This window comes from Loxodonta africana, chromosome 7 (genome assembly GCF_030014295.1).
Source record: "Loxodonta africana isolate mLoxAfr1 chromosome 7, mLoxAfr1.hap2, whole genome shotgun sequence".
NCBI lineage: Eukaryota > Metazoa > Chordata > Mammalia > Proboscidea > Elephantidae > Loxodonta > Loxodonta africana.
The window spans coordinates 80,630,617-80,702,705 of record NC_087348.1 but is presented as its reverse complement, the minus strand read 5'-3'; the positions used below and the strand labels follow the sequence as shown (position 1 = coordinate 80,702,705).

Sequence of the window (72,089 nt, the reverse complement as noted above, 5' to 3'; positions counted from 1 at the left end):
TACAAATTTCGTGATAATACTTTACTTTGTCTTCTCCAGCCACCCTTTGAAATCTTCTCTTCAGCTCTTTTACTTCATCATAATAGGTGAGTTAATTCAATTTTGAATCTGTTGAGTATGTAGTATAGATGACAAATGAAAAGATAGACTCGTGTTTCAGCAACATCTTTTATTTATAAACAAGATCTGGAAGAAATGAAAGTATACAAATAGTTAAAATCATGAAAAAGAATGAACTAAATCATAGACCATGTACAGAATTGGGAAGAGAGAAGAGGATGGAGCTCTGGAATAGAGAACAAGCAGATGGAGAAGCCCTAAGGGACTGAGATTGGGCACTGGGAATGTAGAAAGAATAATTGTAGAGTACTGTGTCATAGAAAGTGAAGAGACTAATTTAAAAAGTAACACATTTATTTATTGTGGTCGGTAATACTAAGATGTCAATAAAGAGAATTTTTTAGTGTTGACATTTCCAAGATATAAGTAATTGAATGGTAGAGTTTAAAAGGAACATCTGTTTACTCTTAACTCTGGATAAAACTAGAGATATCTTAATTTAGATATATGATGTCTCCCCTTTAAAAATATTATCTTAATAACAGGAGATTCCTTTTCTTTTTTCCATCTTTATTCTCCGTGTTGCAGTTTAAGCATTTTTATTCTTCTCAAGATGGTATCCAGCTCTGGACAATGTGAGAACTCATCAGGAGTGGAGAAATCACGATTTTTGTTTCTTTTCTCTCTTCTCTAAGTCATTGATGATGGCCCTTAGCAATTCCAGCTGGAGGCCACCTCAACTTCCTTTTTTCCTGGTAGGTATAACAGGTTTGGAGGAAAGCCAACACTGGATAGCCTTGCCCCTAGGTGTCCTTTATATCCTTGCTCTGGTGGGAAATGTTACCATTCTTTTCATCATCTGGACTAATCCACCCTGCACCAGCCCATGTACATTTTCTTGGCCATGCTTGCTACCATTGACATGATCCTGGCCTCTGCCACTGCACCGAAAACCCTTGCAGTACTCCTGGTTCAGGCCCATGATATTGGGTATACTGTATCCTTGATCCAGATGTTCTTCATTCATGCATTCTCTTCCATGGAGTCAGGTGTGCTTGTGGCCATGGCTCTAGATTGTTATGTAGCCATCTGTCACCCTCTGCACCATTGCACCATTCTGCATCCAGAGGTCATACGGTGCATTGGAGTGGCAGTATTGGTGCAGGGATTACTCCTTCTCACCCCTTTCCCCAACCTGTTGCAGTGCTTCATCTTCTGTGAGGACATTATCATAGGCCATGCCTACTGTGAACATATGGCTGTGGTAAAACTTGCCTGCTCTGACACCACAGTGAACCGAGCCTACAGGCTGGCAGTGGCACTGCTTGTGGTTGGACTAGACGTTCTGGTCATTGCTATTTCCTATGCTCTCATTCTCCAGGCAGTTCTGAAGGTACCAGGAGGCGAGGCCCGACTTAAGGCCTTTAGCACATGTGGGTCCCATGTTTGAATTATTCTGGTCTTTTATGTCCCTGGAATGTTCTCCTTCCTCACTCACTGCTTTGGCCACCATGTGCCTCATCACATCCATGTTCTTTTGGCTGCACTTTACCTCCTTGTGCCACCTGCCCTCAATCCTCTTGTCTATGGGGTGAAGACTAGACAGATTAGTCAGCGGGTACTCAGGATATTCTACATAAAAGCATAGATCTAAACACACCCTAAGTATCTTCTTGTGAGGCTCCTTTCAAGAACACTACCAGAAGCCCACAGCTGGTCTAGGCCATATAGATAGAGGCCATTTCACAGTGAGTGGTCCTTCCAGTTCTAGTAGTCCCATGTTAAAGAACATCCATGGGCTCCTGGCTCCATAGGCTACTGGGATGTACCTGGCTAGCTGAATATGTGAATACTTTCCCCATACTTTTTTTTTTGCTCCTGACCCCAATATTTCCTCACTTACAGTGTCAGAGGGTCTTGGATATGGGAAAAATATATGGGAAAAATAGATGACAGCTTTGGATGTGTTATCTTTCCTGCCCTTACCCAGAACTGACAATGCAGAACCACCTGGAATGGAAATGAAAACTTCAAATTTTGCCTGGCTTCAAAAAAAAAAAAAAAAAATTTTTTTTTTTTTTTTTTTTCAGTCTTAGAGTATCTTTAAACTCTCTATTTCTGTGAGCTCTACATCAGTGGGCTCCTGGGTAGAAGTCAGGTCTCTCTCAAAGTACCTGAGAGAGTTACAAAGTGAGAGATCAATTTTCATTGCAATATGGGTGTTTCTCATTTATTAAAAAAAAAAGGTAAGTCGTATAAGATCTTTAATAGATTCTAAAAAACACACGCTTGCAGGGGATTTCTTTAAAAGAATGTATGTGTGGATTTACAAAAATTATATTTTTGCTTAGGGTAAAGAGGGAGTAAGACCAAGTATTGAACCTGTGTATGTTTTATGAGTATGAATTTAATACAACAAATTAAGCGTGCATTTATCGTATTTAATAAACTCTATAATGTGCTAGATTCTAGTGTTACTAACCATTGCTTTATTAAGTCTTGCTAATTGGAAAATTAGTTTCTGTTTCTGAAATGTTGAATATGAAGATATGTCAGTCAGATTCCCAATTCTGATAACAGGAACTGGATTCAACTTTGCAAGGGGCCTGTATCTATCGGCGGATTATTTCTGGTTTGTTGAATGTTCCCTTAAGACCTGGTGTAACTCTTTCGTGTTCCTGAAAAGTAACACTTTTTTTCAGTCTCAGATGTCAAGTCTTTGCTACCTTGAGGTAGAATGCTGAGGTGATGAGAGTAACATATTGAGATTCCATATTTATAGAAGGGTTAAGTACTTGGCTGATGTTTCTACTCTTTCCTTTTTTTTTTTTTTTTTTGGAAATTTTACCCCTAATAAATAGTTTTCTGTTACAGAACCTGGGTGTTAGATCTTTAATATGCCTGGCACATGGAGTGGGTTACAGAGGATGGATATAAGCTGTTTCCATTGCTGAATGAGTTACAAATTCCCGTGACCTTATGCACTTGTAAGTTTTCCTCAGAGATATTTGAAAACAACTTTCTAGACCCTAGAGGTACTCAGTTTTGGTAGGGTATATATTTTTATTTTTAGTAATTGTTCCATTTTACCTAAATTTTCAAATAATTTTTAATACACTTATTCCATTTTAGTATCTATAGCATTTATTAATATCCCCTCTTTATCATTTCTAAATTTTTTATTTGTTCTCTCCTATCTCTTTTTATTTGGTAAATCTTGCCAGAGTTTATCATTTTGTTAGTTTTTTTCTCAAAGAACTATATTTTGAGTTTATTGATCTATAATATGCTTCTGGATTTTGATGCATTAATTTCTACCTGTTGTTATTTCATTCTTTCTGTCTTTATATTTCTCTTTTTCTAAATTTACAGTTGGATATTTTCTTACAGTCTAAGCTTTCAAGTGCATGGTTTTTATTTTAAATACAAACAACATTGATTCATTAAATAGGTGTTGATATTTAGTGTTTTATTATCACTTGTTTTATTTTAAAATTTTATTTTAATTCTTTAACTCAAGAATTATTTAGAAAATGTATGAGATTTTTCTATGTATAATTTCATTACGGATTTTTAACTTAATAGCATTACAAATAAAGAACACTGCCTAAAAGATACAAAATGTTTTGATTAAACTTGGTTTATAGTCCAGACAGTTATAATCAGACAGTTCAGGTCTGTCTGATTCTGGATCCGTTCCGTGATGTAGCACTTCTTCTGCTGAGTAAACTTCAAACTTCTTCAAATTAAAGGCATTTGAAATTTAGAGGGTACTAATCCCTGCTTATGTCAAATGGATTCTGACTGAAAGCAGAGAAATCGGAAAGACTTTTTACCTGTTTCATCGACTATGCAAAGGCCTTCGACTGTGTGGATCATAACAAATGATGGATAACATTGTGAAGAATGGGAATTCCAGAAAACTTAATTGTGCTCATCAGAGCATGTACAGAGGTCGAGGCAGATGTTCGGATGGAACAAGGGAATACTGCTTGGTTTAAAGTGAGGAAAGTTATGCATCAGGGCTGTATCCTTTCATCATACCTTATCAATATGTGTGCTGAGCAAATAGTCCCAGAAGCTGGACTATATGAAGAAAAAAGGGGCATCAGGATTGGAGGAAGGCTCATTAACAACCTGTGTTATCAGATGACACAATCTAGCTTGCTGAAAATGAAGAGGACTTGAAGCACTTACTGATGAAGATCAAAGACCACAGCCTTCAGTAGGGATTGCATCTCAACATAAAGAAAACAAAAATCCTCTCAAATGGACCAATAAGCAACATCACAACAATTGAAGAAAAGATTGAAGTTGTCAAATATTTCATTTTACTTCAATCCACAATCAATACACATGGAAGCAGCAGTCGAGAACTTAAACGATGCATTGCACTGGCAAATCTCCTGCAAAAGACCTCTTTAAAGTGTTGAAAAGCAAAGATGTCACCTTGAAGACTGAGGTGCACCTGACCCAATCCATGTTTTTTTCAATAACCTCATAATCTTGGGAAATGTTGATGATGAATAAGGAAAATCGAAGAAGAATTGATGACTTTGAATTGTAGTATTGGTGAAGAATATCGAATATACAGTGGACTGCCAAAAGAACGAACAAATCTGGGAAGAAATACAACCAGAATGCTCCTTAGAAGCAAGGGTGGCAAGACTACGTCTCACACTCTTTAGACATGTTATCGGGAAGGATCAGTCCCCGAAGGAGGATATTGTGCTTGGTAAAATAGGAAAAAATAAATAAAGTAGAGGATCAGTGAAAAAGAGGAAGTCCCTCAATGAGATGGATTGACACAGTGGTTGCAACAATGGGCTTAAGAATAACGATTATCAGGATGGCCCAGGACCTGGCAATTTCTTGTTCTGTTGTACATAAGATCACCATGAGGAGGAACTGATTCGAAGACACCTAACAGCAACACAAGAAGTCCCTGGGTGGTGGAGCACAGGCGGTGCTGTGGTTAAGTGTTTGGCTTCTAACCAAAGGTCTATAGTTTGAATCCACCAGCCACTCCTTGGAAACCCTATGGGACAGTTTTATTTAGTCCTTTAGGGTGCTCTAAGTCTGAATCAACTCAACAGCAATGGGTTTTAGTCCGTGGTGGTGTAGTGGTTAAGAGTTCAGCTGCTAGCCAAAAGCTTGGCAGTTGGAATCCACCAGCTGCTCCTTGGAAATCCTATGGACCAGTTCAACCATGTTCTATAGGGTCATTATGAGTTGCAATTGACTCGACAGCAACAAGTTTGGATAGTTTCTTATTTTCATCAAATACAATCTAATTCTATGAAATGTTTCATAAATTGCAAATATTAGAAAATAGGTATATATTATACAGAGTTGAAGTATTACAAGAACTTAGTAAAAGGTGGGGAGATTGTAATTTGCTTGATTCCTTTACCTCCAAAGGGTATAAAAAGTGGTTAGAAAAGAATTTTTTAAAGGAAATTCTTTGAAAAAAAGAGCAGAATTTGATTGCCAGTAGAATGCACACAGTAGGGGAGTGTGAGGAGTCAAAGATGACTACATTTTCGAGCTTGTATGATGAGAAGTCTGTGTAATAGGACTTTGGTTGTTAAGGATTTTGGTTCTTAAGGAATATTCAGCTTCTACTCTTGCAGATGAGACCAGAGATTTGGCCTCCTAGAGTCAAACACAATTAGCCTGGAGGGCTGGTCATACTGCTCTCCTTGCTTACCTGTGTGAGAAAAGGCTCACATTCATAAGTTCTTCCCTGAAACACTCATATTAACTCTGAGTACATATCCAATTGTCTTCATACAGAAGGTAGAAAGTTTTGGTGGTTTTAAAAACAAATCTAAATGCTATTCTTAATTTGGAAGGTTCTGAATTAGTCACATTCCACTTGATTTCCCATTTCTGTCCACTACTCTCCTTTTCCTAATTCTAAAATCTATTTTTTTCCCAAATATTTTAGGCATCTTTTGGCTTCCCCAAATAACTGTGACCTTGGGTTTCCTCAGAGATGCATTCCCCTTCATTATGATGAATAGTTTGCCTATAAATCTAAGGCTTTAGTTGTGAAACAGAGATCTCCTGACTGTGGGGAGAAGATGAGGCTTTATGCAGCCATAAGTCAAGCCCTTTGCACAGAGAAGAGTCAAGAGTTGGATAGTGCTTTCAGCTGCTTGTTCAGCATGGTTTTATTTAATCAAGAGAGACTTTAGCTTTCTAAGATGAAGTAACACTGACAGGGATCACAATACAGGGTCCAGGACAAAGCTGGAGAAAACTGTAGAACAAAATCCTAACTCATACACACACACACACAAGACCAGACTTACTGGTTTGAAAGAGACTGGAGAAACCCTGAGAGTATGGCCCCTATGACACTCTTTTAGCTCAGTAATGAAGTCCCTCCTGAGGTTCACCGTTCATCCAAAAATTACACCAGCCCATAAAAAAAAAAAAAAAAAAACAGGACTAAATGGGCATACCAGTCCAGGGGCAAGATGAGAAGGCAGGAGGGGACAGGAAAACTGCTAAAGGGGAATCCAAGGTGGAGAAGGCGAGAGTGTTGGCATGTTGTGGGGTTGGCAATTAGTGTCACAAAACGATATGTGTATTAATTTTTAATGAGAAATTAGTTTGTTCTGTATACCTTTATCTAAAGCGTAATAAAAAATGGACAAAGATGGAGTAACAGGGACTGGATTTACCCTCTCATTTTAAATAACAAAAACAAAAAAACCTGGACATAATATAGAGACAATGGCTCTCAAGGCATTGGACATCAGGCAATAAAGGACAGTGATCCCTTAGAGATGGGAAAGAAATGAGGTAGTCCTATTTACCAGAGAGAGATCCCACTGCCTACGGGAGAGAGATTCCAGGCCATATCAGAGGCAGCATGAGCTCTCATGGATCCTGATGATCTTTCAGTATTGAAAAAAAGAAGTTGAAAGTCAGGAAAGGCCAAAACAGCTAGAACTGGCAGAGCAGTGTATTGGAGAAGAGAGAGCTACACAGGGAGAGAACTTGAAAGACCTGCAGAGGGTCCTCTCAGTATTCAGCAGAGTACTGGTTCACACATCCATATGAGGAAACTACCCAAGACTAGGGAAAAACTCATCCCAAAATATTTGAGGAAATGAAACAAAAACAAGAACTCACACAACCTAGATGGTCTTAAAGTTTTGTAAATTGAAACATGTATGCTAGCCTTTTTCTTCTCTCATCAACTAGTCATTGGATGGGAGTCACCTCAGGAAAGACGCGTAATCATGGAGGAGGCAGCTTCCTTTTGCCAAGGCCTATGTCTTGATAGGAACAGGGCTGAGACTGTCAGCAGCCAGCTGTGTGGTACCTGGGGGAAAGAGTGACAAGACCTGAAAGGGGATTCCAAATGTCACACAGTCTCCACTACAGAATTGGATTTATCATGTTTTGGGTTGAGAGGAAACTTTTTCTATAAGCTCATGAGAGGATACATACTTGAAATTAATCAGATTTTTTTTTTCCATCGAGAAAGAAATTGAGGGGGATAATAGAGAGATGGGAATAAATGTTGAATAGGCAGCTATCACGTTCTGCCAAAAAAGAAGATAATAAAATTTATATAATGACCTAAATAATTTTTATGGTAATAGATTTGAAAATGTGGAAGAAAGGGAAATTTGGTTTCTGTAAACATATAAAAATATCAGTAACTGAAAGTAATAGAATACCTAAGTATAGTAATAACAATTAAAAAGGTAAAATATTAATCAGACCTCTTCCAAAGCAAAGCTCCAGGAGACTATAGGTTTATAAGTGAGTTCTACTAAAATTTCAAGTAATAGATTATGTTTACCTTGTACATATTCTTTAAGACAATAGAAAAAGAGGGAAACTTGCACCAACTCATTTTATGAGGCTAGTATAATCTTGTCTCCAAAATCATATGACAGCTGAAAAATACTTTTATTTATGAATATGAAAATCCTAACAAAATATTCATAGATGGAACTCAACAGTAGAGTGAAAAAAATGATATATTTTTATCTATTAACTTTGATCTTTTGTCCTAGGAAGGCAATAATAATTTTAACAGTAGATAATTTATCAATATAATTTACCACATTAATGCACTAATGCATCAAATTGTACGATTAACTCTAAAGATGGAGAAAAACTGATAAAATTCAATACCTGTTTATTGCATGATAGAATTTTGAAAGGCCAATGACTTATTCATTGCAAGTATCTTTTTTCAACAACACAAAGAGTGATTATACACATGGACTTCAGTGGGTGGAATACAGAGAAATCCAATCGACTACATCTGTGGAAAGAGATGATGCAGAAGCTCCATTTCACTAGTCAGAACAAGGGCAGGGCCCGAATATGGAACAGACCCCCAGTTACTCCTATGCAAGTTCAAGGTGAAGCTGAAGAAAATTAAAACAAGTCCTCGAGAAGCAAAGTATGACCTTGAGTATATCCCACCTGAATTTAGACACCATTCGAAGAATGGATTCAACACATTAAACACGAATGACTGAAGACCAGACAAGTTGTGGAATGACATCAAGGACACTATACAAGAGGAAAGTAAAAAGTCATTAAAAAGATCTTTTGGAGAGAAAGAAAAGACCAAAACGGATATCAGAAGAGACTCTGAAACTTGCTCTTGAATGTAGAGTAGCTAAAGTGAATGGAAGAAATGATAAAGTAAAAGAGCTGAACAGAAGATTGCAAAGGGCAGCTGGAGAACACAAAGTAAAGTGTTAGAATGAAATGTGCAAAGACCTGCAGTTAGAATAACAAAAGGCAAGAAATGCTCGACATTTCTCAAGCTGAAAGACCTGAAGAAAAAATTCAAGCCTTGAGTTGCAATTTTGAAGGATTTTGTGGGCAAAATGTTGAAAGAAGCAGGAATATGGAAGGAATACACAGAATCACTGTGCCAAAAAGAATTGACTGATGTTCAGCCATTTCAGGAGGCAGCATATGATCAAGAACCAATGGTACAGAAGGAAGAAGTCCAACCTGCACCGAAGGCATTGGTGAAAAACACAGCTCTAGGAATTGACAGAATACCAATTGTGATATTCCAACAAATGGTGCAATGCTTGAAGCACTCACTCATCTATTCCAAGAAATTTGGAAGACAGTTACCTGGCAACTGACTGGAAGAGACCCATATTTGTTGCATTCTTAATAAAGGTGATCCAAAAGAATGTGGAAATTATCAAACGACATCATTAATATCACACACAAGTAAAAAATTCATACAAAAGCAATTGCAGCAGTACTTTGACAGGGTACTGCCAGAAATTCAAGCCAGATTCAGAAGTGGGTATGGAATGAAGGATATCATTGCAGATGTCAGATGGATCTTGGCTGGAAGCAGAGACTACCAGAAAGATGTTTACCTGTGCTTTATTGACTATGCAAAGGGACTCAACTGTGTGGATCATAATAAATTATGGATAACATTGTGAAGAATGGGAATTCCAGAACACTTAATCGTGCTCATGAGGAGCCTGAACATAGACCAAGAGGCAGTCATTCAAACAGAACAAGGGAATACTGCATGGCTTAAAATCAGAAAAGGTGTGTGTCAGAGGTCTGTATCTTCCACTACACTTATTCAATCTGTGTGCTAAGCAAATAATCTGAGAAACTGGGTTATATGATGAGGAATGGGACATCAGAATTGGAGGAAGGTTCATTAACAACCTACACTATGCAGATGACTCAACCACTCTTGCTGAAAGTGAAGAGGACTTGAAGTACTTACTGATGAAGGTGGATTACACCTCAACAAAAGAAAATAAAAACTCTTACAACTGGACCAATAAGCAACATCATGATAAATGGACAAAAGATTCAAGTTGTCAAGGATTTTGTTTCACTTGAATCCACAACCAACACCCATGGAAGCACCAGTCAAGAAATCAAAAGACGCATTCCTTTGGGAAAATCTGCTCTAAAGGACCTCTTTAAGGTGTTGAAAAGCAAAGATGTCACCTTGAAGACTAAGGTGGGCCTGACCTAAACCATGGTATTTTCAGTGCCTCATGTGTGTGTGAAAGCTGGCCAATGAATAAAGAGGACTGAAGAAGAATTGATGCCTTTGAATTATGGTGTTGGTGAGGAATATTATTAGATATACCAAGGACTTCCAAAAGGATGAATGTCTGTCACTGAAGATGTATAGCCAGAATGCTTCCTAGAAGTGAGGATGTCAAAACTTCTTCTCACATACTTTGGACATGTTATCAGGAGGGACCAGTCCCTGGGGAAGGACATCATGCTTGGGAGATAGTTAGAGTAAAAGAGGTAGACCCTCAATGAGATAGATTGACACAGTGGCTGCAACAATGGGCTCAAACATAACAATATTTGTAATAATAGGGCTGGGCTGGGCAGTGCTTATTTCTGTTGTCCATAGGGTCACTAAGAGTCTGAACAGACTCAATGGCACCTAATAACAACAGATAGGCTTGCCTATATCAAAACAAAGATTTCTTTTTAACAGAATTCATTGTATTAAAAAATAGACAAATGTGTGGTAATTGGAAGAAGATATCAGCAATATCTAAAATTAAAATAAAAATGGTCAAAAGCTTCAATTCTAGGACAGACAAGGAGCTTCTGTGAGCCATCAGTGTACAAGAAGACCAGGAATGGGAAAGAGCGGAAATGAATAATTCACAGAAATGAAAACTACAATGATTAAAGAGTTTATTTTTTAAAAACATTATTGGGCAATCAAAAAAAATAATAAATTAAAGTAATGAGAAATATTTTCAATCACTATATCCATAAAAATGTTTCCATAAAATCTTTCGCAGCTGAAGATATAAGAAATCAAGAAAATTCCTGCAATTCTGGTTAAATGCATAGATGTTTTAGAGATATCCTAGTCAAAAATGTTTGCATCTTATGTTTCAACAACTCCACTCCTATGTCTATACCATAAAAAAAAAATTGACAGATTCATAAAAAATTGTAAATGAGAATGTTCCTCACAATATCATTTGTTAACAACATGGTCTCAAGTGTTGCCTACATAAGTAAAAAATTGTACATACCATGCAATACACTCAGAGTTCAAGAAATGAACTAGATTTGTATATATGTAGTACCTTGGGCAGATTTTTTTTTAAGAGTGTGTTGAGTAAAATATTAAAAGTAAAATGATATTTATAATAGATATCATCTCTAAAAATGAAACACCCACATTGAGAAAAACGCTTTATTATAAATACAGCTATAGATGAATAATTAAAGGCAAATTAGGAAAGATCAGTATTAAATAAAATAAAGTGTGTGCTTACGGAAGAGGAGGAGATAGGGATTGAGAATGAGAGATAGAAATAAAAGAATAATAATATTTAATTATTAACATTAATAAATAAAACTATTAGCAAAAAGCTTAAGAGAGGTCATGATTTTAGTGTACCATGATGCTAGGAGTGTGAGTACCTCAACTCTCAGCAAAAGGAAAATGAATAAATAAAGGAACAAACCATTTCCCATAACAACAATCAAGTTCAAATCAAATCACATTTTTTATTGTTTCACTGGATCAAAAGTACCTTTATACGAATATCCTCTGTGGAAAAACACTTTATATCTCAATAAGTACTTATTTTTGTTTTATTTTGTTTCATTTCATTTTTATCACAATAATGTCATGGTTAAAATCATGATAAGTTATCATCTATCCATTCAACAGCACGGATGGAGTATACCTATCCTCCACTGAGTATGTGCCTGAAGCCCACAAGAACTTGTGGATAAACTTACTGTATCCTTGGAGGGGGCTGAGAGTATACCTGCACATATGGATGAGAATGTCGGGGGGGGGGTGTATATGTAAGTGCTTGATATTCAGGGAAAATACTCACTGCCTGCAGTTCACACAGACCATGTAGCATCTCCTAGGGCTGGGCACTAAAGGCTCTTTTCTAAGGCTAAGAGATAACCATTCTCTTCCCAAACCACATGCCTTTCTATCCCAGGAGGCCCTTGTGGGCTGGCTGTTCCTAATTTCCACCTCCTTCCCAAGGGAACAGGAATGGATAGGTTCCCCCATGGGAGGGTTCCGGACGCCACTGAGGTTGAAACAGTCTCAGCTATAGCGGTATCTGGTCAGAGCTCCAACATCAGTGGAGCCAGACCCCATGCTTCTATATCTTTCCAAAGTGAGTCTGGGAACGGAAACCTGGACAGGAACCTGAGAAGCACGGGCATCAAGATTAGCCAGAATGCAGATGGGCTCCATCTCTTCCGCCCAGATGTGTATCCCTGTCCTTTTATGATCAGGGCTGCTTGAGTAGTCTGAACAGAGGCAGCAGAGACTGTGTCCTATGTGACAAGAGGACTTTTCTTAATCGCTTGGCTTCCTCTGGGAGCTCGATGTACGAGGAAAGTAGATAAACAGAAGTTTGTCCTTGGTAATTTAACTATTGTGTGGAAAAAAAAAATGGAACCCAGTTGAAGGACTTGAGTGTAGAAACCTAGAAGCCCTCGAAGAGAAAATCTGTGTATAAATATTGATTTGTTGGGAATTTGAGTGAGGAGAGGAGGAATAACATATCTAAGCTGGACCTAAAGAAGTTCTAAAAGCTGAAATGCTAATACTAGAAAGCTCTGCCAGAAAAAGTATTCCAGAATAAGTCAATAAAGATTTGAAGGATAAACTGATGAAATATTTTTCAAGTTCTTATGAATAGGATCAGACTAAAAGGAAAAAAAAAAAAACCTAAACCCACTGTCGTCAAGTCTATTCTGACTCAGAGCCACCTTGTGTTGTTGTTATTGTTAGGTGCCGTTGGGTCGGTTCCAACTCATAGCGACCTTGTGCACAATAGAACGAAACTCTGCCCGGTCCTGTGCCATCCTTAAAATCATTCTTATGCTTGAGCCCATTGTTGCAGCCACTGTGTCAAATCCACGTCATTGAGGGTCTTCCTCTTTTCGGCTGACCCTGCCCTCTGCCAAGCATGATGTCGTTCTCCAGGGACTGATCCCTCCTGACAAAATGTCCAAAGTATGTAAGACGCAGCCTCACCATCTTTGCCTCTAAGGAGCATTCTGGCCGCACTTCTTCCAAGACAGATTTGTTTGTTCTTTTGGCAGTCCATGGTATATTCAGTATTCTTCGCCAACACCACAATTCAAAGGCGTCAATTTTTCTTTGGCCTTCCTTATTCACTGTCCAGCTTTCACGTGCATATGATGAAATTAAGAATACCACAGCTTGGGTCAGGCACACCTTAGTCTTCAAGGTGACATCTTTGCTCTTCAACACTTTAAAGAGGTCCTTTGCAGCAGATTTACCCAATGCAATGTGTTTTTTGATTTCTTGACTGCTGCTTCCATGGCTGTTGATTGTGGATCCAAGTAAAATGAAATCCTTGACAACTTCAATCTTTTCTCTGTTTCTCATGATGTTGCTCATTGGTCCAGTTGTGAGGATTTTTGTTTTCTTTATGTTGAGGTGCAATCCATAAAGAAGGCTATGGTCTTTGATCTTCATCAGTAAGTGCTTCAAGTCCTCTTCACTTTCAGTAAGCAAGATTGTGTCATCTGCATAACGCAGGTTATTAATGAGCCTTCCTCCAATCCTGATGCCCCGTTCTTCTTCATATAGTCCAGCTTCTCATATTATTTGCTCAGCATACAGATTGAATAGGTATGGTGAAAGAATACAACCCTGAAGCACACCTTTCCTGACTTTAAACCAATCAGTATCCCCTTGTTCTGTCTGAACAACTGCCTTTTGATCTATGTAAAGGTTCTTCATGAGCACAATTAAGTGTTCTGGAATTCCCATTCTTCCCAATGTTATCCATAATTTGTTACGATCCACACAGGTGAATGTCTTTGCATAGTCGATAAAACACTGGTAAACATCCTTCTGGTATTCTCTGCTTTCAGCCAGGATCCATCTGACATCAGCAATGATATCCCTGGTTCCAAGTCTTCTTCTGAAACCGGCCTGAATTTCTGACAGTTCCCTGTCGATATACTGCTGCAGCCGTTTCTGAATGACCTTCATCAAAATTTTGCTTGCTTGTGAATTTATTGTTATTATTCTATAATTTCCATTTGGTTGGATCACCTTTCTTGGGAATAGCCATAAAATTGGACCTTTTCCAGTCAGTTGACCAGAAAGCTGTCTTCCATATTTCTTGGCTTAGACGAGTGAGCACCTCCAACACTGCATCTGTTTGTTGAAATATCTCAATTATATTCCATCAATTTCTGGAGCCATGTTTTTCTCCAATTCCTTCAGAGTAGCTTGGACTTCTTCCTTCAGTACCATCGGGTCCTGATCATATGCTACCTCTTGAAATGGTTGAATGCCGACTAATTCTTTTTGGTATAATGACTCTGTGTATTCCTTCCACCTTCTTTTGATGCTTACTGCATTGTTTAATATTTTCCCCATAGAATCCTTCACTATTGCAACTCGAGGCTTGAATTTTTTCTTCAGTTCTTTCAGCTTGAGAAACGCCGAGCTTGTTCTTCCCTTTTGGTTTTCCAACTCCAGCTCTTTGCACATGTCATTATAATACTTTACTTTGTCTTCTCGAGCTGCCCTTTGAAATCTTCTGTTCAGTTCTTTTACTTCATCAATTCTTCCTTTTGCTTTAGCTGCTGGATGTTCAAGAACAAGTTTCAGAGTCTCCTCTGACATCCATCTTGGTCTTTTCTTTCTTTCTTGTCTTTTCAATGACCTCTTGCTTTCTTCATATATGATGTCCTTGACGTCATTCCACAACTTGACTGGTCTTTGGTCATTAGTTTTCAATGCATCAAATCTATTCTTCATATGGTTTCTAAATTCAGGGGGGTATACTCAAAGTCGTATTTTGGCTCTTGTGGACTTGCTCTGATTTTCTTCAGTTTCAGCTTGAACTTGCATATGAGCAATTGATGGTCTGTTCCATAGTCGGCCCCTGGTCTTGTTCTGACTGATGATATTTAGCTTTTCCATTGTCTCTTTCCACAGATATAGTCTATTTGATTTCTTTTTGTTCCATCTGGCAATGTCCATGTGTATAGTCACTGTTTATGTTGGTGGAAGAAGGTATTTGCAATGAAGAAGCCGTTGGTCTCACAAAATTCTATCATATTTATCTCTGTCATTGTTTCTATCACCAAGGCCATATTTTCCAACTACTGATCCTTCTTCTTTGTTTCCAACTTTTGCATTCTAATCACCAGTAATTATCAATGCATCTCGATTGCATGTTCAGTCAGTTTCAGACTGCAGCAGCTGATAAAAATATTCTATTTCTTCATCTTTGGCCCTAGTGGTTGGTGCGTAAATTTGAATAATGGCCATATTAACTGGTCTTCCTTGTAGGGGGTATGGATATTATCCTATTACTGACAGCGTTGTACTTCAGGATAGATGTTGTAATAGTGTGGGAAAAATGGCTACAAGCCATTTGTTTAGGGCTGTGTTAATTTGCTCTAGCAAAGATACCACATCAGCACTACAGGTAAAATTTGGGCTTCTACTTGAGTTTTGGAGTGGTGCATTTTATAGGCCATGTTCCATCCAATTTTGGGGGACGTCAGGCATCATTAAAATGGGAATATGATAGAGACAACCATGCCTGAATTCTTTGTTGATGAGAGGGCCACTAAATTTTTTTAAATTATTTCCAGGATGCAGTGTTTTGTTTCTTTCTTTCTTTTTTTTTTAATTTACTGTCTTATCTAGGAGGGAGGGAGGATTTCAGAGGCTTAAACCTGACCTTTTCCTCTACAATATTTTTTTCCTTTACCTGTCAATGGACTAAATGAGTGTTTTGACACTGACCAAGAATTTATAATCTAATTATATATCCGTGGACTACAAAAATGACAAGCAAGTGGGTCAATAGAATTGTCCAATGGATCTTAGCTAATGCTCTCTTTATTTTTTTTTATAACTTTTATTAAGCTTCAAGTGAACGTTTACAAATCCAATCAGTCTGTCACATATAAGTTTACATACATCTCACTCCCTACTCCCACTTGCTCTCCCCCTCTTGAGTCAGCCCTTCCAGTCTCTCCTTTCTTGACAATTTTGCCAGCTTCCCTCTCTCTCTATCCTCCCATCCCCCCTCCAGACAAGAGTTGCCAACACGATCTCAAGTGTCCACCTGATATAATTAGCTCACTCTTCATCAGCATCCCTCTCCCACCCGCTGACCAGTCCCTTTCATGTCTGATGAGTTGTCTTCAGGGATGGTTCCTGTCCTGTGCCAACAGAAGGTCTGGGGAGCATGGCCGCCGGGATTCCTCTAGTCTCAGTCAGACCATTAAGTTTGGTCTTTTCATGAGAATTTGGGGTCTTTATCCCACTGATCTCCTGCTCCCTCAGGGGTCCTCTGCTGTGCTCCCTGTCAGGGCAGTCATCAATTGTGGCCGGGCACCAACTAGTTCTTCTGGTCTCAGGATGATGTAGATCTCTGGTTCATGTGGCCCTTTCTGTCTCTTGGGCTCTTAGTTGTCGTGTGGCCTTGGAGTTCTTCATTTTCCTTTGCTCCAGTTGGGTTGAGACCAATTGATGCATCTTAGATGGCCGCTTGTTAGGATTTAAGACCCCAGACGCCACATTTCCAAGTGGGATGCAGAATGATTTCATAATAGAATTATTTTGCCAATTGACTTAGAAGTCCCCGCAAACCATGTTCCCCAGACCCCCGCCCTTGCTCCGCTGACCTTTGAAGCATTCATTTTATCCCGGAAACTTCTTTGTTTTTGGTCCAGTCCAATTGAGCTGACCTTCCATGTATTGAGTGTTGTCTTTCCCTTCACCTAAAGCAGTTCTTATCTACTGATTAATCAATAAAAAACCCTCTCCCATCCTCCATCCCTCCCCACCTCGTAACCAAAAAAGTATGTGTTCTTCTCAGGTTTACTATTTCTCAAGATTTTATAATAGTGGTCTTATACAATATTTGTCCTTTTGCCTCTGACTAATTTCGCTCAGCGTAATGCCTTCCAGGTTCCTCCATGTTATGAAATGTTTCAGAGATTCGTCACTGTTCTTTATCGATGGGTAGTATTCCATTGTGTAAATATACCACAATTTATTTACCCATTCATCCGTTGATGGACACGTTGGTTGCTTCCAACTTTTTGCTATCGTAAACAGAGCTGCAATAAACATGGGTGTGCATATATCTGTTTGTATGAAGGCTCTTGTATCTCTAGGGCATATTCCGAGGAGTGGGATTTCTGGGTTGTATGGTAGTTCTATTTCGAACTGTTTAAGATAACACCAGATAGATTTCCAAAGTGGTTGTACCATTTTACATTCCCACCAGCAGTGTATGAGAGTTCCAATCTCTCCGCAGCCTCTCCAACATTTATTATTTTGTGTTTTTTGGAGTAATGCCAGCCTTGTTGGTGTGAGATGGAATCTCATCGTAGTTTTAATTTGCATTTCTCTAATGGCTAATGATCGAGAGCATTTTCTCATGTATCTGTTGGCTGCCTGAATATCTTCTTTAGTGAAATGTGTGTTTATATCCTTTGCCCACTTCTTCATTGTGTTGTTTGTCTTTTTGTGGTTGAGTTTTGACAGAATCATGTAGATTTTAGAGATCAGGTGCTGGTTGGAGATGTCATAGCTGAAAATTCTTTCCCAATCTGTAGGTGGTCTTTTTACTCTTTTGGAGAAGTCTTTAGATGAGCATAGGTGTTTGATTTTTAGGAGCTCCCAGTTATCGGGTTTCTCTTCCTCATTTTTGGTAATGTTTTGTATTCTGTTTATGCCTTGTATTAGGGCTCCTAGGGTTGTCCCAATTTTTTCTTCCATGATCTTTATCGTTTTAGTCTTTATGTTTAGGTCTTTGATCCACTTGGAGTTAGTTTTTGTGCATGGTGTGAGGTATGGGTCCTGTTTCATTCTTTTGCAAATGGATATCCAGTTATGCCAGCACCATTTGTTAAAAAGGCTATCTTTTCCCCAATTAATTGACACTGGTCTTTTGTCAAATATCAGCTGCTCATACGTGGATGGATCTATGTCTGGGTTCTCAATTCTGTTCCATTGGTCTATGTGCCTGTTGTTGTACCAATACCAGGCTGTTTTGACTACTGTGGCTGTATAATAGGTTCTGAAGTCAGGTAAAGTGCGGCCTCCCACTTTCTTCTTCTTTTTCAGTAGTGCTTTGCTTATCCGGGGGTTCTTTCCCTTCCATATGAAATTGGTGATTTGTTTCTCTATCCCCTTCAAATATGACATTGGAATTTGGATCGGAAGTGCGTTAAATGTATAGATGGCTTTTGGTAGAATAGACATTTTTACTATGTTAAGTCTTCCTATCCATGAGCAGGGTATGTTTTTTCCACTTAAGTATGTCCTTTTAAATTTCTTGTAGTAGAGCTTTGTAGTTTTCTTTGTATAGGTCTTTTACATCCTTGGTAAGATTTATTCCTAAGTATCTTATCTTCTTGGGGGCTACTGTGAATGGTATTGATTTGGTGATTTCCTCTTCTGTGTTCTTTTTGTTGATGTAGAGGAATCCAAGTGATTTTTGTATGTTTATTTTATAACCTGAGACTCTGCCAAACTCTTCTATTAGTTTCAGTAGTTTTCTGCAGGATTCCTTAGGGTTTTCTGTGTATATACTCATGTCATCTGCAAATAGTGATAACTTTACTTCTTCCTTGCCAATCCGGATACCTTTTATTTCTTTGTCTAGCCTAATTGCCCTGGCTAGGACTTCCAACACGATGTTGAATAAGAGTGGTGATAAGGGGCATCCTTGTCTGGTTCTTGTTCTCAAGGGAAATGCTTTCAGGTTCTCTCCATTTAGAGTGATATTGGCTGTTGGCTTTGCATAGATGCCCTTTATTATGTTGAGGAATTTTCCTTCAATTCCTATATTGGTAAGAGTTTTTATCATAAATGGGTGTTGGACTTTGTCAAATGCCTTTTCTGCATCAATTGATAAGATCATGTGGTTTTTGCCTTTTGTTTTATTTATGTGATGGATTACATTAATGGTTTTTCTGATATTAAACCAGCCTTGCATACCTGGTATAAATCCCACTTGATCAGGGTGAATTATTTTTTTGATGTGTTATTGGATTCTATTGGCTAGAATTTTGTTGAGGATTTTTGCATCTATGTTCATGAGGGATATAGGTCTACAATTTTCTTTTTTTGTAATGTCTTTACCTGGTTTTGGTATCAGGGAGATGGTGGCTTCATAGAAGGAGTTGGGTAGTATTCCGTCATTTTCTATGCTTTGGAATACCTTCAGAAGTAGTGGTGTTAACTCTTCTCTGAAAGTTTGGTAGAACTCTGCAGTGAAGCCATCCAGGCCAGGGCCTTTTTTTGTTGGGAGTTTTTTGATGACCGTTTCAATCTCTTTTTTTGTTATAGGTCTATTTAGTTGTTCTACTTCTGAATGTGTTAGTTTAGGTAGGTAGTGTTTTTCCAGGAATTCATCCATTTCTTCTAGGTTTTCAAATTTGTTAGAGTACAATTTTTCATAATAATCTGAAATGATTCTTTTAATTTCATTTGGTTCTGTTGTGATGTGGTCCTTCTCGTTTCTTATTCGGGTTATTTGTTTTCTTTCCTGTTTTTCTTTAGTCAGTCTAGCCAATGGTTTATCAATTTTGTTAATTTTTTCAAAGAACCAGCTTTTGGCTTTGTTAATTCTTTCAATTGTTTTTCTGTTCTCTAATTCATTTAGTTCAGCTCTAATTTTTATTATTTGTTTTCTTCTGGAGCCTGATGGATTCTTTTGTTGTTCAGTTTCTATTTGTTCAAGTTGTCGGGACAGTTCTCTGATTTTGGCTCTTTCTTCTTTTTGTATGTGTGCATTTATCGATATAAATTGGCCTCTGAGCACTGCTTTTGCTGTGTCCCAGAGGTTTTGATAGGAAGTATTTTCATTCTCGTTGCTTTCTAAGAATTTCCTTATTCCCTCCTTGATGTCTTCTCTAACCCAGTCTTTTTTCAGGAGGGTATTGTTCATTTTCCAAGTATTTGATTTCTTTTCCCTAGTTTTTCTGTTATTGATCTCTAGTTTTATTGCCTTATGATCTGGGAAGATGCTTTGTAGTATTTCGATGTTTTGGACTCTGCAAAGGTTTGTTTTATGACCTAATATGTGGTCTATTCTAGAGAATGTTCCATGTGCACTAGAAAAAAAAGTATATTTTGCAGCAGTTGGGTGGAGAGTTCTGTATAAGTCAATGAGGTCAAGTTGGTTGATTGTTGTAATTAGATCTTCCGTGTCTCTGTTGAGCTTCTTACTGGATGTCCTGTCCTTCTCCAAAAGTGGTGTGTTGAATTCTCCTACTATAATTGTGGAGGTATCTATCTCACTTTTCAATTCTGTTAAAATTTGATTTATGTATCTTGCAGCCCTGTCATTGGGTGCATATATATTTAATATGGTTATGTCTTCCTGATCAATTGTCCTTTTATCATTATATAGTGTCCTTCTTTATCCTTTGTGGTGGATTTAAGTCTAAAGACTATTTTGTCAGAAATTAATATTGCTACTCCTCTTCTTTTTTGGTTATTATTTGCTTGATATACTTTTTTCCATCCTTTGAGTTTTAGTTTGTTTGTGTCTCTAAGTCTAAGGTGTGGCTCTTGTAGGCAGCATATAGATGGATCGTGTTTCTTTATCCAGTCTGTGACTCTCTGTCTCTTTATTGGTGCATTTAGTCCATTTACATTCAGGGTAATTATAGATAAATAAGTTTTTAGTGCTGTCATTTTGATGCCTTTTTATGTGTGTTGTTGACAATTTCATTTTTCCACATATCTTTTTGTGCTGAGGCGTTTTTCTTAGTAAATTGTGAGATCCTCATTTTCATAGTGTTTGACTTTATGTTAGTTGAGTCGTTACGTTTTTCTTGGCTTTTATCTTGAGTTATAGAGTTGTTATACCTTTTTGTGGTTACCTTATTGTTTACCCCTATTTTTCTAAGTAAAAACCTAACTTGTATTGTTCTATATCGCCTTGTATCACTCTCCATATAGCAGTTCAATTCCGCCTGTATTTAGTCCCTCTTTTTGATTATTGTGATCTTTTACCTATTGACTTCCATGATTCCCTGTTATGTGTATTTTTTTTTTAATTAATCTTAATTTCTTTGTTTTTGTGATTTCCCTATTTGAGTTGATATCTGGACGTTCTGTTTTGTGACCTTGTATTGTGCTGATATCTGATATTATTGGTTCTCTGACCAAACAATATCCTTTAGTATTTCTTGTAGCTTTGGTTTGGTTTTTGCAAATTCTCTAAACTTGTGTTTATCTGTAAATATCTTAATTTCGCCTTCATATTTCAGAGAGAGTTTTGCTGGATATATGATCCTTGGTTGGCAGTTTTTCTCCTTCAGTGTTCTGTATATGTCGTCCCATTCCCTTCTTGCCTGCATGGTTTCTGCTGAGTAGTCTGAACTTATTCTTATTGATTCTCCCTTGAAAGAAACCTTTCTTTTCTCCCTGGCTGCTTTTAAAATTTTCTGTTTATCTTTGGTTTTGGTGAGTTTGGTGACAATATGTCTCGGTGTTTTTCTTTTTGGATCGATCTTAAATGGGGTTCGATGAGCATCTTGGATAGATATCCTTTTGTCTTTCATGATGTCAGGGAAGTTTTCTGTCAGGAGTTCTTCAACTATTTTCTCTGTGTTTTCTGTCTCCCCTCCGTGTTCTGGGACTCCAAACACCCGCAGGTTATCCTTCTTGATAGAGTCCCACATGATTCTTAGGGTTTCATTTTTTTAAATTCTTTTTTCTGATTTGTTTTCAGCTATGTTGGTGTTGATTCCCTGGTCCTCCAGAAGTCCCAGTCTGCATTCTAATTGCTTGAGGCTGCTCCTCTGACTTCCTAGTGCATTGTCTAATTCTGTAATTTTATTGTTAATCTTTTGGATTTCTACATGTTGTCTATGGATTCTTGCAACTTATTAATTTTTCCACAATGTTCTTGAATAATCTTTTGAGTTCTTCAACAGTTTTATTGGTGTGTTCCTTGGCTTTTTCTGCAGTTAGCCTAATTTCATTTGTGATATCTTTAAGCATTCTGTAAATTAGTTTTTTATATTCTGTATCTGATAATTCCAGGATTGTATCTTCATTTGGGAAAGATTTTGATTCTTTTGTTTGGGGGGTTGGAGAAGCTGTCATGATCTGCTTCTTTAAGTGGTTTGATATGGATTGTTGTCTCCGAGCCATCACTGGGAAACTAGTTTTTCCAGAAAATCCGCTAAAAAAAAACTGCAGTCAGATCCCTATCAGAGTTCTCCCTCTGGCTCAGGCTATTCGGATGTTAATGAAGCCGACTGGGGAGGGTGGGGGAGGGAACAGAGAGATAGGAGAGTAGCACCTCAGAATATAGCCAGAGTTGATTGTCTTGCTTGGAATGACTATTATATCTGAGATTCCCGTGGGCATGTCGCCTATGTGTGCTGGCTGTGTGGAGATTGCCCCCCGGGGGTCTGGCCTGCTGGAGTCACGGTCAGATCCTCCGCTTCCAGCCCCACGCCCAGCGTCAAGGCTCCCCTACTGGGACGGTGCACTCTCGACTCCAAAATCAGTCGCTGCCTCCTGGGGACTTCTCGTCCCTCCAGCCGCGTGGCCGTGGCGCCCCCGAGAACCAGTTGGGCCTCCTCCCGGGGTTAGTTCAGATGGGTGGAGCAGGTCCCAGTGCTTGTGCCGTGACCGAGTGTCCCGGCTGGGACGCTGTTCTCCCTGCTCCAATACCAGTCGCTGCCTCCCGGGGACTTCTCCTATCAGCTGCATCCCACGCCACCCGCGACCCGGCTGGGCCCCTTCCCGGGGTTAGTTCAGGGGGGTGGAGCAGTTCTCCACGTTTATGCCATACCTGCATGCAGTCCAAATCGCGGTGGGATGGTTCCCTGGCTGGGACGCTGCTCTTCCTGCTCCAAGACCAGTCACTGCCTCCCAGGGACTTCTCCTACTGGCTGCGTCCCAAACCGCCCGCAGAACCGGCTGGTCCTCCTCCTGGGGTTAGTTCAAGGGGGTGGAGCCGCTCTCTGTGCTTGTGCTGTACCTGACTGGTACGCTGGCTCCAGGCTCTGAAAACAATCGCTGCTTCCCCGTATTAGTTCGTTCTCCATCTCTAAATCTGTGTTTGTTGTTCAAGGTTCGTAGATTGTTATGTATGTGATCGATTCACTTGTTTTTCCGTGTCTTTTTTGTAAGAGGGATCCGAGGTAGCGTCTGCCTAGTCCGCCATCTTGGCTCCGCCTTAATGCTCTCTTTATTATAGGGATCTCATATGTTCCTACTTTAATAGGAGGCCCATAATGTCAATTTGTCCCTCAGATAGTAATGTAAAGTAAAAACCTGTGTCCAAAAATCTTTCGAAAATCTGAATGTTCTCCTTTACCCAATATATATTTACCAACAAAAATAGTCATAAATTCTTTTTGATGAGGAGTGAAAGAATAACCAGTGAATATAGTTTGCACGGTATTGCAGGGTCTGAAACCTGAGTAAGTCCACATACTGGGAAAGGTGTCTTGACATTTTATTGAAATCATTGATTAGTTTTGATTGTAAAAATTGAGAAATACTCATGTTGGCTGTGCCACTACCTTCTCTCTATAACCTCAGTCCTACATTCTGTCAGCTTCTCTATAGCTCTCTTTAGATTGGGCCCTCATGGATGCCATCTGGTCTTGCTGCTCATTACAATAACTGTTTTCAACTTGCTTCTGACCATGATAAGATTTGTCTTAATATCAAGCCTTGTAATTTAGAATCTCTGTATATAGGGCATTTTGTAAAAATCCTTTAAGATCAAATGCTAAGGATTATGTGAACAAGGGCCGATGCCATTCAGAGAGGGTTGGCTGATATTTATGTGAAAACTTTTCTTTTTGTTCCTATTCAGGCCCCTCAAAACTTCAATAAAGTTCTCTCGGATATAACCAAAATAGTTTCACTAGGAAATGATAGAAATGGAGGACTATGTTCACACTTAAGAACAAGATAAATAAAAAAAAAGACTAGAACGGGGTGAATATGTAATAATTAGGTAGAAAGATAAAAAGTAGAGAAACTATCTTATCTCACAGTTTTGGGCAAGAATTAACAGTAATATGTTAAGGGAATGTTTTCATTTTCTTATAATTATGTGACATTAGAATATGAACTATTTTATTTTCATATGAATGAGTATTAATTTAGAAAGCTGGATGATTTAGTGACTTAATTTAAAATGAAATACAAGGAGGCGGGGCCAAGATGGCGGAGTATGTGGACGCTACCGCGGATCCCTCTTGCAACAAAGACTCGGAAAAACAAGTGAATCCATCACATATATAACAATCTACGAACTCTGAACAACAAACACAGACTTAGAGACGGAGAACGAACAAATACGGGCAGACAGCGATCGTTTTCAGAACTACGAGCCAGCGTACCAGGCAGGTGACCTTCAGAGCACAGGCTGGGGCAGAGCCCAGGGGGGCAGACGGCACAGAGAAGGGTCCCAGCCCTACTCCCCCTGAACCGATCCAGGGAAGAAGTTTAGCTGGTTGGCGCGGGCGGCATAGCAGCACAGCTGGTGGGAGAAACACCCGGGAGGCAGTGACTGATCTTGGAGCAGGGAGAGCAGCGTCCCAGCCAGGGAGTCGTCCCACTGGGAGTTTGGCAGGAGGCGGGGGAGGCGCAAGCGTGGGGATCACATATATTTCCCTAAAGCGACCCCGGGGGGGGTGCCCAGATGTTCATGAGGGCCACGTCCACCCAGTTCGCACGAGTGGTGCGGTGCACCGGACGGAGAAATCCCTGGGAGGAAGTGACAGGTCTCGGAGCGGGGAGAGCAGCGTCCCACCTGGGGAGCCATCCCCCTGGGATCTTGGCAAGAGCGGGTGGGGTGTGAGCGCATTCCCCTGAATAGACCCCGGGGGCGGGCCCAGCTGTTCGTGAGGGCCACGCCCACTCAGTTCGCGCTAGCGGTGCAGCGCACAGAAGGGAGAAATACCCGGGAGGAAGTGACTGATCTTGGAATGGGGAGAGTAGCATCCCAGCCGGGGAGCCGTCCTGCCGGGATTCTGGCGGACAGGAGCGGAGCGTGAACGCGGGGATCAGCTCTATATTCTGTGGTGCTACACGCCTAGCTCTCTGATGCCTTCCCCACCCACCCCAGGCAGCTCCATTAACATCTGAATACCTTGAGCCAGAAGGAGAATTCAGATAGGGATCTGACTGCATTTTTTTTTAGCTGATTACCTGGAAAATCTAGTTTCCCAGTGATGGCTAGGAGACAGCAGTCCATATCAAACCACATAAAGAAGCAGACCATGACAGCTTCTCCAACCCCCCAAACAAAAGAATCAAAATCTTTCCCAAATGAAGATACAATCCTGGAATTATCAGATACAGAATATAAAAAACTAATTTACAGAATGCTTAAAGATATCACAAATGAAATTAGGCTAACTGCAGAAAAAGCCAAGGAACACACTGATAAAATTGTTGAAGAACTCAAAAAGGTTATTCAAGAACATAGTGGAAAAATTAATAAGTTGCAAGAATCCATAGAGAGACAGCATGTAGAAATCCAAAAGATTAACAATAAAATTACAGAGTTAGACAACGCAATAGAAAGTCAGAGGAGCAGACTCGAGCAATTAGAATGTAGAGTGGGACTTCTGGAGGACCGGGGAATCAACTCCAACATAGCTTAAAAAAAATCAGATAAAAGAATTTAAAAAAATGAAGAAACCCTAAGAATCATGTGGGACTCTATCAAGAAAGATAACTTGCAAGTGATTGGAGTCCCAGAACAGGGAGGGGGGACAGAAAACACAGAGAAAATAGTTGAAGAACTCCTGACAGAAAACTTCCCTGACATCATGAAAGACAAAAGGATATCTATCCAAGATGCTCATCGAACCCCATTTAAGATTGATCCAAAAAGAAAAACACCGAGACATATTATCATCAAACTCACCAAAACCAAAGATAAAAAGAAAATTTTAAAAGCAGCCAGGGAGAAAAGAAAGGTTTCCTTCAAGGGAGAATCAATAAGAATAAGTTCAGACTACTCAGCAGAAACCATGCAGGCAAGAAGGGAATGGGACGACATATACAGAACACTGAAGGAGAAAAACTGCCAACCAAGGATCATATATCCAGCAAAACTTTCTCTGAAATAAGAAGGAGAAATTAAGATATTTACAGATAAACACTAGTTTAGGGAATTTGCAAAAACTAAACCAAGACTGCAAGAAATGCTTAAGGAGATTGTTTGGGCTGATGACCAATAATATCAGGTACCAGCACAATACAAGGTCACAAAACAGAACATCCTGATATCAACTCAACTCAAATAGGGAAAGCACAAAAACAAAGTAAGATTAATTCTAATAAATAAATAAATAAACAAAATAATACACATAATAGGAAATCATGGAAATCAATAGATAAATGGTCACAATAATCAAAAAGAGGGACTAAATATAGGAGGAATTGAACTGCCAGACGGAGAGTGATACAAGGCGATATAGAACAAGACAAGTTAGGTTTTTACTTAGAAAAATAGGGGTAAATAATAAGGTAACCACAAAAAGGAATATCAATTCCATAACTCAAGAAAAACGTAACGACTCAACTAACATAAAGTTAAACATTATGAAAATGAGGATCTCACAATCTACTAAGAAAAACGTCTCAGCAAAAAAAGTATGTGGAAAAATGAAAAGGCCAACAACACACATGAAAAGGCATCAAAATGACAGCACTAAAAACTTATTTATCTACAATTACGCTGAATGTGCATGGACTAAATGCACCAATAAAGAGGCAGAGAGTCACGGACTGGATAAAGAAACACAATCCATCTATATGCTGCCTACAAGAGACACACCTTAGACTTAGAGACACAAACAAACTAAAACTCAAAGGATGGAAAAAAATATATCAAGCAAATAATAAGCAAAAAAGAAGAGGAGTAGCAATATTAATTTCTGACAAAATAGACTTTAGACTTAAATCCACCACAAAGGATAAAGAAGGACACTATATAATGATAAAAGGGACAATTGATCAGGAAGACATAACCACATTAAATATTTACGCACCCAATGACAGGGCTGCAAGATACATACATCAAATTTTAACAGAATTGAAAAGTGAGATAGACACCTCCACATTTATAGTAGGGGACTTCAACACACCACTTTCGGAGAAGGTCAGGGCATCCAGTAAGAAGCTCAATAGAGGCACGGAAGACCTAGTTACAACAATCAACCAACTTGACCTCATAGACTTATACAGAACTCTCCACCCAACTGCTGCAAAGTATACTTTTTTTTCTAGTGCACATGGAACATTCTCTAGAATAGACCACATATTAGGTCACAAAACAAATCTTGGTAGAATCCAAAACATCGAAATATTACAAAGCATCTTCTCAGACCACAAGGCAATGAAGCTAGATATCAATAACAGAAAAACTAGGGAAAAGAAATCAAATACTTGGAAAATGAACAATACCCTCCTGAAAAAAGACTGGGTTAGAGAAGACATCAAGGAGGGAATAAGGAAATTCTTAGAAAGTAATGAGAATGAAAATACTTCTTATCAAAACCTCTGGGACACAGCAAAAGCAGTGCTCAGAGGCCAATTTATATCGATAAATGCACACATACAAAAGGAAGAAAGAGCCAAAATCAGAGAACTGTCCCGACAACTTGAACAAATAGAAAGTGAGCAACAAAAGAACCCATCAGGCACCAGAAGAAAACAAATAATAAAAATTAGAGCTGAACTAAATGAATTAGAGAACAGAAAAACAATTGAAAGAATTAACAAAGCCAAAAGCTGGTTCTTTGAAAAAATTAACAAAATTGATAAACCATTGGCTAGACTGACTAAAGAAAAACAGGAAAGGAAACCACTAACCCGAATAAGAAACGAGAAGGACCACATCACAACAGAGCCAAATGAAATTAAAAGAATCATTTCAGATTACTACGTAAAATTGTACTCTAACAAATTTGAAAACCTAGAAGAAATGGATAAATTCTTAGAAAAATACTACCTACCTAAACTAACACATTCAGAAGTAGAACAACTAAATAGACCCATAACAAAAAAAGAGATTGAAACGGTAATCAAAAAACTTCCTACAAAAAATTCCTAGCCCAGACGGCTTCACTGCAGAGTTCTACCAAACCTTCAGAGAAGACTTAGCACCACCACTACTAAAGGTATTTCAAAGCATAGAACAAGATGGAATACTACCCAACTCATTCTTTGAAGCTACCATCTCCCTGATACCAAGACCAGGAAAAGATACTACAAAAAAAGAAAATTTTAGACCTATATCCCTCATGAACATAGATGCAAAAATCCTCAACAAAATTCCAGCCAATAGAATCCAACAACACATCAAAAAAATAATTCACCCTGATCAAGTGGGATTTATACCAGGTATGCAAGGCTGGTTTAATATCAGAAAAACCATTAATGTAATCCATCACATAAATAAAACAAAAGATAAAAACCACATGATTTTATCAATTGATGCAGAAAAGGCATTTGACAAAGTTCAACACCCATTTATGATAAAAACTCTTACCAAAATAGGAATTGAAGGAAAATTCCTCAACATAATAAAGGGCATCTATGCAAAGCCAACAGCCAATATCACTCTAAATGGAGAGAACCTGAAAGCACTTCCCCTGAGAACGGGAACCAGACAAGGATGCCCTTTATCACCACTCTTATTCAACATCGTACTTGAAGTCCTAGCCAGGGCAATTAGGCTAGACAAAGAAATAAAGGGTATCCAGATTGTCAAGGAGGAAGTAAAGATATCACTATTTGCAGATGACATGATCGTATACATGGAAAACCCTAAGGAATCCTGCAGAAAACTACTGAAACTAATAGAAGAGTTTGGCAGAGTCTCAGGTTATAAAATAAACATACCAAAATCACTTGGATTCCTCTACATCAACAAAAAGAACACCGAAGAGGAAATAACCAAATCAATACCATTCACAGTAGCCCCCAAGAAGATAAAATACTTAGGAATAAATCTTACCAAGGATGTAAAAGACCTATACAAAGAAAACTACAAAGCTCTGCTACAAGAAATTCAAAACGACATACTTAAGTGGAAGAACATACCCTGCTCATGGATAGGAAGACTTAACATAGTAAAAATGTCTATTCTACCAAAAGCCATCTATACATATAACGCACTTCCAATCCAAATTCCAATGTCATATTTGAAGGGGATAGAGAAACAAATCACCAATTTCATATGGAAGGGAAAGAACCCCCGGATAAGCAAAGCATTACTGAAAAAGAGGAAGAAAGTGGGAGGCCTCACTCTACCTGATTTCAGAACCTATTATACAGCCACAGTAGTCAAAACAGCCTGGTACTGGTACAACAACAGGCACATAGACCAATGGAACAGAATTGAGAACCCAGATATAAATCCATCCATGTATGAGCAGCTGATATTTGACAAAGGACCAGTGTCAGTCAATTGGGGCAATGATAGTCTTTTTAACAAATGGTGCTGGCATAACTGGATATCCATTTGCAAAAGAATGAAACAGGACCCATACCTCACACCATGCACAAAAACTAACTCCAAGTGGATCAAAGACCTAAACATAAAGACTAAAACGATAAAGATCATGGAAGAAAAAATAGGGACAACCCTAGGAGCCCTAATGCAGGGCATAAACAGAATACAAAACATTACCAAAAATGAGGAAGAGAAACCAGATAACTGGGAGCTCCTAAAAATCAAACACCTATGCTCATCTAAAGACTTCACCAAAATAGTAAAAAGACCACCTACAGACTGGGAAAGAATATTCAGCTATGACATCTCAGACCAGCACCTGATCTCTGAAATCTACATGATTCTGTCAAAACTCAACCACAAAAAGACAAGCAACCCCATCAAGAAGTGGGCAAAGGATATTAACACACATTTCACTAAAGAAGATATTCAGGCAGCCAACAGATACATGAGAAAATGCTCCCGATCATTAGCCATTAGAGAAATGCAAATTAAAACTATGATGAGATTCCATCTCACTCCAACTAGACTGGCATTAATCCAAAAAACACAAAATAATAAATGTTGGAGAGGCTGCGGAGAGATTGGAACTCTCATACACTGCTGGTGGGAATGTAAAATGGTACAACCACTTTGGAGATCTATCTGGTGTTATCTTAAACAGTTCGAAATAGAACTACCATACAACCCAGAAATCCCACTCCTCGGAATATACCCTAGAGATACAAGAGCCTTCATACAAACAGATATATGCACACCCATGTTTATTGCAGCTCTGTTTACAATAGCAAAAAGTTGGAAGCAACCAAGGTGTCCATCAACGGATGAATGGTTAAATAAATTGTGGTATATTCACACAATGGAATACTACGGATCGATAAAGAACAGTGACGAATCTCTGAAACATTTCATAACATGGAGGAATCTGGAAGGCATTATGCTGAGCGAAATGAGTCAGAGGCAAAAGGACAAATATTGTATAAGACCACTATTATAAGATCTTGAGAAATAGAAAAAACGGAGAAGAACACATACTTTTGTGGTTACGAAGCGGGGAGGGAGGGAAGGAGGGAGAGGGTTTTTTATTGATCAATCAGTAGATAAGAACTGCTTTGGGTGAAGGGAAAGACAACACTCAATACAAGGAAGGTCAGCCTAATTGGACTGGATTAAAAGCAAAGAAGTTTCCGAGATAAAATGAAAGCTTCAAAGGTCAGCGGAGCAGGGGCTGGGGTCTGGGGAACAGGGTTTGAGGAGACTTCTAAGTCAATGGGCAAAATAATTCTATTATGAAATCATTCTGCATCCCACTTTGAATTGTGGCGCCTGGGGTCCTAAATGCCAACAAGCGGCCATCTAAGATACATCAATTGGTCTCAACCCACCTGGAGCAAAGGCAAAGGAAGAACACCAAGGTCACACGACAACTAAGAACCCAAGAGACAGAAAGGGCCACATGAACCAGAGACCTACATTATCCTGAGACCAGAAGAACTAGTTGGTGCCCGGCCACAATCCATGTCTGCCCTGCTAGGGAGCACAACAGACAACTCCTGAGGTAGCAGGAGGCCAATGGGATACAGACCCCAAATTCTCATAAAAAGACCACACCTAATGATATGAATGTGACTAGAGGAATCCCAGAGACAATGCTCCCCAGAACTTCTGATGGCACAGGACAGGAACCATCCCCGAAGACAATTCATCAGGCATGAAAAGGACTGGTCAGTGGGGGGGAGAGAGATGCTGATGAAGAGTGAGCCAATTAAATTAGGTGGACACTGGAGTGTGTGTTGGCAGCTCTTGACTGGAGGGGGGATGGGAAGATAGAGAGAGAGGGAAGATGGCAAAATTGGCACGAAACGAGAGACTGAAAGGGCTGACTCAATAGGGGGAGCGCAAGTGGGAGAAGGGAGTAAGATGTATGTAAACCTACATGTGACAGACTGATTGGAATGGTAAATATTCACTTGAAGCTTAATAAAAATTAATTTAAAAAAATGAAATACAAGACGAATAGTCAGATAAGTTGCTTCTTATTTTACTTCCTTGTTATTGCTAATGGAGCCCTGGTGGCACAGGGGTTAAGCTTTTGGCTGCTGACCAAAAGATCTGCAGTTTAAATCTGCCAGCCACTCCTTGGAAACATTATGGGGAAGTTCTGTGCTGTTCTATAGGGTCTCTATGAGTCAGAATTACTCGATGGCAATGCATGAGTGGGTTACTGCTAGAGGAAACGCTTCTAATATTCAGGTAAAAATATTTTGATCAATTATCATGTTCATCATTTCACCTGGTTTTTGCCTGATTGGGGGGAAGGGGCAAGATTTTTCTACGGTATATTAGTGAGAAATTAGAAGAAGCTGTGCAACAAATAATTAACTATATTTTGTTTCTTATCATATGTCTAGTACACCACTAAATTTCAGCCCATTTCCATAAAGAGTTCTTCCAAACCCAACATACTATGTAAATGCACATAAATGTATTTATCACATCATGGCAGCTGTGAAAGGACAGGGTTGACTTGCAGCCAGTCTGTGACAGCTCCAGGCTTATCTGCAGCATAGTCTGGTTGTCTGATACTGTCCCTTGGTCAAGATAAACATGAAATGTCTTAACTATTGATTTATAACGCGCAGTCTGAAGTCTGAAACTCCCCTGCAGGCATCCTATACTAGCTAGCCCACATTGTTAACTGAAAATATATACATTATACATGTTTTAAAAGGTTATATAGCCCAATTTTAGCTATGCAACCAGGAGAGTCTAAAAGACCTTGCAGTAAACTTGTACCTTGGTTTCCCTGGGGCCAAGTTACCTTTGCATATAGTTTGGTAATTTACAACCCAAAGATAAAGTGCATCCTCTGGTACTGAGCAAAAGTTCTGGGAGTTGCACTTGGGTTTTCAGAATTCTCTGTTTGCCTGCACTTTCCTTTTCCAGCCACACCTTATCTTGACTTTTATTAAAGCCTTAAATGAGTAGACCGTGAGGAGTCTGAAGAGTCCTTTGAAATACCTGACCCTGTGTAATTGATGCAGCTGCTATTTCAAAATTTATAAAATACAGCATGAGATGCAGCGATGACTATTTTGTTATATTGTCTATTTCCTGCCCTGTGGTAGTCGGATAAGTCTGGGAACCCACTACGCCACAAATTGTCGATCTCACTTAGAGAGCTAATGCTGAAAATTAGTAACATAGTTATTTTGGGTCAAGGCAGAGTGAAAGCTGTGGTTGATACCTTTTATCAAGACTCTGGAAACCTATACCCCTGCAGCATTGCCTTGTCAGTCCTACTGCAGCAATAGTTACAGTTCTTTGGCAAAGAACTCTGATAGCAAGAGAGTGCTAGCAGAGCTTTAGAAAAAGAAAATCTTCCCAGACTTGGATGTCTAAGTTAGTTTGAGAATCTAAAGAGCTCTTGCTCCAGCTATGGCCGAGGCTTCATGCTCTCTCTCTTCTTTCTGTCTCTCTCTCTCGCACACACACATACTTCCAATTTGGGAAAGGGCAACTTTTGAGTCATACAAGTTTCATAGTTATTGATAAAGCACTGGAAATGGTTTTGCAAATCTTAACCTCACACGAAAAAACACAATATCATTTTCTCTAGGATTTTCTTGGAAAGGAGTTATTAAAGTTCTCAACACCATAACACTCCTTGATCTTAAACAGTGAATTCTGTTTAATGAGGCTGTATTTTAGTACTTGAGTTGCATTAACGTGTTATTCACAAATCCTGATTAAATACCCTTTACAGCAACACGAAGATACCAATTTATTTACATAAGAAAATGTACATTTAGTCTAGGAACAAATATTTTCTAAAGAAATAAAACATGTTTAACTTTATATTCCATAAAGCACTTGATCCACTAAAGGTTGATGACACTTAAATTTCCATTTTTTAAGAACACAAAGGAAAGATATTTGAAACTATTTCCAAATCAAGTGTTCAGATCAAACTTCCTTAAAAAGGAAGATCATCACCACCCGATCTCGGATCTGCTTGGTTCGGACTCCGTAAATAATGGGGTTAAGGGCAGGGGGAATGATTACATACAAGTTGGCCAGGAGGATGTGGATATAACGTGGAATATTGTGGCCAAATCTATGAGTCATGAAGGAGAAAAAGGCTGGAATGAAGAAAGCTAAGATGACACACACATGGGAACCACAGGTATTGAGAGCTTTGAGCCTGGCCTCCCAAGATGGGAGCTTGAAGACAGCATGCAGAATCTGCATACAGGAAAGAGCAATCCAAATAACATCCAAAAGAATCATAGAAATAAAGATTAATCCAAACAATATATTGACTTTTATACTGACACAGGCCAGACGGGCAATGCCCATGTGCTCATAGTAGGTGTGGGAGATAATATAATGTCCACTGAATGACAGCCTCAGAAGGAGAAATATCAGTGGGAAAACCAAAACAAAATTTTTCACCATTCCTACTCCAGCAATAATACAAATTGTTTTGTTGGTGAGGATTGTGTTGTACCGGAGAGGGTGGCAGATGGCAACGTAGCGGTCAAAGGCCATGGCTACAAGCATGAATGTTTCAATGCCTGTAAACAGGTGTATGAAGAACATTTGAGCTAAGCAGCCACCAAAAGCAATCTTGCTGAAGCCAAACCAGAAGATGCCCAGCATTTTGGGGATGGTGGCAGTGGACAGGCCCAGGTCAGTCATAGCCAACATGGCCAATAAGTAGAACATGGGCTGGTGAAGGCTGCGCTCAGTCGGGATCACAAAGAGTGTGATGATATTCCCCAGAAGGGCACTCAGATACACTGTACCAAATTGGAAGCCAAGCCAGAGCTGCATAGTTTCTATTCCTGGGATTCCCAGCAGGATGAAGGATGAGGGGTGAATCCATGAGCTATTGACTGAGGACATACTGCGAAGGACCTCTGATGATCATACTCATTTGGAGGAATCTTTAGTTTCATATAACGCTTTCTAATGCCTCATCAATACTGCTAATGCAGAATAAGAAAAAAGATGTAATTAGTGCATTTCTCTTAGAGTCCAGAAAAGATATGTTTCCCCCTATACTATGTTTCCTTACTTTTACTTTTCATTGATACAAAAGGCAAATGAAAAATATTCCCTAAGGAGTGAGTGGATATTTGCACATTGGATCAGATTATCTATGTTAATATAAGGTAGAACATAGACCAAGCTGCTTGATACAGCCTTCTAAGTTAGGTCTTAACTTTTTGAAAAATTTAATTATAAATTAGGAAGAGATGTACACATTGGTATTCCACTGATAAATGATTGTAAGCTGGAAGCATAGACAATATTATAGATTTCAGAAGCATCCTTTAAGGGTGCTTTATTTGACTAGAATTATGAGCTCAATATATGCCTCTGGACATTTCCGCTTATGATTAATGGGCCTTTATTTCTGCTACTTAATATGGCCTATCTTTCTACCTCGACCTGCTTATAAATAACTTTCATCAAATCTAATCATTTTTTCTGTTTCTTCTAATTTCTGTTGTTACTTTATACTTATGTCATCAGTGGGTAGAGACATTTTCTTTGCCCTTTGAAACAAAGGCTTTGTCCTTTGAGGCCACTGGTTTCACAAAATTTAAGACAATGTAATTGATATCACATATAAAACAATCATTTTTTTTAGAGAAATTGACCAGGGTTAAAGCAGTGACTAAATCCTTCAGGTTCTCCATTTCCCATATTCTTTGCAGCACACAGCTTGGGCTCATCAATTTTCAGTGATCTGTTTTATCTCCAACTTCATTCCTAAATGGAAATCATGGCTATTCTTATTATTATCATTGCTATTACAAGCAAGAGAATAACTATAAAAATAATACTGCCATATAATTGTTTAATACTAGTTTTACAAGGATGTATCAGCTATATTATATCACTTGCTATTCACATCAGCCATGTGAGAAAAGCTGAAAGTTTCTGATTTCTGAATAAATGGATTTCTTCTTTTTTAAACGTCTGGATCACAGGTGCATATATCCATATTCAAAACAAAGGTACTCTGTCTTAGTCAGATCTCTCACCACCTAGTGTTCCTAAGACTCTGTCCAAATGTATCTCTATTCATAGGACTTGTTTAGTCTCAAGCATTTAACCCTTCATTTAGCACTTTGAACTACATTACCCACCCTGATCAGCACACCCTTGTGTCTTTCCAATTTACTCTTCTGTTCCCTCTTGCATATTTTACTACCTTAGTCAGTCTACGCTGGTGGTGTAGTGGTTAAGAGCTAAGGCTGCTAACCGAAAGGTCAGCAGTTTGAATCTACCAGGTGCTTCTTGGAAACCTTATGGGGCAATTCTACTCTGTTCTTTAAGGCCTCTATGAGAGAATCAACTCGACTGCAATGAGTTTGGTTTTTTAGTCACTCTAAAGACACGTTTCTATAGAAGAAAGATAAAGGTTGAGTACGTTCCTAATTACAAGAAATAACCCTCTGAAAATGATGAAATAGTCTTTAAAGTGGGAGACATGGCCTCTTCCTAAGAGCCAAGGAAGTCAGGATCTTGCACAACACACAGTGAACTCAAGAGTTTAGGAAATCAAAGTAGAAGATTTGAGCAGTAATGGACGCCTGACTCTGTGATCAGGAAATCTGTGAGAGAAAAGAGGAAAAGAAAGGAGGATAAAATCTTTAAATATGGAAAATAACTGATGAAGAGATCCCTCTAGCTAAGTGAGAGCAGAAGAAAAGAAGAACCTGCATCGTTCTTCTATTGAGCCTCCAGGACTGCACATTAATGAGATATTCTCAGAAAGGCATGTCAGTGCGATTGCTTGTAATATTCTCTCTCAGGGACCCAGCTGACATAGCTCTAATCAAAATGATGGGTATACCTTTATATGTGTGCTTAATTAATCAGTATCTGAGAGTTCCCATTAATTTGCAAACTTCATGTGGGCAGGTGGTTTTGTTCTTTGTTATTTACCTACTATAGCATCTGGCAGATAGCCACTACTCAAAACATATTTAATAATAACAAACAAGCAGATGGCTATTAAGTTGAAGTTCTGGTCAGAAGGTCCCATGTTAAGACGGATGGGAATAGAAATCACAAACCATTCCCGAGTATAAAAGTTGGCTAAATGAGAAGGAAAGCTGTAATTTCATAAGAGGACACTTTGGGTATATAAGAAAGATAGCTCTTAGATGCTTTCCTGACAAAGGAGCCATTGAAGGTCTTGTGATATAATAAAGAGAGAATAAAGGGTAGACATCCTGAGAAGGGTTTAATAAAAGTAAATGATAGGTCAACAAGAAATGGGAACTAAAATAATTGATGTATTTATTTATGTATTACATTCTTTTCATTAAAAACCCTGCCTATTGTGCTACTCTATAGCATTATGGAACCTCAATAAAATAGCTTCATGGTAGTACATTTTCCAAAATCTGAGTTATTTAATGTTTTGCAATGTCAACATATTTTCAGCCTATAAAATAATTATTCACTATATATGAGAATGCCTAAGCAAGGGCAAAAGGATGGCGACAGAGACTTGTGAAATCTGTAATCAAAGCCTTAGCCTTTTGAGAGAATTAGAGGAATAGACTATGAGAGGAGTTGCTGCAAAATAGCCTCATTCTGCATATATGCACCTAAAAAAAAAGAAAGAAACTTGTTGCCATCAAGTTGACTCTGACTCATAATAGCTCTTAAAACTCAGCCTCTGACCCTATAAGACAGAGTAGAACTGCCTCTTAAGGTTTCCAAGGAGCAGATGGTGGATTCAAACTGCTGACCCTTTGGTTACCAGCTGTAGGTCTTAACCACTGCACCACCAGGGTTTTAATACCTACCTAAGAGATCCTTATTACACCTATCTAGGAGATTTTTATCCTTATATAGAATGAGCAACAAAAACTCAAAAACTGAGTGACAACCAGAAATGTGTTCTGTCAGCAATACCACAGTGATGGATAAAAGGGAGCTTCTCTCTGAGACCAGAATTGTTCCTCTGTGTGACACTAAGCAGGCCTAGTTCAGGAAGATCTGCTTGTCTCTCAGGAGTCTGTCTTTATGTGAGGGAGGGTAATGTTTAAAATAACCAGGTCATACGTTACCCAAGGAAATGTTCACTGTGAGAGCTATATGCCAGAGCATATCAACTCAAATAAGACCCACTCTCCCAATCCATACCAGAGAAATAGATAGATGAAGAGATAGATAAATGTTGTTGTTAGTTGCCATCAAGCTCCTGGGTGGTGCAAATAGTTAGTCAACTACTAGCAAAAAGGCTGGCAGTTGGAACTCGCCTCAGAAGACAAAGCTAATGATCTGCTTCCCAAAATTCACAACCTTGAAAACTCTGTGGAATGGTTCTATTCTGCACACATGGAGTCATCATCAGTCATGAGGTAGACAGACAGACAGATAGATAGGTAGATGGATGGATGGATAGGTGGATGGATGGACAGATAGATAGGTAGATAGATGATAGATAGATAGGTACCATCAAGTCCACTCTGACTCATGGTGACCTTAATAAAACAAAAAGAAATGTTGCCTAGTCCAAGGTCATCCTCATGATCACTGGCACTTTCGAGTCCATTGTTGAGGCTATTATGCCAATCCAGCTAACCAAAGGTTTCCCTCACATTTGCTGGCTCTCTACTTAACCAAACACAATGTCCTTCAGGGATTGATCTCTCCTGATGATGTGTTCAAAGCAAGTGAGTCAGACAATGTCCTGGTGTGATCCATAGATTTTCACTGGCCATTTTTTGGAAGTATATCACCAGGTCTTTCTTCCTAGTCTGTCTTAGTCTGGATGCTCCATTGAAACCTGTCCACCGTTGGTGACCCTGCTGGTATTTGAAATGCTAGTGGCATATCTACCAGCATCACAGCAACATGCAAGCCACCACAGCATTACAAACTGACAGACAGGTGATGGAGACAGATGAATAAATAAATAAATAAACTCTCATGATAGAAAAGGGAGAGAGAACTGTCTTGCATTTTCCAAATGAAGCCAAAATATATACATAAAAGGATAAATTGGGAGTGTGAATGAGTAAGTGAATGAGTGAGTTCGGCTAATAACAGGAATTTTTATAATGAAAAGAAAGGGATGTCATAAAATATTATTTTTCAATTTCTGAGTATTTTTCTCTGAAATTTATATATTTGGTGCTAAAATGACTTGGTAATATGGAAGGCTGTAAAGCAATAGTAAGCGCGTATGTAAACATGAAGCTATATATGCACACTTCAGAATGGAAAAAAATCATATGTGCAACTATTTGGAATCTGGAAGCATTCAACTACTGCTGTTCTTCATCATTAGTGACTACGAAATAAAAACAAAAATTTTTGATTTGGAAAAATTTTGAGGATGTCATTTTTGGAAATGACAAAATAACCAGAAACACCATACAGTTCCATAAATTAAGCTAAATGAGAAAGTTAGGAGAGAGGGAAAGAGCTGACTGTTTAATTTTTTCTTTTCCTTATCATAAAATGTAGGCATACTTATTAAAAAAAAAATTAAACACTAAAGTATGCAGAATCACCTAAAATTCTACCAACTAGAAATAAGCTTGTAAAATATTTTGGTTTATTCTTCCAAATTAATATTTTTATCATAACTAAAGTGAATGAAGGTATTAAATCTACAGATTGAAGTTCAAACCTTCCCAATATTTATGATCAAATAGAGATAACAGGCCAGGCTGTACCCAACTCACCAACCTCAGGGACAGCCACTACTGTGGGAATCTGCATCCTGACTAATGTCTGCTCAAAGTGTCTCAGCGTCATAACTGTGATCCAAGGAGGGCAATTTGTACTTAGATTGAAAATGCTCTTCCTGAACAGGAGTAGTTGTTCTTCTGGGACTCCATGGGATGACAGCATGAGAAACAAAGCATTAACAGGTTGTGCTCACAGGTTAATGGGCATAAAAAAGCACATATGCAAAGGAATCCCTTGAGACCATCAAGTTTCTGCATTTGAATCCCCAACTTGCTAGAAATTCTTATTCTCTAATTGTCTCATTATTTCTAATTACTCTCTTGCCATCATACTCACAGGAATAATATCTGAGGCACCCTGTAATTTCCACATCTAGTTACCCAGGACTATTATCTTCTCCAAAGACTTTTTGTTCAAAAAGTATCATTTACTTGACCTAGAAATCAGTTAAGCCATTGAGTCATTTTTGAAGATTAAATGCGTCCTCAGAAATGTCTTGCATCCATAATTCTTTCCCCCAAGAAGGTTATATTCCAGTTATATAGATAATATTAACCACTTATAATCCCCACCTGTCTGTCAGTTTGTTGTACTGTGAGGGCTTGTGTGTTGCTGTGATGCTGGAAGCTTTGCCAGTGATATTCAGATACCAGCAGGGTCACCTATGGTGGACAGGTTTCAGCTAAGCTTTCAGACTAAGACAGACTAGGAAGAAGGACCCAGAAGTCTACTTCTGAAAATAATTAGTCAGTGAAAACCTTATGAATAGCAGTGGAACATTGTCTGATATAGTGCCAGAATAGGAGCTCCCAAGGTTAGAAGGCACTCAAAAGATTGCTGGGAAAGAGCTGCCTCCTCAAAGAAGAGTTGACCTTAATGACATAGATGGAGTCAAGCTTTCGAGATCTTCATTTGCCTGTGTAGCACAACTCAAAATGAGAAGAAACAGCTGCAAACATCCATTAATGATTGGAACTTGGAATGAGCAAAGTACAAATCTAGGAAAATTGTAAATCGTCATACATGAAATAGAACACACAAACATTGATATCCTAGGAATTAGTGAGCTGAAATGGACTGGTATTGGCCATTTTGAGTTGGACAATCATGTGGTCTACTATGCCAGGAATGACAACTTGAAGAGGAATGGCGTTGTCAAAAAGAACATTTCAAGATCTATCCTGAAGTACAACGCTGTTGGTGATAGGATAATATCCACACACCTACAAGGAAGACCAGTTAATATGACCATTATTCAAATTTACACACCAACAACTAAGGCCAAAGATGAAGAAACCAAAGGCTTTTATCAGCTGCTGCAGTCTGAAATTGATCAAACATGCAATCAGGATACATTGGTAATTACTGATGATTGGATTGAGAAAGTTGAAAACAAAGAGAAGGATCAGTAGTTGGAAAATATGGCTTTGGTGACATAAAAAAAGCCAGAGGTCACATAACAGAATTTTGCAAGACCAAAGATTTCTTCATTGCAAATACCTTTTTTCATCAACATAAATAGCTACTATACACTTTTTTTTTTATACACTGGGACCTCACCAGACAGAATGAACAGGAATCAAATAGACTATATCTGTGGAAAGAGACAATGGAAAAGCTCAATATCATCGGTCAGAACAAGGCCAGGGGCCGACTGTGGAACAGACCATCAGTTGCTCATATGCAAGTTCAAGTTGAAACTCAAGAAAATTAGAACAAGCCCGTGAGAGCCTAAGTATGACCTTGAGTACATCCCACCTGAATTTAGAGACCACCTCGAGAATAGATTTGATGTGTTGAACACTAATACAGAAGACCAGACAAGTTGTGGAATGACATCAAGGCCATCACATATGGACAGAGCAAGAGGTTATTAAAAAGAGAGGAAAGAAAGAAAAGACCAAAATGGATGCCAGAAGAGACTCTGAAACTTGCTCTTGAGTGTTGAGCAGCTAAAGCAAAAGGAAGATGTAACAAAGTAAAAGCTGAACAGATTTCAAAGGACAGTCCAGAAGACAAAGTAAGGTATTATAATGACATGTGCAAAGAGCTAGAGATAGAAAATCAAAAGGGAAGAACATGCTCGGCATTTCTCAAGCTGAAAGAACTGAAGAAAAAGTTTAAGCCTCGAGTTGCAATAGTGAAGGATTCTATGGGGAAAATATTAAACAATGCCGGAAGCATCAAAAGAAGATGGAAGGAATACACAGAGTCATTATATCAAAAAGATTAGTTGACGTTCAACCACTTCAGGAGGTAGCATATGATCAGGAACCAATGGTACCAAAGGAAGAAGTCCAAGCTGCACTGAAGGTACTGGCAAAAAATAAGGATCCGGGAATTGATGGAATATCAATTGAGGTGTTTCAACAAATCGATACAGCACTGAAAGTGTTCAGTCGTCTATGCCAAGAAATTTGGAACATGGCTACCTAGCCAGCCAACTGAAAGAGTTTCATATTTATGCCTATTCCCAAGAAAACTGATCTGACTGAATGCAAAAATTATTGAACAATATCATTAATATCACACGCAAGCAAAATTTTGATGAAGATCATTCAAAAGTGGCTGCAGCTGTATATCGACAGGGAACTGCCAGAAATTCAGGCTAATTTCAGAAGAGGACGTGGAACCAGGGATATCATCGCTGATGTCAGATGGATCCTGGTGGAAAGCAGAGAATGCCAGAAGGATGTTTACCTGTGTTTTATTGACTATGCAAAGGCATTCGACTGTGTGGATCATAACAAATTATGGATAACTTTGGGCAGAATGGGAATTCCAGAACACTTAATTGTGCTCATGAGGAGCCTGTACATAGATCGAGAGGCAGTCGTTCAGACAGAACTAGGGAATACGGTGTGGTTTAAAGTCAGGAAACGTGTGCATGAGGGTTGTATCCCTTCACCATACCTATTCAATCTGTATGCTGAGCATGATGTGGAATCATTTCTTAATCTATTTTTAGATTTCTAGACAAAAAAATTAACTGTAGCCTCTGGATATTCTTTTTAAAAATTTGGAACTTAATCATCTCTGCTCTCATGTTTACAATATTTTTGCCAGAATCAACTACCACATTTAAAAGAAAATTCTAAAATTCTTTATTTCTTTATGACCTATTTTGGTCATGCAGTAGAAGTTCTATACACATGAATTGATAATGAAACAGTGTGAATTAACGTAAGAGAGAACATAACTTTGACAGACTCGCTTGAAAGTATTTTTAAATGAATCCCTCCCTTACAGGTCAGTGCTTTGCCCTGTGACTATTATTACAAGAATGGAAATAAGTTGCTTCTTCCCACTCTTGTAATAATCATAGGATAAAGTACATTTGTGTGACTGTGTTCAATATCTTGTCCCCGGCTTCTGGGATATTTATTATATATTATTCCAAAGATTCTAACACCCCCATATCAATTGATATGTAATCCCTTAGCGTAATATTTGTAGCCTTATAACCTATATATCATCAACCATGGGTTCCTCAAGACATAGAATTCTGCTCTTCCTTTTTTCTATCAGTAAGTAGCCATATACAACTAGGCACTTGTAGATGTTCATAAATAAATGTATCTGCCTTAGCCAGGCACCATTATTGTCTGCTTTCTGTATTCCATTTCTAAATGCATGACTCCTTCTGTTGTCCTGGGTTCTAGGTTCTAAACTCTCAATCACAATCTGTTATGGAGAACTTTCTGGCTGAACCACAGTTTAGTCAAATGAAAAGGGAAACAATAAAAGGAACTACATCATAGCATTCTGGTAAGAAATACATGTATTAATGTAAGTTCATTGTTTTGAATAACAAATACTAAATAAAATGAGTTATATATTATCATTATTTTTATTTCTAAAATATTATCACCAAAATGTCTATAATCTCTGAGCAAATCTCATTCTGTTGCTTTCATATTCCATATGATACCCCCAAAACTGCTACAATTTAAAAGTAATCTGGCTTAATTATTTACCTCGGACTCAGTGGAATTTTGAGATGAGTTGTTTAACAAGTCAACATATGAAACTAGTCATCTGTAAACTAGAGAAACTAGTTTCTATAGGGCTACCTTGATGATTAAACAAGGTACCTGAGAGGACTTTGTAACCATACAATCCTTACAGAATCCAAAACACTTATTAATATCCTTAAACTCAAAGGCTTCAACTTGTCATACACACCTTTGCGCCACTGACTAGAAGTAAACGTATTCGTAAGAGTATATGGAGGAAATATGATTTCTAAGACAGAGCCTCCATGGTTAGCTATCTTGCTTGAAGAAAATCCTCAGCGCTTGCTCCCTAATCTGCTTGGTCGTGACCCCGTAGATTACAGGATCGAGGACTGGGGACACAGCCACATACAAATTGGCCAAGAAGATGTAGATATACCTGGGGACATTGTGGTCAAAACGGTGTGTCAAAAAAGAGAAAAATGCTGGTGTGAAAACGGATAAGATAACACCAATGTGGGAGCCTCAAGAGTTGAGGGCTTTGACTCGAGCCTCCTATGAGGGCAGGCAGAAAACAGCATGGAGATTCCTGACATAGGACAGAACAATAAGGAGCACATCCAGTAATAAAATAGACATATCCCCAAGGCCAAACATTATGTTGACTTTGATGTTAGCACAGGCCAGACGGGTAATGCCCATGTGGTCACAGTAGCTATGAGCGATGATATAGTGCCCACAGAAGGGCAACCTCAGAAGAAGAATCACTAGTGCAACAACCACACACAGGCTCCACAGGATAGCAATGCCTGCAATGATGCTGATGATTTTGCTGATGAGGATCATGGTGTACAAAAGAGGTTTGGTGCAGAGCAAATGGCAATGTAGTGGTCAACAGCCATGGCCACAAGCACAATGCTCTGCATGGCAGTGAAGAAGTGGATGAAGAGCATCTGGGAAAGGCAACCTCCAAAAGATATATCCCTGAGGATAATCCAGAAGACGCACAGCATTTTGGGGAAGGTGACTGTGTACAGGCCCAGGCTGACGGAGTCCAATGTGGCCAGGAAGTAGTTCATGGGCTCATGGAGACAGCTCTCAGTCTGGATCACAAACAGGATAACAGCATTCTCCAGGAGTGCAACAAGATACAAGAAAATGGGAATCCAATCCAGATGTGCACATCTTCTAGGCCTGGGGTGCCCACTAGGAGGAATGAAGAAGGGTGGAACTGGGTGTCATTAGGAATAGACATTCTTCCTGCCACTGTTAGCTCCTGTGCGCATCAGAGTTAGATGTTGACTTCTCATTAGCGATTCTTGCTCTGCTTCCTTCCTTTTCCAGATTCCTGATAAAATGCAAAATAACACTTAATATTCCTTTTCTCCCATTCAATGTTATCCAAGATTTTCTGCCATCTTTACCTGAGCATCAGATGGCTCCGGAATAGAACCAACATCATTCTTCCCCAGGCCATTTCCACCCATAAAATGTTGAACAAGAAAAGAGTGGTAAGGAATATAGAATAAAACAAATGAGAATAGCAAAGGTCTTTGTTCTTTGCATCTGGTGGTGTTATAAACATTGCATTTAATGTGCATGAATAATACATGTAACCCAGCCCATTCTCTTAGGGAGCTACTTGAGGACCTTTAAAATATATATGTTCCAGTGTGTGTGTGTGTGCGTGTGTATTCTTCAGACTATCTGATTCTGAAAGCAGAGACCACCAATTCCCTTCTGTTTATTCATGTACCTAAAATAATACTTGAGACATATAAACTCTCAAATAAAATGTTTCTTAAGTGAATGGGAGGTAGAGGGAAGGCAGAAGAACAACCAGTTATGCCCCAAATGATTAGCAGCACAATTTCCATCTTAACCAGGTCTTCCAAAAGCCATCTTCATCTGCAATATTTTGGATCATGAATAAAGACAAGGAAATAGAAGTATTTTAAACAGGATTTTCAAAGTTAGGATGAAATTTGTATTTATGAAATATTTTAAATTGGGGTGGTAATGGTTCTATAATTCATCGAATCCACAAAATCTCAAATTCATTTAAAAAGTTGTCTTTCTAAGGTCAATTGAGGGTACTAAAAAGTTTCCAATTCCCTGAGCAATACCTTGTTTAAATCCTACCTAAACTAATCCTACTTACATACAGAAAAGGAGTATCATTTGAGATTCTCTTGAGATTAGAGTCCAACAAAGCAGCCCTCTGTCCCAGATTTTTGTGTCTTTCTGGATATTCTCTTTTCAATACTAAATAAACAGTAATTTACTAAGTGATTTTTTTTTTTTTAATATGGCAACTAGCTTGAGTGTCAAATGTTGAATATATTTATTGTGAATTAATATCTTGAGGCAATCAAGATAGAAGTTCATTATTGGGTAACTATACCTGAGATGAAATCATTTTACAAACTGTGTAGAAGTGATAGGCTCTGAAGATGCCTGGAAATTGGGGTAGTTCATATTTGAATACCACTCATTGGAGATGGATGCACAGAGAAGAAATCATATCCTTCTTTAACTCTGGGTAAGATCAGCTCCTAGCAAAGAATGTGGTACATCTGGGGCCTGTGAAGCATGGCAGAAATGAGAAATAATTTGGGACAGTGTATCAAAAAAAGTGAAGCTATATAAATAACTTGGGTTGCTGAGGCAGAGAAAGAGATATTTGAAGAAAAAAATGATTTCTCTTCTCAGTTCTGTACTTGAAAACTGTCAGATATAAAAGGATCAATAAGAGAAGTAGAGATGTACCATTCACAGTTTAATTTTAGCAAATATTTATTGACTTCCTACTATGTACTAGGCCTTGGATTAAGGAATTTGGACAGAAAATTTGGATAAAACTTTGCACATCTTCTTACAATATAATGAGGGAGACATAAATGAAATGAGAAATTTGAATAAAATATTGTGTTGTGATAGAAAAATACAGAAAAAATTGTGGGTGTGGGTTAGGACAAAAACAAAAAGCTTCATGGAGGAGGTAATGTAAATCAAAGACTTAACTGTGTTTTTCTAGAGAAAGGAGTATGGCCGTACTCTGTGGGGTAAGCTCATTGTTTTGCCATCCAGGACTTGGACTCCATGGCCCTCTGTACAACTGGACATTGAACAGCATCTGAATCACTCTCAATACCTGCCTAGAGCATGATCTCATAGAAATATTACTACTTTTTCCAAAGTTCCAAAGCAAGGAAGACCATCCAATTTTCCCTGATCATTTTCCAGAAAGAGTCTCCAGAATTGGCTCCCTTCTGAGCACCGAAATAGTCATATTTCCAACTTGATCCACAATGTGCAAAGCAGCCAATCACTTAGTCATTCCGCAAGTATATACAGATCTATTCTAGCAAGATATATTCATATATCCTCCAATATTGCCAGGTATAGTGATGAGCCTGAGACAGCTTCTTCTCTTTGAGACCACAAATTCTAACATCCTGAAAAGAACTTACACCAAATAGTTATTTTTTTCAATTCTTCATCCTGTTACTCTACCATATTCTGGAGCATCCCACCACACACATCCTTTCACCTAAGTACATAAACACCATCTTATGTGCTGTAACTGAGGAGGATAAGAAGAGATTCTCAAATTAGCAATTTTGCCCCTGGGGAATATTTGGCAGTGACTGGGGATATTTATGGCTGTCAAAACTTGGGGGAAGCACTACTAGAATCTACTAGATAGAGTCAGGGATGCTGCTAGACATGTGACAATTCATAGGACAGCCCTCCAAGGCAAAGAACTATCTAGCCCAAAAATGTCTGTAGTGGTATGCTGAGGATGTGGAACCCTCGTATACACCTTTTTATCTGATGTTTTCCTAATTCCTAATCTCATGATTTATGTTGTTATTAAGCTATCTTAAACATTCACACATTATTCTATTCCTCAGCTGCCTTCTTACCTTAGTCTTGGCTTCTACCAAAAACAGACAAGCAACAACAAAAGCAAGAAATAAAGAAAACAAACCTTTACCAGCATTCATAGCCATGCTCCACAATTCATTCATTCATGAACTCCTTTGTTTAAAATATACTTATTGATCTCTTATATGAGGCCAGGCAATGTGCTAAGTACAGAGAAAACATAGTCCTTGACCTCTTGATGGTCACATTTGCTCCTTAGTATATACAGGGTCACTAAGAGTCAGAATCTACTCGATGGTAGTGGGTTTGTTATAAGGAGAGAAACAATAGTTGAGGTGGTACATAATTTTCTTCTGCATCTCACCTATGGCTGCATGTGTTAGACTACTGATACAAAGAAATATATGCATATGTAGGAACTCGTGTGTACCCATGGTAGTTTGTGGGTTTAAAATTTGCTATGCCCAAATCTTGCCTTTGCTCTTCCTTTTTTTCCCCCCAACTCTCTATTATACACTTACTGTCCACCTTCTCTCTATTCTAGCTTAGCATGGACTCATTCTCCATCCCTCAAGCGATTTCCCACCACTCAAACCAGAATAACACAGCCTTACCTTGATTTCCAAATTTCTCAGAGAGGATGGACTTTGAAAATATCACCTGGAATCTCTCTGAGATTGCACCTTCTTTCTTAAGTAAAGAATAGGCATTTATATTGATCCTGCAGCCTTGCACCCACTAGGATGGGGACTGTAGTCTCCCTGAATTTCTGGCATAGACTAAGTGATGTTCACTGGAGAGCTCTCCTAAGAAGCGTCCCTCTATACACTGGAACTGAGGATCACCTTAGCAAGAATCATCTACTGTTTGCCTTCCAAAGGAAAACTATGCATTTTCTGCTTTCCAAATTGAAAGCCTCAGATTCTGCTTAACACCTGGGCTGTTAAAACAATTCTCTGTCATCTTCTTCAATGACCCACTCTATCAATCTTCCCTTGCTCTTTTTTTCTATATCATCTTTGTCATAGCTTATATCTTGATATATCTATAATCCTTTTGCCCTACTCCTTATGAACTATTTAGGTGAAAGACTTGCTAAAGCAACAAAGATGGGAGGAGCCAACATCCTAGAGAGAAGGAAACTCACTAAGAGGAGCCTAACTTTATACTTAGCATTTTTCCTCCAGGTATTTAGTGATTGTAGGAGCAAAGAAAAAGGCTGAGGACCAGGGCAGTGGGCAACCACTCAGAAGCAAGGAAACCTGCAGTTTTGTCAAATTATCAGTGCTAGGGTGGGTTTTTTAGATGAAAAAATGCGTTTAGGGGCTTTTTTAGCCAGGACTTGAGGAACCAAGATCCAAGAGTGAAAACAAATGCAAAGAAGTGAACTCAGATATCTATACCACTCTTCTCCTAGAGCCATTTCCTGATTCTTAAACTGCATAGGGCACATGGAGAAAGCAGATGAAAAGCAGAGCATAGTTATGGCTGTCTTAAGGTGTTAACAAGACAAAAGTTAGTGTTCAGGACATACCAAGGACGATGGAGCATAGTGAAAACCCAAGGAAAGTTACATTAACAACAGATTTCTTATCAGAAACTATGGAGGTCAGAAGGGAGTGGGATGACATTTTTAAAGTACTGGAAGAAAAAAAAAAAAACACCCAGAAAGCAATATCCAGCAAAGCTATCTTTTGAAAATCAAGAAGAAATTATGGCATTCTCAAATAAACAAAGGTGGAGGGAATTCTTTGCTAATAGATAGGCCCCCATAAGAAATACTAAAGGGAGTGAAATGAGAGGATGAAATGAGAGGATGTTAGAGAGTAACCCAAAGCCATACGAAGAAATAAAAAAACAGTAAAAATGGTTACATAGGTAAATATGAAAGTCAGTAATATTTTATTTTGATTTCTAAATTTTCTTTTTATTTCCTATATAATCTTAAAAACAAATGCATACAATAATTATAAACTTATGTTAATGGGTATACAATGTATGTACACATGTGTATGCACTTTGTGACAGGAACAACATAAAGCAGATAGAGCTATGCAAGAGCAGAGATTTCATATGATACTGAAACCAAATTGGTATCAATTCCAACTGAATTGTGGTAGATTTAGGATGATATTATGAGTTCCCTAAAAAAAAAAAAAAAAAACAAACCCAGTGCCATCAAGTTCCCTAGTAACCACTAATTAATATCATGAAACTATATGGGTTGGGTTTGGTTTTGGTTTGATATACACAAAAGAATAACTGTTTCACCTCCTAGCGTGGAAGTGGTTGATAAGTTTTTTTGCATGAGGGTGACATACTGGAACCTCATTGTCTTTGTTAGTGGCAGGTGGCAAAACAAAGACCTTGATATTTAATGTCCACTCCTGTAGGTTCATCCACATGACTCTTCCCCAGACTTTCTTGCCCAGACCTTCTTGCCCAGACCTTGTCCAATATATCTTCTTTGAAGCCCTTATCAAACAATTAGGCAATTCTTTTCTGTCCCTGAGTTCATATGTATTGTTACATACAGCCATTTATCTTTCCACAATTGAAGTTATTTGATTAGATTTTCAGGAGTCCTCTATAATTGATTAATATCCACTTAGACTTTTTAGGGTCAAACCAGTGAATTAAATGGGCATATGACAGGGAACACCATCCCTACAATGTAGTATTGTTTTGATTTACTGTTTTGGACAGTGCAGGAGAAGGTGCAGGGCCAGAGGCTTCTACAGTTTATATGCCTTTAAAGTAGCCCTGGTGGTAACAGCACTTGGCTGCTAGGCTAAAGGTGGGTGGTTCGAACTCACCAGCCCCTCCTCAAAAGAATGATGTGGCAATCTACTCCTGTAAAAAACACAGCCTTGGAAACCCAGTGATTGATGTCATGTCAATGAAATCTTTGCCTGACTCAAGGTTGTGCAGATTTTCTTCCATGTTTCCTTTCAAATTTTTTAAATAATTTTAGCCCTTATATTTAAGTCTATGATACATTTTGAGTTAAATTTCCTCTATGGCATGAAGTAATGATCTAAATTTATCTTTTTAAATGTGGGTATCTCACTGTGCCAACTCCTAAAAAGCACACACAAAAAAATGTTATCAGTCTCAATATTCTTCAATGCTTTCCTGCTTTCCTTTGTATTACACAGTAAAAATGTTACTTTTAACATGTAAAAAAAAAAAAGTGTGAATTTTAATACAGACCCATCCATGGCTTCTGACTATTTATCTGTCTTTCTTGAAGAAAATCCTCAGCACTTCCTCTCAAATCTGCTTGGTCCTGACCCCATAGATTACAGGATTGAGGGCTGGGTGTACAGCCACAAATGAACTGGCCAGGATGATGTGGATATACCAGGGGACATTGTGACCAAAACGGTGTGTCAAAAAGAAAAAGTACAATGCTGGTGTGAAAAGGCTAAGATAAACATCAGTGTGGGAGCCACAGGTCTTAAGAGCTTTGAGCCAGGACTCCCAGGCTGGCAGGTGGAAAACAGCATGGAGAATCTTGACATAGGACAGAGCAATAAGGAACACATCCAATAATAGGAGAGAAATGTTGCCAAGGCCAAATGCGATATTCACTTTGATGCTGGCACAGGCCAGACGGGCAATGCCCATGTGCTCACAGTAGCTATGAGGGATGATATGGTGCCCACAGAAGGGCAGCCTAAGGAGGAGAAACACTATTGGAAGCACCATGTACAGGCTCCTCAGGATAGCAATGCCTGCAGTGATGCTGATGATTTTGCTGGTGAAGATCAGGTGTACCAAAGGGGTTTGCAAATGGCAACGCAGTGGTCAAAAGCCATGGCCACAAGAACAACACTCTCCATAACTGTAAAAAAGTGGATGAAGAACATCTGGGAAAGGCAGCCTCCAAAAGATGTATCCCTGAGGCTAAACCAGAAGATGCACAGCATATTGGGGATGGTGGCTGTGGAGAAGCCCAGGTCGATGTACATCGATAGCAGGAAGTAGTATGTGGGCTCAAGGAGACTATTCTGTCTGGATCACAAACAGGACAACAGCGTTCCCCATGAGTGCAACAAGATACACACATAAAAAGCGAATCCAATCAAGATGTGCACATCTTCCAGCCCTGGGATGCCCACTAGCCCACTAGGAGGAATAAAGAAGGATGGAGCTGAGTGTCATTAGGCATTGATATTCTTCCTGCCAAAATGAGACGTTTTATGTGTCAAAGATAGTTATTGACTTCCCATTAGTGATTCTTGCTCCATTTTTCCCTTCATCTAGATTTCTGGTGAAAAGAAAAATAACATTATAATCTTCCTTTGTTCCCATTCAGAAAGGAGTTATAGTACTCTCAGCACATTCTGCTAGTCTTACCTGAGCTTCAAAAGGTACCAGGGATAGAATTAGCCTTACTCTGCTGTTTTTTCTTCTAGGAAAGATTGGGGATGAGGAAAGGAGCAGAGAAGAATACTTGCCTTTCAAATTTAAATTCATAATCTGAATAATAGCTAGAAATAAATGGGAAAAATAACTCTCTAGAACGTGTGTATCCAGTAGCTTTAAACTCATTTTTGCTTCATGTGCATGATAACTTCTTGGATATTTACATTCCCCTATTTGGGAACCTGATAACCTTGAAATGTCATGTATTTAACACTTGTGTGTGTGTGTGTGTGTATTCTGAGTATGTGTAACTGAATATTGGATACTCCGACCCCGAAGAGCAAAGACAACTTAATCTTTGTTTATTCATATGTGTAAAAAAGGTTGGCTACATAAACGTTTTCAATTTTAAAAGAGTTTATTAAATTAATAAATAGGAGGAGGCAGGACAGCAATTAATTTCAAAGTCAGGGTTCAGAAAATAAACAATTCAGTTCCACTCATAACAGTTTTTTGCAAAATAAAAAGCGAATTTATCCATCAGTTATGAAAAACAAAAGCAGGGAGAGTGAGATATTTGACAAAAAATAGAGTTATGAAGAAACAAGGTTTGAGAAATTATTTTACTCTAGATAAGCCTAGGTTTTAGATGCCTCATGAGGAAACATCTCTAGTGAAGAACCTGTCCAGGCATGGTCCAGCTATAAAAGGAGGAAATACTACATTGTCTGAGTTAGACAGTCTTTCTTTTTTTTTAATTTTTATTGTGCTTTTGAAAGTTTACAGATCAAGTCAGTGTCTCATACAAAAATTTATATACACCTTGCTATATACTCCTAGTTGTTCTCCCCCTAGTGAGACAGCACACTCCTTCTCTCCATCCTCTTTTTGTATCTGTTCAACCAGCTTCTGACCCCCTCTGCCTTTTTATCTCCCCTCCACACAGGAGCTGCCTACATAGTCTCATGTGTCTACTTGATCCAAGAAGCTCACTCCTTACCAGTATCATTTTCTATCCTATAGTCCAGTCCAATCCCTGTCTGAATAGTTGGCTTTGGGAATGTTTCCTGTCTTGGGCTAACAGAAGGTCTGGGGACCATGGCCTCTGGGGTCTTCTAGCCTCAGACAGATCATTAAGTCTGGTCTTTTTATAAGAATTTGAGGTCTGCATCCTACTGCTCACCTGCTCCCTCAGGGCTTCTCTGTTGTGTTCCTTGTCAGGGCAGTCATCGATTATAGCCAGGCACCATCCAGTTCTGGTCTTAGGCTGATGTAGTCTCTGGTTTATGTGGTTCTTTCTGTCTCTTGGACTCATAATTACCTTATGTCTTTGGTTTCTTCATTCTCCTTTTGAGTAGACACTTTTTAAATAGTATCTCAGCCTTGTATGATGGGGAGAAGGCAGAAGCACTTTAGATACTCTACGGTTTAGTTCCTACTAAGATTACTTCCCAGCTCTATTGGTGCAGTGGTTAAGAGCTGTGGCTGCGAACCAAAAGGTCAGCAGTTCCAATCCACCAGCGGCTCCTTGGAAACCCTATGGGCAAATTCTACTCTGTCCTATAGGGTCTCTGTGAGTTGGAATCAACTCAATAGCAACAGATTTTGGAACTGTCTTTATGAATGTCTGTCCTTCAGTAACAGAGAAAAAAGGACTATTAAGTGATTTTATTTTATAGTAGTGACCTGGACTATAGAAATTTCTGAACTTGTTTATAACCCACGCCACCAGGTTTCCTTGTTTATAGTGAATTTAAAATTTTGTTTTATTATTGGGCAATTTGGGTAAAATTAACTGTACAAAAAATGTAGAAGTGATTGAATGCAATCTTTGCAATTGCACAAAAACTTTAAATTTAGAAATACTTGGTTGTCGAGGTAAGTCAGGCTTGAGTGACATCCATCAGAGATAAGTGTGTATGAAGACAAGTGCCTGGCAAACAACTGTGCCCATTTTAACACTAGGAAGGGTAATAAAAATGAAAGACAATTTGGGAAATTCTCTCAGAATGGAAAAAAAAAATACATATTTACACATACATATATATATATATTTTTTTTATATATAGCCCACTGCTGTCAAGTCGATTCCGACTCATAGCGACCCTGTAGGACGGAGTAGAACTTCCCCATAGGGTTTCCAAGGAGCAGCTGGTGGATTGGAACTGCCAACCTTTTGGTTAGCAGTTGAGCTCTAAGCCACTATGGCATCAAGGCTCCATAATTTGAGTTAAATTCTGAAATCTCTTTCATTAGTGGAGAATAGGCAAAGGATGTGGAGGTGTCCCTTTCACAATTCATTTTATCAACTATTTAAGAGCTCCTCTATATAAAAAGTCCCTAAGTGGTGTAAACAATTAAGTGCTTGACTACTACCTGAAAGGTTGGTGGTTCAAAGCCACTGAGAGGTGCTTTAGAAGAAAGGTCTGGCAATCTGCTTAGGAAAGGTCACAGCCTCGAAAACCCTATGAAGCACAGTTCTGCTGTGCACATCTTGAGTTTGCCAGGAGTCAGAATTAACTCAACAGCTACTGGTTTTTTTTTTCTTTTTTTTTTTTTTAATGTGCCAGCCATGGTTAGGCAATCTGAATATAAATTTGAGTAAGACCTGTCACATATTCTCAAGAAGACTTCTGTGTAATGAGGGAAACGAAATTGCAAAAAAGAAATTTGAAAACTTCCTGCATAAAGTCCTGTAAATATAGGGATGTGTCAAGATAAATTCCATGGAGGTGGTTAGGTTTAGGCTAAAACCTAAGCAATTATTTGAAAAAGAAGAAAAGGAATTTTATTCCAGGTAGAGAGAGGAGCAAGGAAAAAGTGAAAAAAGGAATCACAGTGGTCACCTGGGACAGAATTCTGGAACTGTTGTCCTCTCTGTGACCTTTTCCAGCATCAATAGGTTCATGAACAGACTCATAAGTGTCTGGTATTTCAGTCACTCTTAGAGGCTACATACAACAGGAACTCAGAAAAATAAGATGTCTACATCCTAAGAAAATCAATTTCTCCCACTTACCCTTGTGTATTTATGAAGAGAGTTTACAAAAGTGAGACTTTCCTCGTGTATCGGACAACATAATTTCCAAGTCCACAAACATTCTCAAAGCAACCAGCTGCTCAGTCATTCTATGTGGGTGTACCACGACCACCATCAGTTGCCATCAAGTCCATTCTGACTCGTGACGACTCCATGTGTATCAAAGTAGAGCTGTGCTCCATAGGGCTTTCAATAGCTGAATTTTTTAGAAGTAGATTGCCAGGGCTTTCTTCTGAGGTGTCCCTGGGTGGACTTGAACCTCCAACATTTTGGGTTAGCAGCCAAGTGCATTAACCACTTGCAGCACCCAGGGACTTACATATGTATTCCATTGCTGTCAAGTCGATTCCAACTAACAGCGACCCTGTAAAACAGAAAAGAACTGCCCCACAGGGTTTGCAAGGCTATAAATTTTTCCAGAAACAGATTGCTGTATGTTTCTCCCATGGGTTCGATCCACCAACTTTATGGTTAGCAGCCCAGTGCTTAACCATACGCTACCAGGGCTCTTCTAAATACTTAAAAAAAAAAAAAAAAAAAACCTTGTCATCAAGTGGATTCTGACTCACAGCAACCCCTGGGACAGAGCACAACTGCCGCATAGCATTTCCAAGGCTGTAAGCTCCACAGGGAACACCCTGGTGACTAGTGGTTCAGACCCACAGCTGCTACCCAAAAGGTCAGCAGCTCAAATCCACCAAGTGCTCCCTACAGGACAGTTCTACTCTGTCCTACAGGGTTGCTACGAGTTGGAATCGACTCGACAGCAATGGGTTTGGGTTTTTTTTTTTATCTTTACAGAAGCAAACTGCCACCTCTTCTTCATCTCTGGAGCTAGATAGTGGTGATGGCTGCACAGCATTGTGAATATACTAAATGTCACTAAATTGTACATGATTAGTACATTTTGTGTGTATTTTCGCACATTAAAAAAAAGAGTTGTGTACTGGCTATCTAGAGGCCCAACAGAGCTTTAAGGTTTAACTCAAGCAATTCATAGACTAAAGGAAAGAAGGATAAGGAAGACAGAAGGAGAGAAAAAGGAAATATAGAATGTGTTATGAATATTATGTGAAATAACAAGAACTGACAGTTGACCAAGGGGCTAGCAGCAAGCTCCGACTCCCCCAGAGCTTCTCTTCGGCTGGTGCAGTGACCCAAGGGAATCCCTAGGCACTTTAATCTAGATGTGCCCAACTCTCTGGTTCCTGCGGACTCCACTGCAGGTCCCACAAACAGAGGCGTTGTGGTGATATCTCTTAGGGCTATTGAGGCTCAGTTCTAAACCACACAAATACTTCAGCAGGTGGGTGCACAGTTACTCCGAGAGTCCCTAGGACAGAAGGCAGAGATCTTGGTAAGTGCTGGTAATCAGTGAGGAGTTGGTGCTATGCATCCTTGAGATTGGCATTTGGATTCATAGAACTGAATCAAGGCCTACGCTATTGGGAGAGAGAACAAAATGGCACAGATCAGTGGTGCTGTGCTTTTTTTCTAAATGAAACTGAAGAGCAGAAAATGATGTAATTATTCCAAGGTTATAAAACCAGTAAGAACAAAATCAGTACTCCATTCCATGTCACAATGGCAAAATTATTAAATTCCCTTTACTTTCACTTCTTTTTCCTACGCATAATACCTTGACAGGAAGTGAGACACAAAGTGGGGAAAAACAGAAAAACATAGTAGGCAAAGGAGGATCAAGTAACGAGCTTGAACCTCCTTATGCTTAAAAGTGACTACATATACCTGATACAGAAAAGCATTCAATACTGTGATCAGCTATCAGTCTTTCACTACGCTTCGTGTTTCAAAAAGATTGAAACAAATTCAAGCTTGATTTTGGGGGAACATAACTTCAAGATGGAGGCCAGGACCCAAGACGAGAAGTGAGATGAAAGAATATCTTGGAATTAAATGAATGGATCAGGAGGTCTGATGTCTCTCTCAACTTACAAGAGCCAACACAGTCTAGAAAAAAAGAAACTTCATATGGGAAAAAATCTTTATGGATAAATCTTCCTCTTCGACAATTTACTTTAGCTCTCACCTGGTAAGACCTTGCTTTTAGATATCTGAACCCTAAGGAATGTGTAGATTCGCTTCCAGACTCTCAATTCTCTTCTGTTGTCTCTTTTCCTTTTGGCTTATTTGTTTGTCTGTTTTGCCAGTAACACACTGTCATAACCATCATAGCTTTACAGAAAGTCTTAGTAGCTGCTAATGTAAATGCTCCAGACCTATTCATCTTCAAGATAGCTCTGGTATTCTTGTTTTTTTACTCTTCTGCCTTCCTTTCTTTTCTTTCACGTCTCCCACTAGCAAGTATTGCCAAGACAGATCCAGATTTATTTCACATAGCCTAGTTTCAAACCTCAACTCTTCGGTTAATTAGTGTTTCAAGCAATAGGAAGTTAATTAACTCCCCAAAACCTTTCTCTTGCATAAAACCAGATGACAGCAGAGCTTGTGCCATGAAATTGTGGAAGAACTAAACAAGGTAATTCATGTAAATATTGGTGGGCACTGTGCCTAGAAAACAGTGGGTACACAATTAATGATAGTTATTATTATTATTATTATGGTTAAAATTATCATGATTTTTAATATTTCCTAATAATGTCTATTTCATGAAGAAATAAAGAAGAATTGTATTTACTTACTCTGAAGACACAGTGTTAGCTTCTGCTTGGCACCTCAGCCTTTCACACTTATGGTGCAGGTGAGAAGTAATACTAGGTTTATATCTGGAGAGCTCAAGAAGGGAAAAGAACCAAAGATTTTTAAAGAAATTTAATCCTAATATTAATACTTTATCTTGAACTTTTTTATTTTTCATTTTTATAGATCTCAGTTACATGTGGACGAATTGCTCAATGGGAACAGACAATGACTTTAAAGATTATGGTCACCGTTAGTCTGCAGAAGAATGGCTTTTCTCAATGTCACTGAGTCCCATCCCTCTTCATTCCTGTTGCTGGGGATTCCAGGACTGGAGGCTGCACAAACCTGGCTTGGCTTTCCCTTCTGTGTTTTGTATCTAACTGCTCTTGTGGGAAATGTTATTATTCTGTTTTTGATTTGGGCTGATCATCGCCTGCACCAACCCATGTTCTACTTTCTGGCTATGTTATCAGGGATCGACCAGAGTCTCTCTACTGCTTCCATCCCCAAGATGCTGGGCATCTTCTGGTTCAGCCTCCGGGAACTGCGCTTTGGGTGCTGTGTTGCACAAGTCTTTTTTATCCACTTTTTCACAGTCATGGAGAGCATTGTACTTCTTGCCATGAGCTTTGATCTTTATGTGGCTGTTTGCAACCCCCTCAGGTACACCATGATCCTCACTAACAGAACTGTTGGTGTGATTGGTGTGCTTGTAGTCCTAAGAAGTTTATTCATGATTGCTCCCACTGTTTTTCTCCTCCTGAGACTGCCTTACTGTGGACATAGAATCATCCCTCACACCTATTGTGAGCACATGGGAGTTGCGCACCTGGCTTGTGCCAGCATCAATATCAATGTCTGCTATGGTCTTGGGAACATTTCTGTCTTGCTTCTGGATGTGCTGCTTAGTGTTATCTCCTATGCTAAGATCTTATACACTTTCTGCCTGCTTCTTTCCCAGGATGCCCACCTGAAGGCTCTCAATACTTGTAGTTCTCATATCTGTGTCATCATAGCTTTCTTTGGCCCAGCTCTGTTCTCCTTCCTCACTCATCACTTTGGTCATGGTATCCCTCAGTATATCCATATCCCCCTAGCTAATCTGTGTGTGGTTATCCCCCCTGCTCTCAATCCAGTCATTTATGGGATCAGGACCAAGCAGATCCAGGAGCAGGTACAGAATCTCTTCATTAAAAAAAGTCTGAATAACAGGTAATAAATTCAGGCTATGAAGGTATAAAGCCTGAGAAGTCTTCTAATTGTGATAAAATGAGTAAAGAAATTGGTATCACTAATTATGAATTACTTATTTATGTATATGAAAAATAAATAGTGGCAACATGGATTAAGAACCTAAATGTTCAAGCTAAAACTGTAAAATTCTTATAAAAACTAGCAGGACCAAGCTCTCAGGGCTGGCTTTCAACAATTATCCAATATAATAAAAAAGTACAAACAGCAAAAGACAAAAGTAAATGGGACCTCATAAAAATTAAAAACTTTTATTCATCAAATGACCTTACCAAAGAATTAAAAATACAAGCTACCAATTGGGGGAATATCTTTGGAGACCATATATCTGATAGGAATGTAATAGAACATATATAAAACTCAACAACTTAACAACAAATAGACAAGTAATCCAATCATAAATAGGCAAAGGGCTTGAATAGGCATTTCATCAAAGAGGACATTCAGATGGCTAACAGACACATGAAAAGATCCTCAACATCATTAGCCATCAGAGAGATGCAAATCAAAACCACTGTGAGGTACCATTTCACCCCCACTAAGATGGCTAAGATACAACAAAAACAGAAAATAACAAATGTTGGTGAGGATGTGTGGAAATTGGAACCTTTATCCACTACTGGTGGGAATGCAAAATGGTGCATCCATTGTGGAAACAGTGTGGCAATTCCAAAAAGACTAAAAATAGAACTAACATATGACCCAGCAATTCCATTCCTAGGTGTATACTCAAAAGACTTGAAAGCAGAGACTCCAAAAGAGACTTGTACACCAGTGCTCATTGCAGCACTGTTTACAATAGCCAAAGGTGGAAACAACCTAAATGTCCATCAACAGATGAATGGATAAACAAAATGTGGTACATACATACAATGGAATATTACTCAGCCAGCAGGAGAAATGAAGTCTTGATACATGCTGCAGTACAGTATGGATGGAGCTTGAAGATATTACGCTGAGCAAAATAAGCCAGTCACAAAAGGAAAAATATTATATGACCTCACTTATATAAAAAGATAAGAAAAGGCAAGTTTATACAAACTGTTTATTAGTGGTAACCAGGGGCAGGAGAGAGAGGGAAAAGGGGATTAATGGTGACAGAAAAATGAAATTAAGTGCAGTTGATAATTGTAATTGCTGTCAACAAGTTGTACACCTGTAAAAAGTGGAATTGGCAAAAGTTGTGTGATAGATATATTTACAACAATGACAAAAAAGAAAAAAAGGAGTAACTGCTGAGGTTGTTTATGTACAACCAAATACCTCATGGGATTCAGCTCCTTGGTTTGGAGGTTTAGGGCCACAGTTTCATGGGACATCCCAGTTAACTGGCCTAATAACATACTTAGTGTTTCTGTTCTACCTCCTAGTTTGTTGCATAGTGCCCTGTATCTTAAAAGCTGGCAAGCAGCCGTCCAGTGCACAGCAATTGGTCTCTATTATTCACCTGAAGCAACAGGAAAAAGGAGAGTCAGGAATAGGAGGAGGATATGGAATGTGTGGCTAATTGTGTTCATAAACAACTTCCTCCTTTTCCATGAAACCAGAAGAACTGGAGGATGCCCTGCTACGGTTACTGAACACTTTGATCCAAGATTCCATGAAAGAATCCTGATCAAAAGAGGGAAAATGCAGAACAAGATATCAAATTATCATAGAGTCTACACTTCCTGGAGCCATGGAGGCTGGATGAACCTCTGAAACTGTTTCCCTAAGATAATCTTTAAACCTTAAACCAAAAATATCCCCCGAAGTCATTTTAAAACCTAACAATAAAAAAAATTAATTAGTAAAAGAGGTCTGCCTTGAGCATTATACTCATTTAGAACTGTCTGTATGGGGATGAAATTGACAACAGCAACCCAAAGATCAGATAGGAACTTTAGGGGACAGTGAGTTTATGTTAATAAGGGAGGAACAACTCAGAAAAGGAGGGTGAGAATGGTTGCACAACCAAGAATGTAATCAATGTCACGGAATTGTGCATGCACAAACTACTGAATTGTTGTATGCTTTGTTGTGTATATTCTCAGCAACAACAAAATAAATCAAATTTAGAAAAACAAATAAATAGTGGCAGAAATTTTTGGAGGCAAGCGTTTTTTTGTGTTTCTGGATGTGTACTTGCATTACCATTCTCTGTTGACCCCTGTATCCTCACTGGAACATAATTTGACATAAAAGAGTAAATTTCAAGGATAACTGTTTGGATTCACTGGAGCAAGAACTTTCTGTTACAACTATCTGGTGTTCTAGATATCTTTAAGGTGACAATAATACTTTTTTCATAGAATTTTTCAAATAGAGATAATTTGGCCACTTACAGGTATTGACAAAAATGCAAACATTTTCTGTAAATAATAAGATATTTCCAGAAAATAATTAGTATATTTTTTATTGAAGGATATACAAGCAAAGGATAGAGTTTAAATTAGATTTTTTTTTTTTTTACCCTTTTTTAAACTTTAAGTTTCTGATACCTTGAAGTTTTACAGAAGTTAGCCCCATACCACATATTCCTGTTCTTGGACGGGATATTTAGCACTATGTCATCTGTGATGACTCTTTCTTCTTGGAATTTAAGCGTGCTCGTGGAATGAGTGAAAATCATCATAAAGCATTTTTTTTAAAACAAAATGGAAAAAAAGTAATTTGGTTAGAAGATAGAGATAATAAAAATATGGAATATTACTTCACAATTGGGGCCATATTTTAGAAAGATTAAAATATATATATTGTAGCCTTGAGTTTTTTAGTCTATAACTAAATTAATGAGATGATAATACAGAAAGTTTTATCTTACTCCAGTTAGAATGGGTAGGAAGTAGGCAATTAGTGGGGCAAAAAGGTAATTCAGGTAATTTTATAATTCAAGGAGAACTGGAATCTGGGTTGTCATAATGCAAATAAAGAGAAGGCATACCAGATATGAGATACAGGGAGAGGCATAATGGACAAGATTTAACCACAAATTAGAGAGAGATAACAAGGCGACCATTTATTTTGTGTGTGTGTGTGTTTGCTTTGAAGCTGGATGACTTTGGTTGATCATTGAAATGTTTCAGAAGAAAATTATTTATGGATTTTAAAAAAGCAAACAGAATTGTAGAAAAGGGGTGGGCAGAAATCAGATTGTAAGGAAACGTAGAAAATGAGGATGTAAGTGAGTATGACAGGGGTATAAAAAATAAGTGGGGAAGGTTTAAACAATGTGTTCACGGTTATCAAAAATGGCAATAAAAAAGAAAGAATGGAACTTAAAGGAAATTTCAAAAAATTAAATGTCCTAAGTAGAAAAATGTTCAGACAGAGATTGGTTCATATTTGACTTTACATGTGACTATAGTAATTAATAACCCAATTCTATGACATTCCTAGTGAGCTTCATTAATTTAACAAATACAACCAATATTTTCAAAATGTATTATCTGGTGATGATCATTTAATCTCAGTAAAAAGAGTTAATATTGAGGTAACAGTAAAAAAAGAAAAGAAATACTCTAAGAACTACATATCCACAAGTTTTGACAAGCATCAGTGTATGCTATCTAGTTTATATTCCTTAAAGTGATGGAGTGCCAAGCACTCAACTGATGACGCCATTTTATAATTGGAAATATATTTTAAATTCTGACTAAATTTCCATGTCATTTTATGGGAACGAGTACTTATCTCTGATCTCTTACAAATACATATTTAAATAAGAGATAAGCTAGAAGTAAAATAATAACTATATAACAGTATTGGGAAAGAGTATGTCAACAATAGATGAGATATTATGGTGAAAAATGAAGAAAAGAGAAAAAATATGGGTGGAAAAAATAGAAAATATACAAAACAATCTAAAGCAAGTAAAATATCAGGCTACCCACAGCAAAGAGTGATACTTTTTTTCCAAACAAGACAAAATCAATTTCAAACTCAGTTCGACCAGTGAGCAGACCTTTAGAACATCACCAGGGTACTTAATTTATGGTTGTATTCATAGAGTACATGGGCCAATAATCTTTCTTCCCCTTGTGCACAAGGTGAAGGCCAACTTGGAATTATTCCAAAATATGCCAGGTGGCTTAACATTCAATAAGCAATTAATGAAAATAAAAATAGTGACAGAACGGAGCAGAAAAATAAATGTGATCAGTTCAATAGATAAAGTAGCCGATAAAATCTAGTACCTATTATTTTCAAAAACCTCTTAAACAAACTAAGCATGAAGTAGTCTTCCTAAACCTGAGAAAATGCGCAGACCTCAAAAAATGAAAAGTTATGTGCATTAACGTAATGTATAAAAATATTTGCTCTGATATCAGAAACAAGATAAGGATGTCATTAACAACATTTCTATCCAACATAGACCTGGAAGCTTTTGCAGTACAATAAAATAATAATTAATTAGAATTAATGTTGTTGTTGTTGTTAGGTGCCGTTGAGTCAGTTCCGACTCATAGCGACCCTATGCTCAACAGAACGAAACACGGCCAGTCCTGCGCCATCCTTACAATCTTTGTTATGCTTGAGCTCATTGTTGCAGCCACTGTGTCAATCCACCTCGTTAAGGGTCTTCCTCTTTTCCGCTGACCCTGTACTCTGCCAAGCATGATGTTCTTCTCCAGAGACTCATCCCTCCTGACAACATGTCCAAAGTATGTAAGACACAGTCTCGCCATCCTTGCTTCTAAGGAGCATTTTGGCCGCACTTCTTCTAAGACAGATTTGTTCATTCCTTTGGCAGTCCATGGTATATTCAATATTCTTTTCTAACACCACAATTCAAAGGCATCAATTCTTCTTTGGTCTTCCTTATTCATTGTCCAGCTTTCACATGCATATGATGTGATTGAAAATACCATGGCTTAAGTCAGACTGACCTTAGTCTTCAGAGTGACACCTTTGCTCTTCAACACTTTGAAGAGGTCCTTTGCAGCAGATTTACCCAATGCAATGCATCTTTTGATTTCTCGACTGCTGCTTCCATGGCTGTTGATTGTGGATCCAAGTAAAATGAAATCCTTGACAACTTCAATCTTTTCTCCGTTTATCATGATGTTGCTCCTTGGTCCAGTTGTGAGGATTTCTGTTTTCTTTATGTTGAGGTGTAATCCATACTGAAGGCTGTGGTCTTTGATCTTCATTAGTAAGTGCCTCAAGTCTTCTTCACTTTCAACAAGCAAGGTTGTGTCAACTGCACGACGCAGGTTGTTAATGAGTCTTCCTCCAATCCTGATGCCCCATTCTTCTTCATATAGTCCAGCTTCTCGTATTATTTGCTCAGCATACAGGTTGAATAGATATGGTGAAAGAATATAACCCTGACGCACACCTTTCCTGACTTTAAACCAATCAGTATCCCCTTGTTCTGTCCAAACAACTGCCTCTTGATCTATGTAAAGGTTCCTCATGAGCACAATTAAGTGTTCTGGAATTCTCATTCTTCACAGTGTTATCTATAGTTTGTTATGATCCACACAGTTGAATGCCTTTGCATAATCAATAAAACAGAGGTAAACATCTTTCTGGCATTCTCTGCTTTCAGGCAGGATCCATCTGACATCAGCAATGATATCCCTGGTTCCACGTCCTCTTCTAAACCTGCCTGATTTTCTGGCAGTTCCCTGTCGATATACTGCTGCAGCTGTTTTTGAATGATCTTTAGCAAAATTTTGCTTGTGTGATATTAATGATATTGTTCTATAATTTCCACATTTTGTTGGGTCACCCTTCTTGGGAATAGGCATAAATATGGATCTCTTCCAATCAGTTGGCCAGGAAGCCTTCTTCCATATTTCTTGGCATATCCAACTCATAGCAACTCTATGTACAAGAGAAAGAAACGCTGCCCTGTCCTGCCGCCATCCTCACAATCATTGTTATGCTTCAGCCCGTTGTTGCAGCCACTGTGTCAATCCACCTAACTGAAGGTCTTCCTCTCTTTTGCTGACCTTCTACTTTACCAAGCATGGTGTCCTTCTCCAGGGACTGATCCCTCCTGATAACATGCCCAAAGTATGTGAGACTAGTCTTGCCATTGCTGCTTAGTCAGAATCGACTCAATGACAGTGGGTGTTGGGATGGGGAGAGGCGTTGCAAAGACAAAGATAGCACTGCAGAACAGTGAAGAAGGAATTCTTGTTGTTAGGTGCTGTTGAGAAGATTCTGACTCATGGCAACAGTATGTACAACAGAACTAAACACTGCCCAGTTCTGTGCCATCCGAACAATTGTTGCTATGCTTGAGCCCATTATTGCAGCCACTTTGTCAATTCATCTCATTGAAGGTCTTCCTCTTTTTTGCTGACCCTCTGCTTTACCAAGCATGATATCATTCTCCAGGGGCTGATCCCTCCTGATAACTTGTCCAAAGCATGTGAGACATAGTCTCACCATCCTTGCTTCTAAGGAGCATTCTGGTTGTACTTCTTCCAAGACAGATTTGTTCATCTTTTGGTAGTCCATGGTATGTTCAGTGTTCTTCGTCAACACCACAATTCAAGGCATCAATCCTTCTTTGGTCTTCCTTATTCATTGTCCAGCTTTCATATGCATATGAGGTGATTGAAAATAGCATGGCTTGGTTCTGGGGCACCTTAGTCCTCAAGGTGACATCTTTGCTTTTCAACACTTTAAAGAGGTCTTTTGCAGCCGATTTGCCCAATGCAATGTGTCTTTTGACGTCTTCACTTCTGTTTCCATGGCTGTTGATTGTGGATTTAAGTAAAATGAAATCCTGAACAACCTCAGTCTTTTCTCTTTTCATCATGATGTTGCTTATTGGTCCAGTTGTGAGAATTTTTTTTAATGCTGAGGTGCAATCCATACTGAAGCCTGTGGTATTTGATCTTCATCAGTAAGTGCTTCGAGTACTCTTCACTTCCAGCAAGCAAGATTGTGTCATCTGCATAACTCAGGTTGTTAATGGGTCTTCCTCCAATCCTGATGCCCCATTCTTCATATAGCACAGTTTCTCAGATTATTTGCTCAGCATACAGATTGAATAGGTACAGTGAAAAGATAAGACCCTGACGCACACCTTTCCTGACTTTAAATCATGCAGTATCCCGTTGTTCTCTTCCAACAACTGCCTCTTGATCCACGTACAGATTCCTCATTAGCACAATTAAGTGTTTCGGAATTCTCATTCTCCACGATCTTATCCATATTTGTTATGATTCACACAGTCGAATGCCTTTACATAGTCAATAAAACACAGGTGAACATCTTTCTGGTAGTCTCTGCATTCAGCCAGGATCCATCTGACATCAGCAATGATGTCCCTGGTTTCATGTCATCTTCTGAATCCAGCTTGAATTTCTGGCAATTCCCTGTCAATACACTGCTGCAGCCACTTTTGAATGATTTTCAGCAAAATTTTACTTGCATGTGATATTAAAGATACTGTTCAATAATTCCTGTAATTGGTTGGATCACCTTTCTTGGAAATAGGCATAAATATGGATCTTTTCCAGTTGGTTCGCCAGGTAGCTGTCTTCCCAATTTCTTGGCATAGACGAGTAAACACTTCAGCGCTGCTGTTGAAACATTGCTGTTGGTATTCCATTAATTCTTGGAGCCTTGTTTTCACCAATGCCTTCAGTGCAACTTGGACCATTGGTTCCTGCTCATGTGGTACCTCCTGAAATGGTGGAATGTTGATCAGTTCCTTTTGGTGTAGTGACTCTGTGTAATCCTTCCACCTTCTTTTGATGCTTCCTGCGTCACTTAATATTTTTCACTGTAGAATCCTTCAGTATTGCAACTAAAAGCTTGAATTTTTTCTTCATTTATTTCAGCTTGAGAAATGCTGAGCATGTTCTTCCCTTTTGGTTTTCTATCTCCTGGTCTTTGCTCATGTCATTATAATACTTTACCTTGTCTTCTCAAGCAGCACTTTGAAATCTCCTATTCAGCTGTTTTACTTCACCATTTTTTTTTTTTTTTTCATTTTGCTTTAGCTGCTCTACGTTCAAGAGCAAGTTTCAGAGTCTCTTCTGACATCCATTTAGGTCTTTTCTTTCTCTCCCGTCTTTTTAATGACCTCTTGCTTCCTTTATGTATGATGTTCTTGAGGTCATTCCACAACTCGTCTGGTCTTCGGTCACTAGTGTTCAATGCGTCAAAGCTATTCTTGAGATGGTCTCTAATTTCAGGTGGGATATACTCAAGGTTCAACTTGGGCTCTCGTGGGCTTGTTCTAATTTTCTTCAGTTTCAACTTGAACTTGCATATGAGTAATTGATGGTCTGATCTGCAGTCACCCCCTGGCCTTGTTCTGACTGATGATATAGAGCTTTTCCATCATCTCTTTCCACAAAGGTACTCAATTTGATTCCTGTATTCCATATGGTGAGGGCCACGTGTATAGTGGCTATTTATGTTGGTGAAAAAAAGCATTTGTAATGAAGAAGCTGTTGGTCTTGCAAAATTCAATCAAGCGATCGCCGGCATGGTTTCTATCACCAAGGCCGTATTTTTCCACTACTGATCCTTCTTTGTTTCCAACTTTCACGTTCTAAGCACCAGTAATTATCAGTGCACCTTGATTGCGTGTTTGAATAATTTCAGACTTCAGAAGTTGGTAAAAATCTTCAATTGCTTTGCCTTTGGCCTTAGTAGTTGGTGTGTAAATTTGAATAATAGTCATATTAACTGGTCTTCCTTGTAGATGTATGGATATTATCCTATCACCAACAAAGCTGTACTTCAGGATAGAATTTAAAATGTTCTTTCTGACAATGAATGCAACGCCATGCCTCCTTAAGTTGTCATTCCCAGCATAGTAGACCATATGATCGTCTGATTCCAAATGGCCAATACTAGTCCATTTCAGTTCACTAATGCCTAGGATATAGATCTTTATGCATTCCATTTCATTTTTGGTGATTTCCAATTTTTCTAGATTCATACTTCACACATTTCACTTCTCTATTATTATTAATAGATGTTTGCACCTGTTGCTTCTCATTATGAATCGTGCCACATCAGCAAATGAAGGTTACAAAAGCTTGACTCCATCCATGTCATAAAGTCAACTGTACTTTGAGGAGGCAGCTCTTCCTCAGTCGTATTTTGAGTATCTTCCAACCTGGGAGACCCATCTTTCAGCACTATATCAGACAATGTTCCACTGCTATTCATAAGGTTTTCACTGGCTAATTCCTTTTGGGAGAAGACTGACGGGTCCTTCTTCCTAGTCTGCCTTAATCTGGAAGCTCAGCTGAAACCTGTCTGCCATGGATGACTCTGGTTGTATCTGAATACCAGTGGCATAACTTCCAGCATCACAGCAACACACAAACTGACAGACCCATGGGAGGGAGAAGGGATAGACTTTGAGATAAATGGGAAGGGCCAATTGAATAGCCAATATGGATCAATCGGATATTTAAAAATAACACTTGACCTCATTTCATGCAATAAAAAAATTAATTAAAAAGGAAATGTGGATAAAAATATGAAATATATAGAAATAAAGGTTCTGAAATAAAACATAGTAGAATATCTTCATGATCTTGGTGTAGGTGAATATTTTCTAACAAGTGTACTAATTATAAAAATGATCTTAAATTCTTGCTTTCCCTAAAATGTGCCCTTTCAATATGATGTTTAATATCCTCTCAACAAGAGATGGCGCCATTTTTCCTACCGCTTGGGTTTGACTGTGTATGTGATGTGTCCTTTTACATTAGTAAATACAGTCTAACTAGAACATTCTGGACAAGATTTTGAAGGGGGAAGACCTGTTGGCTTTGGACTATACTCTCAGAGATCAGCACCCTCTGCCACTCCTCTGAAAAATTTCCCTCCAGAAAGGTGGTGGTTGAACAACCTGATGAACATAATTCAAGTCATTGAACTGTAAATGTAAAGACTGTTGAAGTGTCAAATGTTTCATTACATTTCTATCTACATCAATAAAAAAGGTTAATGTGTAAATAATATTCCTGATCATTAAAAAAAAAAAATGTTTCCAGAAGACACAGTGGAAGAATTTTGAATAGCAGAGGCATAGAACATAGGATTGGATTAGGGGATATAATGAGACCCTAACAGAAACGTAATTTTTATGTCCCAGAATAACATAATTCAGCAATGACTGAGCCCCTGCTATATTCAAGACACTTTGCTTGGTGAGAATCAAAGAACACAATTGAGTTAAACTTCATTGTTAATATCAGTCTATTAAAAGAATGGGAAATGCATGTAACAACTATTCCTAAAAAGATATATATATAGGCAGTTGCTGTCAAATCCAACTCATTGTAATAGCACTCCATAGGGTCTTCAAGGCAGTAAGCTTCCAGCATAGATTGCCAGGCCTTTCTCTGATATGCCTCCAGGTGAGTTCAAATAGCCAACTGTTTGTTTAGCAGTTAAGAGCTTAACCATTTGTGCCACACATGACTTTCTTTCTTTCTATATATATATTGTTTCCATTTTTTTGTTTGTGGTTGTGTGTGTATCTATCTATCTATCTCTCTATCTCTCTACCTATCTCTCTACCTACCTATCTACCTACCTACCTACATCTCTCTACCTACCTACCTATCATCTATCTATCTATCTATCTATCTATCTATCTATCTATCTATCTATCTATCTATCTGTCTGTCTGTCTGTCTGTCTGTCTGTCTGTCTATCTATCTATCTATCTATCATCTATCTATCATCTATCTATCTATCTATCTATCATCTATCTATCTATCATCTATCTATCTATCATCTATCTATCTATCTATCTATCTATCTATCTATCTATCTATCTATCTATCTATCTATCTATCTATCTATCTATCATCTATCTATCTATCGTCTGTCTACTTGTTGCTGTAAAGTCGATTCTGACTCATAATGACCCTGTAAGACAGAGTAGAACTGCCCCACAGGATTTCCAAGGAGTGGCTGGTAGATTCAAACTGCTGATCTCTCTGTTTGCAGCCCAGGTCTTAACCACTGCACCAACGGGGTTTTCTCTCTATGTATATACATATTCACATACATATATGTACATATACACACGCTGATGTCCTATGTTCTAGTGTTCATAACTTCTCGATTTGATTAGTTAAAAGCCTACTCCCTAGTCTTCCAGTTTCTCCCTCATGGTATCCATCCTCCCCATTATCCTCAAATTTATCTTCCCAAATCACATCTGATTCTATGCAGTCTCTGCTTAAAAATCCTTCCAAAGATCCCCCACTTTCTGCATTGTGTACTGTAGGCATTATATGATAAAGCACAGACACCATAATGATCGAAGTCCTTCACTTATTGCCCAATCTACTTTTTAGTATTCAATTGCACTTCATGACTCCCCAATCCATATCCTGGTCTTTGGTCAACAAGTCATGTCCACAAAAGTTATCACCTTTCATTTCGATTTGCCTTCAACTCTTCCCTCAATTACTACTTCCTCCATGATAATTTTCCATGTGAACCAACCAGGTATGATCTCTCTGTCCTTTGTATTTGCATAAGAGTTGTTACTACTATTTTAACATTATACCAGTGTATGTGTGTGTATATACATACATATATGTGTATATGCATATGTATATATACACATATACTGTTATAATATGTGTGTGTGTATATATATGTCATACATATATATTATACAAAACAGAATGAGTTGCTGAGGACAGTTTCTTAATAAGTCACACTATGAAGAGTTCATGGCATAAACTTAATGTTTTCATGGCTTCTGAGAGAGACACAATCAATATCATTCCCCATCCAGCCTTCAACTCCCTAAAGGATATTTCCCTCAATAGTAGCTACCTCACACACTCTCATGAGCTAAAGAGTTGTATCTGGCATGGTGTTTCTCTGCAGCCATATCTATCCCCAGAGGATTCTGAACACTAAGCTCAGGGATTCTGGGATATACCTAGACTTAGGAACACCATCACTGACTATAAAGGTTTTCTCCATGTGACTGGGCAGACTTGGGGCCCAGGAGTTTGAAAGTGCACCCCCTCACCATCTTTAAGCACCTGCTCCCATGCTCATGATTCAGCTTCAGATGAGAACAAGGAGTAGAAATATTACACAGGTAAATCTCTGTCACGCACATACACACACACAAACACACACACATGCACACATACACAGCACACTGCTTACAAGTATAGCACCCCAAAAACAGTCTCATAGTAGCATGGGTCTATTTGCTGTAACCCAAAAGTTTAGATTTTTCCAGCCAGCAAATTAATTGTTGGCAGGGAACAAGGTCCTTTGACAGGACTTCTTGTGGTTCATCTGAAGTAGAAGAATGTTTGTTGCAGGCCACTGTTGTGTGTGTGTGTTTGGGGAGGGGAGTGGAGGTTTGACCAGTGTCAATATTCAAATAAAACGATCTAGGTATTATCCATGTGGTCTTCACTATTTTCTTCTTTCCTCTACCTCTTAACCCTAGAGAACTTAGAGATTGTCAATTGTGACTTGGACCGCCAGTGCCCCCACTATTTTATGAGACCTATCAAGCCTTTTTTATTCTAAGGCCAATATCTTTACTAGATCACACAGAACCAGCTCCTCCTCTGGCTCCTGCTTCATGGCCTAGTCATGAAAGTACCTGAATGAAGGTTGTTATCTACTCCTACAATTGCTTTGGTCCCCTCCAGGTTGAAGAAAGGGGGAAATAAATAGTTCCCTTTCAAACAGAGAAGCATTAGGTTATATATGTATTCTTAGAAATTTAGGGAAACATAGGTCTGAGTGGCCCTCTGCTACTCCTTCACTCCCACTTCTGTGCCATTCTTCCCTCTACACCTCCTTCTCCTCACCTTATGGCTCATTGATTACAAAGTTTGGGCTTTTTTATAGTGAAGTGTTATTTCTTCCATTGGGTGAATGTGTTTTAGCTATCTGTAGCGAAAATAAAAATAAAATACTGGACAGCATTAATAATTTAAATAACTGCCTTTTATTAAGGTTATGCTATAAGCCAGTCTTTTTACGTATATTGGTTTTATTTATGTTTAAAATAAGCCACATTAGTTTGCATTTATAATTCCAATTTTACAAAAGAAGAAACTGATGTAGTCAGTTAAGGAATTTTTCCAAGGGTCTCCTTTAGTAAACGGCATCACAGAATTTCAACCCCTGTCTGAAAGATTTCCAAGTGCACACAAACCACCTGTAATATATTGCTATTAGAGTCAACAGGAAAAAGAGTCAGAGGGTAGAAAATCACAAGCTCAAAGAACTGGGCACTAAAGGGGAAAGATCTCTAAATAAAAGATAGTATAATGCATATAACATATATATATATATATATATATATATATATATATATATAAATAAAGCTGTTACCACTTAGCTTTGGAAATGAACTTTCAGGCTGGGCTCTTTGTCAGCGTGAACATCTAGGAAAGGGTGGACTTAGCACTTTGCCTGCCAGGAGTGATCTTTGGGCTTATTAGTCACACAGGGTCTGCCATTGTCTATGGCACACAGCCGTGGAGAAGCATTCTTGTCAAAATTGTGAGAGGGTGAAAGTCCTATTGGTTTTGAACTATATACTGTCAAAGATTAGTCTCTCTGACCATAGCCTGAATACTTTTCTTGATGTGGGAAAGTGTCATATTG

General features: G+C 38.6%; 1 protein-coding gene and 4 pseudogenes across 1 annotated transcript; 2 read left to right on the top strand and 3 right to left on the bottom strand.

Annotated features, from left to right (window-relative positions):
• LOC100670689 (olfactory receptor 52L1-like) overlaps nt 1-1,708 on the top strand; it is a 3,050-nt pseudogene extending 1,342 nt beyond the window's left edge.
• A 31,746-nt stretch (nt 1,709-33,454) lies between these two features.
• Nucleotides 33,455-34,505, bottom strand: LOC100670408 (olfactory receptor 52E8-like). The gene has a single exon (XM_003423404.3). It carries the CDS (start codon nt 34,503-34,505, stop codon nt 33,564-33,566), a length of 942 nt encoding a protein of 313 aa, XP_003423452.1. The 3' UTR covers nt 33,455-33,563.
• An 8,840-nt stretch (nt 34,506-43,345) lies between these two features.
• LOC100670972 (olfactory receptor 52E8-like) lies at nt 43,346-44,679 on the bottom strand (annotated as a pseudogene).
• Nucleotides 44,680-50,449: 5,770 nt separating this feature from the next.
• LOC135231987 (olfactory receptor 52E8-like) lies at nt 50,450-51,252 on the bottom strand (annotated as a pseudogene).
• Nucleotides 51,253-57,491: 6,239 nt separating this feature from the next.
• On the top strand, nt 57,492-58,467 carry LOC100671540 (olfactory receptor 52E8-like; annotated as a pseudogene).
• The last annotated feature ends 13,622 nt before the right edge of the window (nt 58,468-72,089 follow it).

What these genes read in the sequence shown, in the direction of transcription:
- LOC100670408 (XM_003423404.3), bottom strand. Translation starts at nt 34,505, where the DNA reads ATGTCCTCAGTCAATAGCTCATGGATTCACCCCTCATCCTTCATCCTG.